This window comes from Somniosus microcephalus, chromosome 8 (assembly GCF_052327205.1).
Source record: "Somniosus microcephalus isolate GS21.2 chromosome 8, FLI_Smic_1.0, whole genome shotgun sequence".
NCBI lineage: Eukaryota > Metazoa > Chordata > Chondrichthyes > Squaliformes > Somniosidae > Somniosus > Somniosus microcephalus.
The window spans coordinates 67,341,262-67,413,350 of NC_140994.1; the positions used below are offsets into that span (position 1 = coordinate 67,341,262).

Genomic DNA, 72,089 nt, shown 5'->3' on the forward strand with positions numbered 1-72,089 from the left:
GAATGGGGGCTTGGGGGTAGAGGAAGACTGGGGAATGGGGGCTCGGGGGGAGAGGGAGACTGGGGAATGGGGGCTCGGGGGGAGAGGGAGACTGGAGAATGGGGGCTCGGGGGGAGAGGAAGACTGGAGAATGGGGGCTCGGGGGGAGAGGAAGACTGGAGAATGGGGGCTCGGGGGGAGAGGGAGGCTGAGGAATGGGGGCTCGGCGGGAGAGGAAGACTGGGGAATGGGGGCTCGGGGAGAGGGAGACTGGGGAATGGGGGCTCGGGGAGAGGGAGACTGGGGAATGGGGGCTCGGGGGGCTCAGGAGACTGGGGAATGGGGGCTCAGGGGGAGAGGGGGACTGGGGAATGGGGGCTCGGGGAGTGGGAGGCTGGGGAATGGGGGCTCGGGGGGAGAGGAAGACTGGGGAATGGGGGCTCGGGGGGAGAGGGAGGCTGGGGAATGGGGGCTCGGGGGGAGAGGAAGACTGGGGAATGGGGGCTCGGGGAGAGGGAGACTGGGGAATGGGGGCTCGGGGGGAGAGGAAGACTGGGGAATGGGGGCTCGGGGGGAGAGGGAGGCTGGGGAATGGGGGCTCGGGGGGAGAGGAAGACTGGGGAATGGGGGCTCGGGGAGAGGGAGGCTGGGGAATGGGGGCTCGGGGGGCTCGGGAGACTGGGGAATGGGGGCTCAGGGGGAGAGGGGGACTGGGGAATGGGGGCTCGGGGAGTGGGAGACTGGGGAATGGGGGCTTGGGGGGAGAGGAAGACTGGGGAATGGGGGCTCGGGGAGAGGGAGACTGGGGAATGGGGGCTCGGGGGAGAGGGAGACTGGGAAATGGGGGCTCGGGGGAGAGGGAGACTGGGGAATGGGGGCTCGGGGGGAGACGGAGACTGGGGAATGGGAGCTCGGGGGAGAGTGAGACCTGGGACAGGGGTGGGTGTGGAGCCCAACTTTTCCCACAGAGCCGGGAGAAGCAGCAGCAACGTGGTGAGGGGGAGTGGCACTGAGAGAGGAGCAGCCAGTAAAGGGATGATGAAACCTGGGGACCTTACAGTGGGTAAATAGTGAAAGATTATTTCCAGTGTTGGGCGAATGGGGAAGTAGGGAACAGAAACCATGGATTCTCACTGGAAGAAACAAGGGGGAAGGAAGCAGGAATGTTCTTGAACTGAGGGCTATTAGACCGTGGGATATTCACCACAAGTGGCTATTTTGGTAGAGTCTAAAACTCAAAGGGAATAGATAAATATTTGAAAAGGAACAATATAAAAAGATCTGGTGGGGAATGGGGTTACAGAAGAGAGCGCCAGCATCAGGGCCCGAATGGCCTCCCCCTGTGTATAATTCTATGAAACCCATCCTTTATTGAGTCCGAGCACACGGAGTGGTTTAGTAATGTTGGTGCTGAGCTGAATTTAGTTAGGACAATGTGCCCTGTGAGAAGTGCCCCAAACACCGAGCTCACTGCCCTTCGTGCAATCTCTCGGTTTGGTTCAGGTCGGTCTGTGCCGGCTGGGTTTGATGTGTGAAGTCCAAGTACAGATCAGCTCGGGCTGAGGTTCTGAGTTCAGAATTGTTGCCTTCACACGGAACCGAAGTCCAAACCAGAATCCAAGGAGATAGAGAGAGAGCGATCGGGCCTGTTAAGAGTGGCATCAACTGGGGAGCCTGACCTCACCTTGTGCAGTGCAGGGGGATTCTGGCTTTGGTTTCAGGGTGAATATCAGTGGGTTAAAGGATTCCTATAACCGAGAGCGAGAGGAGCAGCCAGAAATAAAGGTAGGCGCAAGAACGGACCTGCGAGAGAATGAGAGGAGCAGCCGGAGATAAACATCAACACAATGGAAGGAGCAGATTTGTGAGTAGCTGGTGATTGTTTTTTTTTAAAGTCTTGAGTTTATTTCTGTTAAGCTAGTTAATAGTCTATTGTTGGGATCGACAGAAATCAACAGGCTGAGACTTTCTTTAGGTAAAGGACAAAACGTGTCCTGCTTTAATCACATCTCCACATGGACTGACTAACCTCAGCCCCGTGCAGGGTTACAAGCAGGGGCTGATGAGTCATCACATAACCCGACACTCTTAAAGGCCCCGACACTCTTAAAGGGGCCCTGCACCAATAACCCAACCCAGCACGTACATACCACAGCATTGCTATACAAAGTGAATTGTGTTAGGTACATATAACAGCATTGGGTACACATTGTGTTATTGTCCCTTTGTGGCCTCCGCCACATACGTCCCCCCAGAATTCACAAGTACTGGGAATGTCAGTCGTCGGGGGGACCGGATCAATCGGTTGGAACGGCTCCTCGATTCCGGGGTGGAGACCGGGGGGTTCGTCGGGGGGACCTCGGGCGCTCGGTGGTGAACGGAGGGCGTGGAAAGCGGAGGTCGGCCCCGTCTCAGGGGCTGTGCCAACTCAACGGGTCGGTCCAGATCCAGGTGGGCCAGCTTGAGGCGGTCGACGGAAATGCAGTCCGGCTTGCCACCGACATCTACGACGAAGGTCTTGTCCCCGGTTTCCAAGACGTGGAATGGCCCATCGTAGGGTGGCTGCAGAGGTCCCCGGTGGGCGTCGTGGCGGACGAAAACGTACTCCGTCACACGAAGGTCGAGTGGAACGTGGGACTGCGGGGGGCCGTGCTGCGACATGGGCACCGGAGCGAAAACCTTGGCGTTGTCTAGAAGGTCGGACCACTGACGGGCTGCGGACCAAGGCTCCGTTGCGTTGGGGATGAAATCCCCAGGAACCCGCAGCAGCTGTCCGTAGACGAGCTCGGCGGACGAGGATTGGAGGTCCTCCTTGGGAGCGGTCCTGAGTCCCAGCATGACCCACAGAAGTCTGTCGATCCAACCATCGTCCCAGAGGCTGGCTCGGAGCGCGGCCTTCATGGAGCAATGGAACCGTTCGCACAGCCCGTTGGCCTGAGGGTGGTAAGCTGTGGTGTGGTGGAGTTTCAACCCGAGGCCTTGGGCGACGGCGTTCCAGAGCTCTGACGTGAACTGGGGCCCCCGGTCGGAGGAAATGGGGCGCTGAACCGGGCGACCCAAGTGCTGATGAATGCCCGAGCTACATCGGCGGCCGTCGTCGAAGACAGCGGGACGGCTTCTGGCCATCGGGAGGTTCTGTCGACCATTGTGAGGAGGTAGGTGAACCCGCGGGAGGGCGGCAGGGGCCCTACCAAGTCCACGTTAACGTAGTCGAACCACCTCTCGGGTACTGCGAAAGGCGCCAACGGGGCCTTGGTATGGCGATGTACCTTGGAGCGTTGGCATACCACGCAGGTGCTGGCCCAGTCGCGCACGTCTTTCCTGAGCCCGTGCCAGACGAACTTGGCCACCACCAGTTTCTGCGACGGCTTCCTGCCTGGGTGGGAAAGATTAAGGATGGTGTCGAATACTTGCCGTCTCCACCCTTCGGGCACGACGGGAGGTGGCTGCCCAATGGAGACGTCGCACAGGAGTGTGGTGCCGGCAGCGTCGAATGCTATGTCTGCGAGTTGAAGGCCCGTGACTGCCGTTCTGTAGGCCTGTACGTCTGGGTCGGAGGCCTGGTCGGCCGCCATGCGGGTGTAGTTGACACCGAGGTGTACGGCACTGGCGACGGCTCGGGAGAGGCAGTCGGCGACGGGGTTGTCTTTCCCAGCCACATGCTGGATGTCCGTCGTAAATTCCAAAATGAAGGCCAAGTGGCGTTGTTGACGGGCCGACCACGGCTCGGAGGCTTTGGCCATGGCAAAGGTCAACGGTTTGTGGTCCACGAACGTTGTGAACGGGCGGGCCTCCAACAGGAAACGGAAGTGTCGGACAGCGAGGTAGAGGCCAAGGAGCTTGCGATCAAATGTGCTGTACTTCCACTCGTTGGGGCGGAGCTGCCGGCTGAAGAAGGCGAGCGGCTGCCAGGCACCATTGACCCACTGTTCTTGGACGGCGCCGACCGCGTAATCTGAGGCGTCGGTGGTGAGAGCGATCAGCGCATCGGGCAACGGGTGCGCCAGCATGGTCGCGTTGGCCAGGGCCTTCTTCGTGTCTGTGAAAGCAGCGGTCATCTCCTCAGACCAGTTGACGGTGAGTTTGTCGGGCTTGCCTTTGAGAGGCCGCATAAGCTGGGCTGCTCGGGGGACGAAACGATGGTAAAAGTTCACCATGCCCAAAAACTCCTGTAGGGCCTTAACGGTGAGGGGCCGTGGGAAGTCCATCACGGCCTCCACTTTCGATGGGAGTGGCACCGCCCCATCCTTCGTGATGTGGTGCCCGAGAAAGTCAATCGAGGGCAGCCCAAACTGGCACTTGGCTGGGTTGACAATTAGGCCGTGTTGGCTGAGTCGTTCGAAAAGAGTCCGGAGGTGGGACACATGTTCCTTCCAGGAGGCGCTGGCGATGAGGATGTCATCCAGCTATACGAAGAGGAACGTCAGGTCCCGTAACACGGTATCCATAAGGCGTTGAAAAGCATGTGCAGCGTTTTTGAGGCCAAATGGCATGCGGAGAAATTCGAATAGCTCGAACAGGGTGATCACTGCGGTTTTCGGAACGTCCTGCGGCCGGACGGGGACCTGGTGATAACCTCAGATGAGGTCCACTTTCGAGAAAACCACTTTCCTGGCCAGGCGGGCGGAGAAATCGTGGATGTGTGGGATAGGATAGCGGTCGGGGGTCGTCGCATCGTTGAGGTGCCGGTAGTCTCCACACGGGCGCCACCCGCCGCCTGGTTTTGGGGCGATGTGGAGGGGTGAAGCCCATGGACTGTTCGACCGGCAGATGATGCCGAGGCGCTCCATGGTGTCGAACTCGGCTTTGGCGATGGCGAGCTTCCCCGGGTCGAGGCGCCGAGCGCGGGCGTAGACGGGCGGACCGGTGGTCGAAATGTGGTGTTCTACCCCGTGTTTGGTGGTGGCGGACGAGAACGTGGGTCTCGTAAGGTCCGGGAACTGGGTGAGGAGACGGGAAAACTCATCGGAGGCCGCGAGTGCGCTGGACAACAGCATCATGCTGGGCCTACTGAGGGAACACGGGAGCAAGCTGTAGGTTTCAGCGTTGATGAGACGTCGGTTCTTGACATCCACCAAAAGGCCATTGGTGTTGTGTCCGTGTATATAATAAGAAACAGACTGCAGGAGAACGGTACAACAGGTGTTTACTCAATGTGGCTCACACTGGAACTGATCTGCACAGATTACTACTCAGTGCTATATACAGGTGTGGTCACTGCCGGTACTGCAGTATACATGAGCTGTAACAGATAGTTCCCCCCTTAAAGGTATATACATTACAATTCCTCCCCTTTTAGATTAACAGTACCATAACACTCATTTAACAATTAAATATCAAACTAATTACAATTAACACTTTTAACATGCAACATTAGCTGAAAATAGTCTATTTATATATTCAGTCTTTGGGGAGGCTTCCTGATCCTTTCTGGATAGTGCCTTTCCCGAGTGTCTTGCTCTCGGTGCGGAGGCGATTCTGGCCCCCTGTCGTTAGTTGGTTCATCAGCTTCCGATGCTACTTTTTCTGGGGTAGATGCGACCTGTACGTCGGGTTCATCACCAGGTACGTATGGGCGAGGCATGGGGTTGACTTGTTCCTGTGACTCTAGGATCTGGTCAGCATGGCGTCTCACGATGTTCTCCCCAACGTCCACTGTGTACATAGTGGGCCCTGCCGTGTGCATATCGTTCCTGGCTGCCATTTTTCTGTTCGGTAGTCGCGGGTCAAGACTGGTTGCCCTACATTGAAGCTCCTTGTTGGCTTCTCATGGATATGCTGGAATTGCTTACTCTCAACATCTCTTCGTACGTTTGGTCTGAGCAAATCCAGGCGAGATCTTAACCTTCGGTTAAAGAACATCATGGCTGGGGCCTGGTTGGTGACTGCATGTGTCGCATTCCGGTAGGCGAACAGGAAATTGTCCACCTTGTGCTGCAGCGGAATGTTGTCATTGTACATAGCCTTTATTGCCTTCTTAAAGGTTTGTACGAACCTCTCAGCCAATCCATTTGTGGCTGGATGATACGGGGCGGATGTGTAATGCCTTACCCCATTCTTTTTCAAGAATCTCCGAAACTCTTCGGACACAAACTGTGGTCCGTTGTCGGAGCAAATCTGTTCTGGCAAGCCATTCCTGGCAAAAATGGTCCGTAGGACTGCAATAGTTTTCTCCGTGGTGGTGGAGGACATTTTGATGACCTCAGGCCATTTCGAGTGCGCATCCACGGCTATTAAAAACATTGAGTCCATGAATGGACCAGCAAAATCAATATGCACCCGTTGCCACGGAGATGAGGGTCACTCCCATGGGTGTAGAGGGGCCTGTGGTGGTGCATTTTGGACTTTCTGGCATCCTGAGCAGCTCTTGGTCAGGTCCTCGATTTGTTTATCGATTCCCAGCCACCACACATAAGCCCTGGCTAGGCTTTTCATTTTTACCCCTCCCAGATGACCCTCATGAAGCTCATTGAGCACTCTATCCCTTAACTTGGGTGGAATTACCACTCGGGATCCACACATCAAGGTCCCCCGGCACACTGACAGCTATTCTCTCCTTGTCGAGAATGCTGGCAACAGTGAGTCGCCATGTGCTGGCCATCCCTTCACCGTCAAATCATATACCCGAGACAGTGTCGGGTCATTTCGGGTTTCCTTTTTGATACAAGCGTTCATTACTGGTAGGTATTCAACTATAGTTGAATGGAATATTTCGACAGGATCCACTGCTGGTGCTTCCTCCGCAGTAGGCAGTGGCAGGCGTGATAGCCCATCAGCATTTCCATGCTGTTTCGTGCCCTTATATTCAATCTCATAGTGGTGCGCCCCTAGAAAAAGTGACCATCTTTGTAGTCGTTGCGCCGTCATCACCGGAACGCCCTTCTTCGGATTAAAAATGGAGACAAGAGGCCGGTGGTCAGTCAGCAAGGTGAATTTCTGCCCGTGCAGATTGTGATTGAACTTTTTCACTCCCCACACTAGGCTGAGGGCCTCCCTGTCAATCTGGGCGTAGTTACGCTCGGCTGAGGTTAGTGATCATGACGCAAAGGCTATTGGCCTCTCTGAGCCATCCGAGAATTTGTGCAACAGCACCGCTCCAATGCCGTAGGGTGACACATCACATGCCAACCGAATTGGTAATGCTGGGTTGTAATGGACCAATACCTCTTTCGATGTGATCAGTGTTTTGCTCTTCTGGAAAGCTCGTCTACATTCGTCACTCCACTTCCATGGCACCCCAGTTTGCTGTAGGGTGTTCAGTGGGTGTAGTATTGTAGACAAATTTGGCAAGAACTTATGGTAGTAGTTTACCAGCCCGAGGAACGACCTCAGTTGTGACACATTTTCCGGTGCTGGAGCCTTGACTACTGCCTCAATCTTCTCTGGGGACTTATGTAACCCCTCTTTATCAATAACGTGGCCACAATACGAGATCTGTTTTCTAAAAAACTCGAATTTGGGGCGGTTAGCTCGGAGCCCATATTCCTGCAATCTAGTGAGCACCTGCTCTAGGTTGGCAAGGTGATCACTGTCATTTTCGCCCGTGACCAGGATGTCGTCCAAATAACACTGGGTCCCTGGGATCCCTTGCAGGACTTGTTCCATTGCCCTCTGCCAAATAGCCGGAGCTGATGCCTGAACGTTCCAGACTCTCCAGCTCTGCTTCGACGGCTGGGCGGATCGCATAAGGTACTGGTCTGGCCTTAAAAAATTTTGGGTTTGCGTTTTCTTCAATTGTAATCGTTGCTGTCATGCCTTTTAGTGTTCCGAGTCCTTGCTGGAACACTTCTTTCGCGTCAGTTAGGATCTTTGACAGTCGCCCAGGTGTGACGTCGTCATCCTTTTTGTCAGCCACAGTCAGTGCCTGTATGGAATGCCAATCCAGTTGTATTTTCCGGATCCATTCACGTCCCAGTAATGGTGGTCCTCCATCTTGCAATACATACAGGTCTAGTTTTGGTGTTTCCTTACCGTTATATATAATGGTCACCCTTATTTTTCCTTTGGGGTAGGCTTTTTGCCCCATGTACGTCTTCAAAATAATTTTTGTGTCTCTCAAGGGTATGTGTGAGAATAGCCGCTCGTAGTCCCGTCGGTTTATGACTGTTAGGGCTGATCCTGTGTCCAATTCCATCTTTACCTGGACTCCTGCTATCTTGAGAGTGACCCAAATGGTTCGGTGATCCTCCGTTGTGATCACATTATGTAGTTTCAGACAACTCAGTTCCCTGCTTTCGGAGTCGTTATCACTCTTTTGTTCGTCTGAACTATTCTCCGTCATCTTATGTACCTTCTTGTACTTTTCTTTGGTAGGTTTCTTATTGCTGGTTTTCTTTCCCGACCTGCAGACTTGTGCTATGTGTCCTACTTTTCCACACTGTCTGCACACTTTGTCTTTGAACCAGCAATCATTCTGGTCGTGTGTTGTTCTGCCGCAGTGATAGCACTTCTCTGTTCCATATGACATTTCGTTTGTGCCATATTCTTGCGGTCTCTGTTGTATCTCTGCAGCGCCCCGTGCTGCTGCTTCATATGATACCGCAATGCTGAAAGCCTTTTCCAGCGTAAGGTCCTTTTCAGATAAAAGCCGTTTCTGGGTTCCTTCACTTTGAAGCCCACACACAAACTTGTCCCTTAAGGTATCTGCCAGTCCCGCTCCAAACTTGACAGTGTTTCGATAGTTTGCGCAGTTCTGTTAAATAATCAGCATTGCTTTCATCCTTATGCTGGTTCCGTTTGTGAAACTTGAATCTTTCTGCTATCAGCAGCGGTGTGGGGTTTAAATGTTCCTGTAGTATCATTACTATGTCTTCAAAACTCTTTTCCATTGGCTTCGTTGGGGTTACTAGATTTCGTAATAAACCATACATCTTTGCACCCATTAAATTTAACAATACTGATGCTTTCTTGTCATCTGACACCTCATTTGCCTTGCAGTATACCAATCTTCGACTTCATTGTCAAATGCGGTGATACTGCCACTCTTCGGCATTTTGGGTGTGGTTTAAAATGGCTTCTCCCAATGGCTTAAAATGGCGTCTCCCGCGCTTTCCTTCCTCCTCCGCTGCTGCCAACGCTGCTCCCGGCGGTTCTCGTGGCAATGGCGGCGCCCTGTAGGTTTCGCGCGCTTCTCCTGCGCTGCTGCCAATGCCGCTCTCGGCGGTCCTCGTGGCAATGGCGGCACCTCGCAGGTTTCTGTGCGTCTCTCTCTCCCTCTCTTTGACGCTGCTCGGCCCCTGAACACCGGTTGCACCCTGTGCGCTCTGCCCTCTCTCTCTCTCCCCCTCGACGCTGCTCGGCCCTTTGCTGTGCCGCTCGGTCGGGCTCTAGCCCGCCGCTGTCTGGGAAGGGACTGCTCACTACCTGTTGCCAGCCCGTTTTGCTGGACCACCTCGACTGGAAAGCCAAGCCTGGCTCTCGACAGCCTCCCCCGCAATTCTCGAGTCTCTGCTGGATGACTGGGCGGTTGTCCGTGGTCGACGCCCGAGTCTCTGGCCTTGACCTCCAATCCACTGATCTCCAGGAATGAACCTGCGGGAGGTGATGCAGAGTTGCAGGTAGGTTCGAACTTGCCTTGTCGCCAATGTTGTGTCCGTGTATAATAAGACACAGACTGCAGGAGAACGGTACAACAGGTGTTTACTCAACGTGGCTCACACTGGAACTGATCTGTACAGATTACTACTCAGTGCTATATACAGGTGTGGTCATTGCCGGTACTGCAGTATACATGAGCTGTAAAAGATAGTTCCCCCCTTAAAGGTATACACATTACAATTGACGCAGAGGAAGTCAGCGCTGAGGAGGGGGGTGGACACTTTTGCTGTGACAAAGTCCCAGGTGAACCGTTGCCCGCCCAAACAAAGCACCACATTCCGTGTCCCGAAGGTACGGATGGAACTGCCGTTAGCGGCTTCGAGGACGGGGCCGTGGTTCCCCCCTTGGATGCCTATGGATGACGCGGGCAGGATGCTCACCTGGGCGCCCGTGTCGCAAAGGAAACGACGCCCGGAGTCGAAATCTGTAACAAACAACAAGCTGCCTGAACGGCCGACAGCCATAGCAACCGACGAGTGGTCTTTAGTTTGTTTCGACGCGGCGAAACTACATGGGGCCCGGCACCTCCGGGCTTTGGGGCCGAACTGTGCATGGTAGAAGCAGAGGCCTTAGGGTTGCCGCCGTTGGGCTGTATCAGTGGGGGTAGGGCTCCGTGTGGCCGCGCAGTACTGTTGCCCGGCGGAAAAAAATTGGTCGGCCTCCTTGGCCAGGTCGCGGAAATCGGTAATGGAAGAGTTGGCTAGCGCCGACCGTACCTGACCTGGTAGCTGCTGGAGGAACAGTTCCTTGAAGAGGAAACACGGCGTGTGTGTGCCCTGGAGGGCCAGCATGTGGTCCATCAGCTCCAAGGGCTTGGAGTCGCCAAGCCCGGGCAGGCAGAGGAGCCGGCGGGCGCGTTCGGCTTCGGTGAGGCCGAAAGTCCGTAGAAGGTGTGCCTTAAGCGTGTCGTATTTGCTGTGCTCCGGGGGGTTTTCGAGCAGGTTCATGACTCTGGCCGCGGTGGAGCTGCCGAGAGCAGAGACGACATCGTAGTACCTCGTGTCGCCCGTGGTGATGTTCCGGATTGCAAATTGAGCTTCGGCCTGGGCGAACCAAGCGGCAGCCTGTTGTTCCCAAAACTCAGGTAGTTTGATGGAAACGGCGTTCGTCGCCATTTCAGAAGAGGCCTTTGGAATCGTCCAAAGGAGCAGCGGGGTCACCAATGTTGGGATCGACAGAAATCAACAGGCTGAGACTTTCTTTAGGTAAAGGACAAAACGTGTCCTGCTTTAATCACATCTCCACATGGACTGACTAACCTCAGCCCCGTGCAGGGTTACAAGCAGGGGCTGATGAGTCATCACGTAACCCGACACTCTTAAAGGCCCTGACACTCTTAAAGGGGCCCTGCACCAATAACCCAACCCAGCATGTACATACCACAGCATTGCTATACAAAGTGAATTGTGTTAGGTACATATAACAGCATTGGGTACACATTGTGTTATTGTCCCTTTGTGGCCTCCGCCACACTATTAAGTAGAGGCATGGCAGGGCACCTAGTCCCATGGAATGCACATCCTGTGCCATGTGGCAACTCCAGGATGCTTCCCATGTCCTGGACAACCACATATGCAGGAAGTGTCGTCAGCTGGAGGAGATTGTGATACCTCTAGACTTGACTATTCCAAAGCTATCCTGGCCAGCCTCCCACCTTGCACCAACCATAAACTTCAGTTCATCCATACCAAAACTCTGCTGCCCGTATTGTAACTCACACCCAGACCCGTTCACCCATCACCCCTGTGCTCGCTGACCTAAATTGGCTCCCAGTTGAGCAACGCCTCGATTTTAAAATCCTCGTCCTTGTTTTCAAATCCCTCCATGGCCTTACCCCTATCTCTGTAAGCTCCTCTAGCCGTACAACCCTCCGCGATCGCTGCACTCCTCCAATTCTGGCCTCATGAGCATCACTGATATTCATCGCTCCGCCATTGGTGGCTGTGCCTTCAGCTGCAATTCCCGCCCTAAACCTCTCTGCCTCTGCCTCTGTTTCACCATTTAAGATGCTCCTTATAACCGACCTCTTTGACCAAGCCCTGTCCTAATATCTCCTTATGTGGCTCAGTGTCAAATCCTGTTTGGTAACGCTCCTGTGAAGCACCTTGGGACATTTTACTACATTAAAGATGCTATCTAAATGCAAGTAGTTGCAGTTGTTGTTGGTTAATTTTTTGGAAATTAATTTAAAAAGCACATCAAACAGATTTGGAAGACCTGTGAATTCCCCATTTTGCAACATTTTTTATCTTATTCTGTTGCTTTTTTTCAGTGCTGACTCATTCCTCGGCCTCTACCTTTAATTGCAATCAAATCTGGGCTTGTCAGCCTTGGCTCAGTGACAGCACTGAGTCAGTAGGTTGTGGATTCAAGCTCCATACTAGAAACCTGAGCATATAATCTAGGCTGATGCTTCAGTGTGGTACTGAGGGAGTGCTGCCTTGTCAGAGGTTTTTCTTTATTCATTCCTGGGATGTGGGCATCGCTGGCAAGGCCAGCATTTATTGCCCATCCCTAATTGCCCTTGAGAAGGTGGTGATGAGCCACCTTCTTGAACCGCTGCAGTCTGTGTGGTGATGATCCTCCCACAGTGCTGTTAGGGAGGGAGTTCCAGGATTTTGACCCAGTGACGATGAAGGAACGGCGATATATTTCCAAGTCAGGGTGGCGTGTGACTTGGAGGGGTACTTGGAGGTGATGGTGCTCCCATGCACCTGCTGCCATTGTCCTTCTAGGTGGCAGAGGTCACGGGTTTGGGAGGTGGCGAGTTGCTGCAGTGCATCTTGTAGAGCTGCAACTCCTCCAAACAAGTGGAGAGTATTCCATCACACTCTTGACTTGTGACTTGTAGATGGTAGAAAGGCTTTGGGGAGTCAGGAGCTGAGCCACTCACTGCAGAATATCCAGCCTCTGATCTGTTCTTATAGCCACCGTATTTATGTGGCTGGTCCAGTTAAGCTTCTGGTTAATTGTGACCCCCCAGGATGTTCATGGTGGGGGTTTCGGCGATGGTAATGCTGTTGAATGTCAAGGGGCGGTGGTGTGACTCTCATTTGTTGGAGATAGACAATGCCTGGCACTTGTGTGGCGTGAATATTACTTGACACTTATCAGCCCAAGCCTGCATACTGTCCAGGTCTTGTTACATGCGGCAATGGACTGCTTCATTATCTGAGGAGTTGCGAATGGAAATGAACACAGTGTAATCATCAATGAACATCCACACTTCTAACCTTATGATGGAGGGGAGGTCATTGATGAAGCAGTTGAAGATGGTGGGCCTAGGACACTGACCTGAGTGATGTCCTGAGTGATGTCCTGGGGCTGAGATCATTGACCTCCAACAACCACAACCATCTTCCTTTGTGTTAGGTATGACTCCATCCAGTGGAGCATTTTAAGAACATTAGAACATTAAGAATTAGGAGCGGCAGTAGGCCTCATTCTTCTAAACTCCAGAGAGTATAGGCCCAATCTGCTCAATCTCTCCTCATAGGACAACCCCATCATCCCAGGGACCAATCTAGTGAACCTTCGTTGCACTGCTTCTAAGGTATGTCTGTCCTTTCTGAGATAAGGAGACCAAAACTGTGCACAGTACTCTGGGTGCAATCTCACCAAAGCCCTGTACAATTGTAGTAAGACTTCCTTACTCTTGTACTCCAACCCCCTTGCAATAAAGGCCTTCCTAATTGCTTGCTTTACCTGCATGCTAACTTTCTGTGTTTCCTTTACGAGGACACCTAAATCTCTCTGAACACCAACATTTAATAGTTGCTCATCATTTAAAAATTATTCTGTTTTTCTATACTTCCTACCAAAATGAATAACCTCACATTTACTCACATTATACTCCATCTGTTACAACTTACTTTCCCACATAGCTTTGTATCATCAGCAACTTGGGTACATTGCACTCAGTCCCTTCATCTAAGTCATTAATATAGATTGTAAATATCTGAGGTCCAAGCACTGATCCTTGCGGCACCCCATTAGTTACAGCTTGCCAACCAGATAATGACCTGTTTATCCCTACTCTCTGTTTTCTGTCCATTAACCAATCCTCTAGCCATGCTAATACATTACTCCCAACCCCATGAGCCCTTATCTTGCGTAGCAACCTTTTATGTGGCATCTTATAGAATGTCATTTGGAAATCCAAATATACTACATCCACTAGTTCCCCTTTATCTACCCTGCTAGTTACATGCCCAGAAAACTCTAATAAATTTGTTAAACACAATTTCCCTTTCATAAAACCATGTTGACTCTGCCTAATCATATTATGATTTTCTAAGTGCGCTGTTACCACTTCCTTAATAATGGATTCTAGCATTTTCCCGACAACTGATGTCAGGCTAACCATCCTGTAGTCCCCTGTTTTCTCTCTCCCTCATTTCTTTAATAGCGGGGTTACATTTGTTACCTTCCAATCTACTGGGACCTTTCTAGAATCTAGGGAATTTTGGAAGATCACAAACAATGCATCCACTATCTCTGCAACCACCTCTTTATAGAACCCTTGGATGTAAGCCATCAGGTCCAGGGGATTTGTCAGCTTTTAGCCTCATTAGTTTCTCAAGTACTTTTTCTCTACTGATATTAATTACTTTAAGTTCCATACTCTTATTAGCCCCTTGGTTCCCCACTATTTTTGGTATGTTTTTTGTGTCTTCTACTGTGAAGACAGATACAAAATATTTGTTTAAAGTCTCTGCCATTTCCTTATTTCCCATTATGATTTCACTTGTCTCAGCCTCTAAGGGACCAACACTTACTTTTGCTACTCTTCCTTTTTATATACTTGTAAAAGCTCTTACAATCTGTTTTTATATTTCTTGCTAGTTTACTCTCATTCTATTTTCTCCTTTTTTATCAATGTTTTGCTCATCCTTTGCTGGTTTCTAAAGCTCTCTCAATCCTCAAGCTCATTTCTATTCTTCGCAACATTATAAACCTCTGCTTTTAATCTAATACTATCCTTAACTTCTTTAGTTAGTCACGGATGGATCACTTTTCCCATGGAATTTTTATTTCTCAATGCAATGTATATTCATTGAGAATTTTGAAATATTTCTTGAAATGTTTCCCACTGCTTATCTACCATCATACCGTTTAACATAATTTCCCCAATCTACCTTAGCTAATTCACCCCTCATACCTATGTAATTGGCTTTATTTAAGTTTAAGACTCTCATTTCCAACTGAAGTATTTCATTCTCAAACCCAATGTAAAATTTTATCATATTATGATCACTCTTCCCCAGAGGATCCTTTACTATGAGATTGCTAATTAACCCTGCCTCATTACACAATAAAAGATCTAAAATAGCATGTTACCTGGTTGGTTCCATGATGTATTTTTCTAGGAAACTCTCTCAAATGCATTTCATCAACTTGTCCTCCAGACTACCTTTGTCAATTTAATTGCCCAGTCTATATGAAGATTAAAGTCCCCCATGATTATTGTATTACCTTTGTTACAAGCTTCTGTTATTTGTTGATTAATACTCTGTGTTATAAATCTCATCATCAAGAAACTACTTATGAAATAACGCTGGACGGCCAGCTGGTGGCGCCATCCAAGGAGAATAAATACTTGGGCGTGGGCCCCAGCTTTCCAGGGACATTTTGTAAGACAAGGAGCTAGTGAAATACAACCAGACTTCCATGTTCTGAAACAAGTTGATTAAAGCCTTGGTTTATGCTCAAACCAAGTGCGTAGTGAGTTTTATTACATCACTCTGTCCAATGGTATAGCTACTGTTTGGGGGTCCATAAACTACTCCCATCAGTGTTTTTGGCCTCTTGTTATTTCTTATCTCCACCCATACTGATTCTACTTCCTGACATTCTGAGCCAAGGTCCTTTCTCAATACTGTCCTTACGTCATCCTTTATTATCAGGGCTACCCCCCCTCCTTTTCCATTCTGGTTTTCCCCTGATTCCCATTTACTTCAATTTTACTAGGACCCCTTGAGGCCAAACTCAGTCAAATGCTGCCTTGATATCAAAGGCAGTCGCTCTCACCTTGCCTCTGGAATTCAGCTCTTTTGTCCATGTTTGGACCAAGGCTGTAATGAGATCTGGAGCCGAGTGGCCCTGGCAGAACCCAAACTGAACATTGGTCAACGACACCTTCCATCACTTTGCTGATGACTGGGAGTAGTCTGCTGGGGTGGTTGTTCATTGTTTAATTGTCCACCACCACTCATTACTGGATGTGGCAGGACTGCAGAGCTTTTTCTGATCTGTTGGTTGTGGGATCGCTTAGCTCTGTCTATAGAATGCTGCTTCCGCTGTTTAGCATGTACGTAGTCCTGTGTTGCAGCTTCCCCAGGTTGCCACCACATTTTTAGATACACCTGGTGATGTTCCTGGCTTGCTCTTCTGCACTCCTCAGTGAACCAGGGTTGGTCCCCTGGCTTGCTGGTAATGGTAGAGTGAGGGATATGCTGGGCCATTAGGTTACAGATTGTAGTGGAATACTATTCTGATGCTGCTGATGACCCACAGCACCTCATGGATGCCCAGTTTTGAGCTGCTAGGTCCATTCTGAATCTATCCCATTTAGCACGGTGGTAGTGCCACACAACACGATGGAGGGTGTCCTCAGTGTGAAGACAGGACTTCGTCGCCACAAGGATTGTGCGGTGGTCATTATTGCTGCCAATAATGGGCGTGCCACGATCATGTCTGAAGCCGGTGCCTAGTTCAATGACAGGTGATTTATTATTATTGTCTTTCATTACAGTTAGTTATAACTGAGTGGCTTGCTAGGCCATTTCAGAGGGCTGTTAAGAATCAACCACATTGCTGCGGATCTGAAGTCACATATAGGCCAGATCAGGTAAGGACGGCAGATTTCCTTCCCTAAAGGACAGCAGTGAACCAGATGGGGTTTTAAGACAATCTGATCGTTTCATGGTCACTAGCTTTTTTAAAATACCAGATTTATTTAATTAACTGAATTTAAATTCCCGTGGTGGGATTTGAACTCGTGTCTGAATCATTAGTCCAGCTCTCTGGATTGCTAGCCCAGTAACATTACCACAATGATACCATTTGGTTGAGCTGTTAAACTGAGGCCCCATTTGCCTGCTGAAGGTGAATGCAAAAATATCCCATGGCACCTGTAGTGTATGTGCTTTAAGTCAGAACTACTTTTTACAGCTCCTGTATACTGTAGTACCGCCAGTAACCACACTGGTATATAAGCTGTGCACATGCCTCTGTACCCCAGTCTAGAGATGACCCTCCTCCAGTAAAGACCTGTTGTTTGTTTATGTACAGCATCCGTGTAATTATTTATCCACTGAACCATGGATCTAACAGTGGCGACGAGTGTTGATGCGAATCTACCTGCAACATAAAAAAGAAAAAAAAATAGTCGAGTCCAGGAACACGGGCTTCGACCGCGAGCAACTGCCCAGCAGTCAGGCAGAGATCCAACTTTGCTGGGGAGGCTGTGGAGAGCCGGGCTTGGTTCCCCAGCCACAACGAGCAGTAAGAGACCGACGACAGGTCAAGAGCAGACCCTTCCCGAGCAGCGGCGGCTGGAGCCGACCGACGGCAGAGAGAGAGAGCCGGGCAGCGTCGACGGGGTAAGAAAGAGGGTGAAGAGAGCAGGGCGCAGCCGGGGATTGATCACCGAGCGGCGTCGAGGAAAAATACTGCAAACCGGAGAGAGAGAGGGTAAGAAACAGCCGGGTTCTAGACTGAGCGGCGTCGACAAATATCAAGAGAAGAACGCGCAGAGCACAGCCAGGGATCACGGGCTGATCAGGGTCCGCGGGGCAAAGCAAGGGGAGATGCCATTGAGCCGCAGAGAAGCAGGGAGAGCGCGGGAGGCGCCATTGAGCCGCGGAGAAGCAGGGGGAGCGCGGGAGGCGCCATAGAGCCGCGGAGAAGAAGGAAGAGCGCGGGAGATGCCATTTTGTGAAGCCGCAGCGGAGAAGACGGGTGAGCGCGGGAAGGAAGGAAAGCGCGGGAGACGCCATTTTGTGCCAGCGGAGAAGAAGGGGAAGCGCGGGAGGCGCCATTGGGGATAGTTAACGCACAACCAAGGATGCCGAAGAGTGGCAGTATCTCTACGTTCAACAATGAAGTCGAAGATTGGGCGACATATGTGGAACGTATTGAGGTGTACTGCAGGGCAAATGAAGTGCCAGATGCTAATAAAGCACTGGTTCTGTTAAATTCCATGGGTGCAAACACTTATGGGTTACTGCGAAATCTAATAACCCAGAGAAGCCGGTAAACAAGGATTTTGGAAGCATAGTAGAAATCCTATAGGACCACTTAAGCCCCACACCGCTGCTGATAGCAGAACGATTTAAGTTCCATAAAAGGAACCAACACAAAGACGAAAGCAATGCTGAGTACCTAACGGAACTGCGCAAGCTATCGAAATACTGCCAGTTTGGAGCGGGACTAGCAGACACGTTAAGGGGCAAGTTTGTATGTGGGCTACAAAGTGAAGGAACCCAGAAACGGCTTCTATCAGAAAAGGACCTTACGCTGGACAAAGCTTTCAATATGGCAGTATCACACGAAGCAGCCGCAAGGGGCGCTGCAGAGGTACAACGGAGACCGCAAGAATATGGCACCAACAAAATGACCTATGGAACAGGGAAGTGCTATCGCTGCGGCAGAACAACACATGACCAGAAAGATTGTTGGTTCAAGGACCAAGTGTGCAGACAGTGTGGGAAAGCAGGACACATAGCAAGAGTCTGCAGGTCTGGGAAGAAAACCAACAGTAAGAAATCTCCACAGGAGAAGTACAAAAAGGTACACCAGGTGATGGACAGTGGTTCAGATGAACAGAAAAGTGACACAGACTCCGGAAGCAAGGAGCTGGGTTGTCTGAAACTACATAATGTAACCGAAATAGAGGATCACCAGACTATCTGGGTTACACTCAAGATAGACGGAGTCCAAGTGGAAATGGGCTTGGACACAGGGTCAGCTCTAACAGTCATAAATCAAAGAGACTACAAGCAGCTATTTTCACACATACCCTTGAAAGCTACAGAGATTGTGTTGAAGACGTATACGGGGCAAAAAGACTACCCCAAAGGAAAAATAAGGGTGAAAGTGTCATATAAAGGTCAGGAAATACCTAAAATGGATATATATGTATTGCCAAATGGAGGACCACCACTGCTAGGACATGAGTGGATCCGGAAGATACATTTAGATTGGCATTCCATACAGGCACTGAAGGTGGAGGCCAAAAAGGATGACGACGTCACACCTGGACGACTGTCAAAAATGCTAACTGACGCAAAAGAAGTGTTCCAGGAGGGACTAGGAACACTAAAAGGAATAACAGCAACAATTAAAATAGAGGATAATGCAAGCCCAAAGTTTCTGAAGGCCAGACCAGTGCCTTATGCGATCAGACCAGCGGTTGAAGCAGAGCTGGAAGGGTTGGAACGTTCAGGAGTACTGTCCAAAGTGGACTGGAGCGAGTGGGCTACACCCATCGTCCCTGTAATGAAGAGGTCGTTGAGTAATACGCCTGGGGAACCAAAGAAGGTCCGCATCTGTGGGGATTTTAAGGTGACAGTGAACCTAGTCCTTCACACGGTGCAATATCCGCTTCCACAAATTGAGGATATTTTCGCCTCGCTATCTGGTGGTAAACGCTTCACCAAAATTGATCTAGCCCAGGCGTACTTGCAAATGGAGGTAGAAGAAGCTTCGAATCATTACCTTACGATCAACACCCATAAAGGTCTCTATCAATACAACCAGCTGGTGTTTGGAGTAGACTCGGCTCCGGCTATCTGGCAAAGGACGATGGATCAGGTTCTGCAATGGATTCTGTTGAGTCTGTATGTCCCAGTTATGTTTAGGATCAATCACTGGACACAGACAACAAGAATAACTTTTAACAGGTCTTTACTATTCGGAGGTCAGGGCTGAACTGCCCAGCAAATCCTTACACAACACTTATATACCGGTGTGGTCACCACCGGTATTACAGTATACAGCAGCCAAGAGAAAGTAGTACATCTCTTAAAGTAGTTCTCTTAAGGTGGAACAGGTTACATACACCACAATCCTCCCTTTTTAGCTTAACAGTTATATCCCCATTTAACACACATATTAACATATATACAACTTCATGCAAAACAGTTCAAAGATTCAGTCTCTGAGGAGGCCTCCTGATTCGAGTTGGATAACGCCTTTCAGGGGTCTCTGATTCTCGTTGTTGGGGTGACTCATCTAGTTGGTCTCTTATGGATTGGACATCATCATCAGGTACATTCACTTCTGAGGTAGATGCTTCAGGTTCACTAACTTCTTCCACGGTTGTCTCTGCCGTAACCATGGGTTCGACCCTTGTTTTCGATTCTACCAGTTGGTCAGCATGACGCCGTATTACATTTTCACCAACATCTACCGTGTACATCAGGGGTCCTTGTCTGACCCGAATTGTTCCAGATTGCCATTTCTCGTTTTTATAATCCCGGGCTAACACTGGTTGTCCTATTTCGAAACTCCGAGTGGTCTTGTTATTTATATGCTGGAACTGTTTGTTTTCAACTTCCCTCCGCACATTTGGTTTTAACAAGTCCAACCTGGACCGCAACCTCCTGTTATAGAACATCATGGCAGGACTTTGGTTTGTCACTGCATGGGTGGCGTTTCGATATGCCAGTAGGAATTTGTCCACCTTGTGTTGTAGTGGAATCTGATCTTCGCTCATGGCCTTTATCGCTTTTTTGAACGTTTGTACAAATCTCTCAGCCAACCCGTTTGTAGCCGGATGATATGGGGCAGAGGTATAATGTTTCACCCCATTCTTCTTCATGAATCTCTGGAATTCTTCTGACACGAACTGTGGTCCGTTGTCTGAACATATTTGTTCTGGCAATCCATTTCTTGCAAATATCGTTCTTAACACCGCGATCGTCTTTTCCGAGGTAGTGGTAGTCATCTTAATCACTTCTGGCCATTTAGAATGTGCGTCCACCGCAATTAAAAACATGGAGTCCATGAAAGGACCAGCAAAGTCAATATGTACACGTTGCCATGGGGTTGAAGGCCATTCCCATGGATGCAGCGGTGCAATCGGAGGTGCATTTTGCACTTTTTGGCACCCTGAGCAGCTTTTCGTCAGCTCCTCTATCTGTTGGTCGATACCCGGCCACCACACATAAGCCCTAGCAAGGCTTTTCATCTTGACTCCCCCCAGATGACCTTCATGCAGTTCCTTTAGAACTCTCTCTCTTAACTTAGGAGGAATAATCACCCTTGTTCCATACATCAATGTTCCTTGACAGACGGACAGCTGTTCTCGTCTTGCTGAGAATGCCGGTAACAGTGGATCACCATGTGCTGGCCATCCCTTCACTGTCACTTTGTAGACCCTGGACAGTGTCGGGTCGTTCCTGGTTTCTCTTTCAATACTTGCATTGGTGACTGGTAAACATTCGATGATGGTCGAGTGAAATAACTCAGCAGGGTCAACCGTCGGTGCCTCCTCCTCTGTAGGTAGTGGCAGGCGCGACAGCCCATCAGCATTACCATGCTGCTTTGTACCTTTGAATTCTATCTGATATTGATGAGCCCCTAGGAAAGGGACCATCTCTGGAGTCTCTGTGCTGTCATCACCGAAACACCCTTCTTAGGGTTAAAAATGGATACCAACGGCTGGTGGTCTGTCAGAAGCGTAAACTTTTGGCCCTGCAGGTAATGATTAAACTTCTTTACTCCCCACACAAGGCTGAGAGCCTCCCTATCTATCTGAGCATAGTTGCGCTCAGCGGAGGTCAATGATCTGGATGCGAATGCAACTGGCCTCTCCTGGCCATTTGGCAACTTGTGTGAGAGTACTGCCCCAATACCATATGGAGAAGCATCACAAGCCAAACGAATAGGCAGCGTTGGGTTGAAGTGAGCCAACACTTCCTCTGAGGTGATCAATGCCTTGCTTTCGCGAAAGGCCCTCTTACAGTCCTCGCTCCACTTCCATGGTACTCCCTTCTGCAAAAGAGCGTTCAGCGGCTGCAGCACCGTGGATAAATTTGGCAGAAAGTTATGGTAATAGTTAATCAGCCCTAGAAACGACCTCAATTGGGATACATTATCCGGAGCGGGAGCCTTCACAACAGCTTCGATCTTATCAGGAGACTTATGAAGCCCCTCCTGGTCAATGACATGACCACAGTACGAGATCCGCTTCTGAAAGAATTCACATTTCTGGCGATTAACTTGAAGACCATATTCTTTCAATCTGGTGAGCACCAGTTCCAAGTTTGCAAGGTGTTCCTCGTCATCATCTCCTGTAATCAGAATATCGTCCAGGTAACATTGTGTACCTGGAATTCCCTGTAATACCTGCTCCATGGCCCTCTGCCAAATTGCTGGAGCCGATGCCACTCCAAAAACCAGTCTATTATACCGGTAGAAGCCTCTATGCGTGTTGATCGTGAGATACTGGCGTGACTCTTCCTCAACTTCCATCTGTAAGTACGCCTGCGCCAGGTCTACCTTGGTGAAGTGTTTCCCGCCAGACAACGAAGCGAAGATATCCTCAATCCGCGGAAGCGGATACTGCACCGTGTGAAGCACCGGATTAACAGTGATCTTGAAATCTCCACAGATGCGAACCTTCCCCGGTTCCCCCGGCTTGTTGCTCGATGAACGCTTCATGACGGGGACAGTGGGCATGGCCCGCTCACTCCAGTCTACCTTAGACAGTACTCCTGAACGTTCCAGCCCTTCCAGCTCAGCTTCCACAGCAGGTCGTATTGCATAAGGTACCGGTCTGGCTTTGAAAAATTTCGGGTTTGCATGTTCTTCAACCTTGATGTTTGCCATAATTCCTCTCAGTGTTCCCAGTCCCTGTTGGAACACCTCTTTAGCATTGTCCAATATTCTGGACAATCGTTTAGGTTTGACATCTTTTGTACCGGAATCTACCGTTAGTGCTTTTAAGGAATGCCAGTCCATATTTATTTTCCTAATCCACTCCCATCCCAGTAGTGGTGGACCTCCCTCAGGTAGCACATATAAGTCCATTCCTCGGCTTTCTTTGCCCTTGTGGACCACCTTTACCTCTATCTTCCCGATGGGGTATACTCTTTGCCCCGTGTATGTTTTCAATACAATCTCCGTATCCCGTAGGGGAATATGTGGGAATAACCTTTTGCAATCTTTCTTATTCATGACCGTCAATGCCGATCCAGTGTCCAATTCCATCTTCACTTGGACTCCTGCTATCTGAAGTGTGACCCAAATTGTTTGGAGATCTGCTTCCTTACCAACATTGTGTACTCTTAGACTACCCAGTTCATTACTGCTGGAGTCTGAATCTGACTTCTGTTCATTCAAACTGTTCTCTGTCACCTTGTGTACCTTTCTGTACTTTTCCTGCGGTGACTTTTTGTTGCTGGTCTTCTTTCCTGACCGGCATACTTTAGCTATGTGACCAAGCCTGCCACATTTTCTGCATTCCTGATTTTTGAACCAGCACTGGTTCTGATCGTGCGTTGTCTTTCCACAACGATAACATTTTACTGTACTCAAGACCATTTGATTGGTGCAGAGTTCCGGTGACCGTAGCTGCATTTCCGCAGTGCCTCTCGCTGCGGCTTCTTGCGATGCTGCAATAGTGACAGCTTTATCAAGCGTAAGATCATTCTCCTCAAGCAGTCGCTTTTGTGTTCCTTCTTTTAACAATCCACACACAAATTTATCTCTCAGCGCATCTGCTAGTCCTGTTCCAAGCTGACAGTACTTCGATAGCTTACGTAGTTCAATTAAAAATTCAGCGTTGCTTTCGTCTTTCAACTGCGTTCTTCTGTAAAATTTAAATCGTTCCGCTATCATCAGCGGCGTGGGGTTTAAATGATTTTTCAGGGCAGTAACAATATTCGCGAAAGTCTGATCCGCCGGTTTATTTGGTGATAGAAGGTGCTTCAATAGCCCGTATGTCTTCGCACCTATTGAGCTTAATAAGGCTAGTGCTTTCTCATCATCTGGTACCTTATTTGCTTTACAATAAACTTCCATGCGTTCTACATACGTGGTCCAATCTTCGATATCACTATCAAAGGTATTAATGCTCCCATGTTTAGGCATCCTTGCAAGTTTTTAAATTTTACTTTTTTTTTTCAAAATGGCGGCTTCCCGCGCTTGTCTTCTTCCCCCGCCTACTAAAATGGCAGCTTCCCGCGCTTGGCGGTCTTTCCCGCGCTCACCTTCTTCCCCCGCCGACTACAATGGCGGATTCCCGCGTTTGACTTCTTCCCCCGCTGGCTGCAATGGCGATTGCCTTGCTACTGCCGTTCTCGCCTCCCCAGCGGTTCTCACTCCCCGACGCTGTTTTGCCTCGCAGCCCCGCTTGCAGCCCGGTCCTTTACACCAGCTGCGTTTGAATTCTCCGCGGCTCTCGTGCCTTAAGCTTCTCAACTCCCCGACGCTGCTTTGCCTCGCAGCCCCGCTTGCAGCCCGGTCCTGTACACCAGCTGCGTTTGAGTTCTCCGCGGCTCTCGAGCCTTAAGCTGCCCCAGTCGCTGCGCCTCTCGGCCTCGATTGCAGCCCGGCCCTTTCTACCGGCCGTGGTCGAGCTCTCCGCCCTTATTCCTCCGTTTTCCCTCCCCTACCCCACAGCCAACGCGACCGACTTTCTGCTCGTGTCGCTGATCGGCTTACCCACCACCGTGGTAGAAGGGATGATCACTGCCTGTCGTTGATGGAGGGCTTCGTGGTCAGAATTCTTTTTCTTTTTAACCCGGGTTCTCGATGCCTCCCGTGCGATGGTGCTCAGCAGGATGATGAGGGCGGATGCCTCTTCTCGACGCCCGTTTTGAGGACGAAGCTGCCTTGGATGTAAAATTGCCGCAGGGTAAGATCGGACTCGTCGCCACTGTTGAGTCTGTATGTCCCAGTTATGTTTAGGATCAATCACTGGACACAGACAACAAGAATAACTTTTAACAGGTCTTTACTATTCGGAGGTCAGGGCTGAACTGCCCAGCAAATCCTTACACAACACTTATATACCGGTGTGGTCACCACCGGTATTACAGTATACAGCAGCCAAGAGAAAGTAGTACATCTCTTAAAGTAGTTCTCTTAAGGTGGAGCAGATTACATACACCACAGATTCCAGGGACCCAGTGTTATTTGGACGACATCTTGGTCACGGGCGAAAATGACGGCGATCACCTCGCTAACTTGGAGAAGGTGCTCGCCAGATTAAAGGAATATGGGCTGCGAGCTAATCGCCACAAGTGCGAGTTTTTCCAGAAACAGATCTTGTATTGCGGCCACGTCATCGATGAAGAGGGGTTACATAAGTCCCCTGACAAGATTGAGGCAGTAGTCAAGGCTCCATCACCGGAAAATGTCTCACAACTGAAGTCGTTCCTCGGGCTGGTAATCTATTACCACAAGTTCTTACCACATTTGTCTACGGTACTACACCCGCTGAACACCCTACTGCAAACAGGGGTACCATGGAAGTGGGATGACGAACGTAGACGAGCTTTCCAGAAGTGTAAAGAATTGATCACATCAAAAGAGGTGTTGGCCCATTTCAACCCAGCACGACCAATTCGTTTGGCATGTGATGCATCACCCTATGGTATTGGAGCGGTGCTGTCGCACAAATTCCCAGACGGGTTGGAGAGGCCAGTGGCCTTTGCGTCTCGGTCACTAACCTCAGCCGAGCGCAACTATGCCCAGATTGACAGGGAGGCCCTCAGCCTAGTATGGGGAGTAAAAAAATTTCAACCATTATCTGCATGGGCAGAAGTTCACCTTGCTGACTGACCACCAACCACTTGTCTCCATCTTTAATCCTAAGAAGGGCGTGCCAGTAATGACTGCACAGCGGTTACAAAGATGGTCCCTGTTTCTAGGGGCGAATCAATATGAAATAGAATATAAAGGCACGAAACAGCATGGGAATGCTGATGGGCTATCGCGCCTGCCACTGCCTACGGTGGAGGAAGCACCAGCAGTGGACCCTATCGAGATATTTTATTCGTCGATAATTGAACGATTGCCAGTAACAAACGCGGATATAGAGAAGGAGACCCACAATGATCCGACACTGTCACGGGTATATGAATTGACGGTGAGGGGATGGCCAACACATGGCGACTCACTGTTGCCAGCATTCTCATCCAGAAGAGAACAGCTGTCAGTATGCCAGGGGACAGTGATGTGTGGATCCAGAGTGGTGATTCCACCCAAGTTAAGGGAGAGAGTGCTAAATGAGCTACATGAAGGTCATCTGGGGGGAGTGAAAATGAAAAGCCTTGCTAGGGCTTATGTGTGGTGGCCGGGAATCGATCAACAAATCGAAGACCTAACTAAGAGCTGCTTAGGATGCCAGAAGGTCCAAAATGCACCACCACATGCCCCTCTACACCCATGGGAGTGGCCCTCCTCTCCATGGCAACGGGTGCACATTGATTTCGCTGGTCCATTCATGGACTCAATGTTCTTAATAGCAGTGGATGCTCATTCAAAGTGGCCTGAGGTGATAAAGATGTCTTCAACCACTACAGAGAAAACGATTGCAGTCCTACGGACCATATTTGCCAGAAACGGGTTTGCCAGAGCAGATCTGCTCTGATAATGGACCATAGTTTGTGTCCGACGAGTTCCAAAAATTCATGAAAAGGAATGGGGTAAGGCATTACACATCCACCCCGTATCATCCAGCCACCAATGGATTGGCTGAGAGGTTCATACAAACCTTTAAGAAGGCGATAAAGGCCATGTGCGACGAGGAAATTCCACTACAGCATAAGATGGACAATTTCTTATTAGCCTACCGAAACGCGACACATGCAGTTACCAACCAGACCCCGGCCATGATGTTCTTTAACCGAAGGTTGAGATCTCGTCTGGACTTGCTCAGACCAAATGTGCGAAGAAATGTTGAGGACAAACAATTCCAGCACATCAACGAGAAGCCGACAAGGAGCTTCAATGTAGGGCAACCAGTCTTGGCCCGTGACTATCGAACAGAGAAGTGGCAACCCGGAACGATATGTACAAGGCAGGGGCCATTAATGTACACAGTGGATGTCGGGGAGAACATTGTGAGACGCCACGTCGATCAGATCTTAGTGTCACAGGAAGGCGTCAACCCCATGTCTCGAGTACCTGGGGATGAACCCGACATACCGGTAGCATCTACTTCAGACCCAGTAGCAGTGGAACCCGATGAACTACCCGATGAAAAGGAGTCAGAATCGCCTCTGCACCAAGAACAAGAACCTCCGGAAAGGCGCTATCCCGAAAGGGTCAGGAAGCCGCCCCAAAGACTGAATCTATAAATGGAGTTTTGTTATTAAATGTACATGTAAAAATGTAATTGTTATTTGAATATTAAGGGGGTATTATTAATCTAAAAAGGGAGGAATTGTAGTGTATGTGCTTTAAGTCAGAACTACTTTTTACAGCTCCTGTATACTGCAGTACCGGCAGTGACCACACCGGTATATAAGCTGTGCGCATGCCTCTGTACCCCAGTCTAGAGATGACCCTCCTCCAGTAAAGACCTGTTGTTTGTTTATGTACAGCATCCGTGTAATTATTTATCCAGTGAACCACGGATCTAACAGCACCATTTAGAAGAAGAGCAGGGGAGTAGTTCTGGTGTTCTGGCCAATATTTATCCCTGTATCTATGTAAAAGGTGCTGGATAAAATGCAAGTTCTTTCTCTTTCTTCTTTACTTTTGTCACATCACCTTTCCTACAGAGGGCGCTATCGCATTATCATGTGTTTTGGAGAAGAAGAGGAGGAACAGAGGGAGGCCAGGTTTTGACCCGAAACATTGACTCTAATTTCTCTCCACGGATGTTGCCTGGCCTGCTGAGTTTTTCCAGCATTTCCTGTTGTTATGTCAGAAACCTCACCCACCAGTACCCCCACTCCAGAATATACAGACGATGGTGCTCCTACCGCCACTTGACCCAGGAACAGTGCTTGTTGATGCGGCGCCTCACTAAGGAAGTCCTGCACACTGCTACCTGATCTGTGATCCAACTCCTCTGCTTCTTCTTGCTGTGTGACATTCAGAGGAGGAGGAGCAGAAGCGAGTTTAGAATGGGTTGCGGAGGAGCACAGTTCCCTTGTGACTGGCAGTAGAAGGAGTAATGCGAGGTTTCACGATAACAGGCAGGGAGATGGGTGGCCAACCAAAGCAGCCACTTGTAACAGTTAAAGGGAGATGCTGGATGATTGATCATGTCATTTCGTGGGTGTCGTATTCCTGTGGTTTTTGTTGAATTTCTGCAGCTCCCCTGGCTGCTGCTTCATACGATACTGCCACGCTGAAAGCCTTATCTAGCGTCAGCTCTTTTTCTGAGAGTAACTTCTTCTGTGTTCCTTCACTCAGGAGTCCACAGACAAATTTGTCCCGTAGGGTATCTGCCAGTCCTGCTCCGAACTGGCAGTGCCTTGATAGCTTGCGTAGCTCCGTAAGATACTCAGCATTGCTCTCATCTTTGTGCTGAGTTCTCCTGTGGAATTTAAATCTTTCTGCTATCAACAGCTGTGCAGGATTTATGTGTTCCTGTAGGACAGCAACAATTTCGTTAAAACTCTTCACCTTCGGTTTGGCTGGAGTAATCAGGTCCCGCAATAGGCCGTACGTTCTAGCGCCCATTAAGTTTAGCAATATCGATGCCTTTTTCCCCTCTGCTATTTCGTTTGCCTCGAAATATACTTCGAATCTTTCCACATACGTGGTCCAGTCCTCGAATGTATTATCAAAAGCAGTGATACAGCCAGTCTTCGGCATCTTGCAAATCTAAAATGGCGCCTCCCGCGCTTTGCCTTCTTCCCCGATTTAACAAAATGGTGCCTCCAGCGCTTTGTCTTCTTCCCCGCTGTTGTTAGCGCTGCTTTCCACGGTTTCTTGCGCGTTAAATATTGATTCTTTTTCTTTTATTATTTTCCCGTCGTGGAGCGGACCCTCTGGGACACTTCCCTCCCTCTTCTTAGGTCCGAACGCTGCCCGGCTTCGAAGCACTGGCCGTGCCTTGTGTGCTCCACCCTCTCTCTCTCTCTTTGTTTCCTGACTCGCTGCCCGGCCCCGTTGAAAAGCCACCCGATCGAGCTTCAGCCCGCCGCAGCCCAGGAAGGATCAGAGCACTACCTGCCACCAGCCCGATTAGCTGGGAAACCACAGACTGAGGAACCCAGCCTGGCTCTGGACAGTCTCTCCTGCAAGTTTTTAAACCAATGATTGACGGTCGACGCCCGTTTCCCGAGTTTCTTTGGATTCTATTTTTTTCTTTCTTTCTTCTGGCTCCGACCTTCAACAACGTCGTCTGAGGTACTGCCGAGTTGCAGGTAAGTTCGTTTCGTATTCGTCGCCAGTGAATGATTGAGACACGGACCAGCAGGAGTGAAAACAAACAAGTGTTTACTGGTGTAAGTCAGTAGTGAAACTAAACAACAGAGGCTCTCTAGCGCCTTTTATACAGGGGTGGTCACTGCCGGTACTGCAGTCTGAGACCAGTTATTCTCTTAAAGGTACATACACAACAGTTTCCCTGAGGTTTCTCTCTCTAGAGGCCTCTCTCTCTTGCACAGTAAACCTTGAGTGGTTCGACCCACTCGCCCCTTAGATTCTATACTCTGGACTTAGGTGCAGGAACTACAATGTAGAGAAAACTCTTGTAGACCAAGTTTGATGAAACAAAATGAAATTTTATTGCATAAGGAAAATTATCAAATCAAATGCAAGCAGATAAGGGAATACATGGGGGGGGGGAACAACACAAAACAAATCATAACGACACAGTACTAACTAAAGCAAATACAGGTATCTTATACTCTACAAGATCATTATGAAATAAGGAAACACACGGAACATCGAGGGACAACAACTCATGTTAATTGTACCCTTAAAAATCCACCCCCTTATTAAACCTATCGAGACCTGATTGTGAAGGGCCAGAAATATGCTCACCAATCCCACTAGGAAGTGCAAGGTTTTGAAATCGAGTCTGTGTTTGGTCCTTTCAGGCTTTTTGTCTCCACGTGGATTGTGGAGCCCCGGCGAGCTGCGCCACACCTCTCTCCTGAGGTGGGGGTTGGGGGCGGCTGGACACCGGCGGGCCTGGATGTCGGCGGGGTCGAGGATCGTCGGCTCGACCCTGGTTAGAGGAGCCTTGGGCTGGCTCCCATCGCTTCTTCAGTTTCCTTTCTCTTCTCCCGAGCCGTGGTGGCTGGAAGGTTTCTTCGCTTGGGACCTTTATTTTTTTGTTTCTTCTCCCAAGCTGGGTCGATGGCCTCTCGTTCCTGCAACGGCCCGGGGATGGTCGATGATCTCCCGATGTGCTTCCCCGGGGTGGAACGCCTGCGATTGACTGCTCCTTTTTCTGGGTGTCCGGAATCAAGCTGCGTGTCTGAGCTCAAGCTGCAGGCTTGCAACTGTCTGCGTTCCAACTCGCTTTTGCCCCTCTCCCACTTGCCGAAAAGTCTCTCCAGATATACCTTTCTTCCAGAGGCTTCATTTCCCGCCCAAAATCAGGTTAGTCTTTGTTTTAATTTTGGCGGGCTGCGAGCACAGTGGGGTAGCCATTATATTTTAAAAGGCTTAAATGGCTGGTAACAGGCCCATCTCTGGCCTGGAATTGTCTCCATTGTTTTCAATGGCCTACTGATCTCATTATCTAGTCCTGGGTGCTGTTCTCATGAATATGAAATTGTCCCCTTTTGTCTGGGGCAACATTTTGATGGCCTCTGTCTCCAGGCCGATCTTGACTAGATCTGCATCTAATCCATATGTATACCTGTGGGTCTGGTTTCGTTCTCTCAGAAACGGCTTCCAGAACTTACTGTGGGTTGAATCCACAAATCTGTCTGAGGTTGCGCAGGAACCATTTTAAAGTGTCCCAATAAGCTGGTCACATGGTATGGTGGCCATTTTGTATGCCCCTTTTTCTGGGCTTCTTTTAAAACAGTCTTTAAAATCATGGCCTCTTCTGCCATTTGAACCTTATTAATATAAAGTCCAATTTTGCGAATCCTACACTCCCCCCTGATGATACTGTAACTTGCTTGAAGTATCATAACTCTGGGTGAGCAAAATTTTCTGACTTTCCACAATCTAACCATCCCCAGTATTTACCTATCTATGACCCCACGATACATGCATTTCCCATTTCAGAAAAATCTAGTGTACATCAAGCATCTATAAATGGCAATACCTTGGAGTTAAACATCTAACAACTTACTTCCAGGCGTGGAGGGGGTCCTTATACCCTTACATCACCTAGTGCATACACATTACTTTCTAATAATAACATCACATCTAATAAAACTTCAATAAGAAAATAAAGTACATACACGAAAAATTCAAGAATACAAATGAAAACATATCAAAAATAATACAGAGGAGGGAGGGAAAACTTTAACTTTATACAAAACAGCAAAACTAAACGGGTGTCTCTTCTTCTACCCGCACATAATGCTCCCTCCATTCCCCTCTATTCTCATACTTTTGCGAGTGTTTGACCTTCTTACAGTGTACAAACAACAAATAAACTACAATGACAACCTGGCATACTACAAGAATGTGGGAGGCTATCCTAATCCAGGAAGGGACTTCTATATTAGTGAACAGGTCCCACCACGGTGGGGTCACTATGTCCAATATGTCTGCCCCTATCTCTAGAGTCTTCTGCTCCAGTGTGTAGAAGTGTTTCTGTGAAACCACAATGGCTTTTAATATCTTGGTGAGGTGTTCAGGGAGAGGGGGAATGATATATCCAAAATGTGCAACGAAACGCTGCAGATCAGTGAAATTCTCTTTCACAGTGATGTGAACAGTGGAAGGTTCAGGACTGGGGACAATTCGCTCTTGGGCCACTTGAACATCTGCCCTGGGCTTGAAACAGAAGCTGCTGTCACTAACTGGACACCAACCGTGCTGTCCATGCTGGTAGTGGGGCGCTGCCGTGGTGACACAGCATGTCCCACCTCCTATATATGCCACCTGCGGGGGCACATGGCCTTGTGCCATTGCCTCCATGGTGCAATTTATAGGCTTCGCGCCAGCAGTTCTGAACCCGCACTGTGGTTTTGAATGGGCATTCAAGTGCTGGGGACACAGGATGATGTGTGCTCCCCGGCTCCGGCGCCCCGAGAGGTCGGTACCCGTCATTGCATGCTCCCATCGAATGACGTAAGGTGGGGCCCCCGTGTAGCGAATGTGCGCACCCCCCTGAATGACTCCAATGCTCTCCACCCTGTATACCGGGGCGGGTTTGGCTGTCTTTCCCATCACCGGCATTCTTACCACTATCCCCATAATGGTGTGATTAGACCGTCCACAGTCCACTGGGACTGGGTAGGCCTCTGAAGCTAATCTGAGCTGGCACAGACTCAATGTATTCTCAAAAGGGTGTAGGGCTGCGAGGTGCTTGTTGCTAATCCAGGAGGGGACTAAGCCTTGCTTTAAATCCTCCAGATTACTGTGGCCCTCGCCCAGTAACCACGCCCCGTATAGCACACAAGCTTCGTTCTGCGCAGCCTGATCGGACGCATTCCGATCCTCCCTAATGAGGGCATTTACCGCTCTGGCGTGTTTCTCCAGCTCCGCTATTATCTCTTTTAAGTGTAGTGTCATGGCCTGGTCCTCGTGTAACTCAGATCCCACTACCTTATTCTCATCAGTCAGTATTTTTCTCAACTGTGTTTTTAAACCATTAATCTGGGTTTGCAGCTCCACGTCATCCAGTGTGTTGATGACAGAATTTCCTGTGTTAAAAGCTGTGAAAATATCATTTACTGCACCCCTTCTTTGTCTCCCTATTCTGTCCAAGACCTCATGTGGTGTGGTGTACAATGCGGCTCTGTCGATATCGGTAAAGTCGAATTCGTAAAACTGTTTAAACATGTTTGTTAACAGGACCTGGTATAATTGCTCCGTTTCCTTGGGGCACCACGCTGGCAATCTTACCTCGGTGAGATTTAAAATCACCGAAGCCACCGCGCAGTGGACCCCTTGGTACAGTACCTGATCTGTGGGTACCAATCCATTCTCGGGTCCCTTTATCGTGGTGGGGCACCCTTCCTTGAGGGCTTTAGCTACTGGAACTGTGGGCAGGGGCTTGCGGGGTCGGGTGATGAGCTCCGTGGCGTTTACTGGGATCTGTGAGTATGGGACTCCGCATGCCCGTGAGCTGATGTCCCACCTCATTCCTTGCCCAGCATCCTGCCACTGTCTTTGGAAAAAGATGGAGACGCCTGTGGGGCAAGCGCGTTCTGAACCCCACATACAGATGTAGATCCCCTCATCTGGTTCCCACCATTTGTCCCAACAGACACTCAAACCCCGTGAGTTCCCATTATTGTCCGATGGGTATTATTACCCAATCTCTCCCACTCCACAGTGGAGTTCTTCATGGTGCTGCTCAACTTACGCAGCCACCACCAGCGGTCCAAAGGTACATGTCCCAAACAGTTCAAGCAAATCTTCTTGCCCACGGTGATGCTGATTCTGGATGCAATGATCCGCACCCTGGGGCACATCAGAGACGTTTCTCTGTATGCAAACCCCGTCTGGCTGGAGTATTCAGAAGAGTTCGACCCCAGCCAGCCTGGCCATCTCCCTTCATGGAAGTAGGCAGCAGTCTCTTCAGCGCCCCATGAGCTGGTTCCGTCAGTCGCGATGGGGCCTCTATTTCCAGAGCACCCGTAGACGGTGGAGTCCTTGGTGCGGCCCCGATAGGCCCAGCTCCATCCGACCATCACGAGCGCGACGAGGATCCCTCTCATCGTTCTCCTGGTTCCTGCAATAAATCAAACAATACAGCCAGGCTCCCGAGAGATTCTGGCTTAGGTGACGGCATGATCGGGTCTTTCGACCTCGATCCAAAACAACACACATACTGGGCAGATTTAAAACTACTTAAACTCTAATCATTTAATATTTACAAACTTAAACTTATGTACAGCGCCGCCCGTCCCCGGGTGGCTTGCTTAATCCCTGATTGGATTGCAGCTTGCCGCTCCCTGTGGCGGGGCTGCAGTGACCTGTGGCTCTGGACTGCAGCTCGCCGCTCCCTGTGGCGGGGCTGCAGTGACCTGTGGCTCTGGTTCCCCGCAGCCTTTTGCTGCTAAACGGGGACTGTGTTTTTTCATGGACTTCTGAAGTCGGCGTTTACTGGGAGTGGGGGACTCGGGCCAAGGTTTTACAGGCTGAGGCGTTCGAGTCGACCTGCGAAAAGGTACTTTGGGCGTGGCTCCCTTAGCGAGTGGACCTTCGGGTGGGACCTTAGCTCTCACAGCCCGTGGCTCTTCCATGACTGTAGGCTTCGGCTCCCTTTCCTCAGGCTCCGCCCGTTTGGGATTTGGGCAGGCTCCCCTGGCGAGTGGACCTTCAGGTGGGACTTCAGCTCTCACAGCCTGTGGCTCTTCCACGACTGTAGGCTTCGGCTCCCTCCCCTCAGGCTCCGCCCCTTCGGGAATTGGGCCTGTGGCAGACGGCTCCTCCTCACCTGTCCCTACAGGTGGAGAATCTCTGCCCCCAATTTCTACCTTCACCATGCTCGAGTCGAGGGCGGGACCTCCGTCCTCCGACTCCACCTCCTCCAGAATCGTGTCGAGGGCGGGACCTTGTTGTTCGGGCCCCTCCTCGTCCGAGTCCCAGGCCATCGGAGAAAGCTCCCCCCAGGTGGGCAGGACTTCTTCTCCTTCCAAGCAGGCTACAACGCCAGCTTGTGTGGTCTGTGACTCATCGCGCGCCTCAGTCTGAGGATCTTTATCCTCAGACCTGGCTTCGGTTGCCGATGCTCTTGCACCCGGTTTAAACAGTTTGCACTGGTTGATGTGAAACCAGTTACAAGCCCTTAGCTGACCCTCTAAACTGCCAGCCCTCGCTGTTAACCTAGTGTTCTCCTCCCTTAAATCCTGCTCAACTAACTTAGCCTCCGCAACCTGGCACCGCAGGTATTCCTCCATTTCACAGAAGGTCTCTTCCTGTGCGTGTCTTTCTGGGGGACACAGGTCGACAGGCTGCGCTGGCTCTAGTCATTTGGGTACAATGGTCGGGGTTTCGGGAGCGACAAGGCCGGTGGTGACGGCTACTTTCCCCTGCGAAATCATCAGAGACCGCATTGTCTCTAAAATCGACTCAATCGCAGCGGGATTCATAACTGCACCAGCTCCTTGCGCTGGGGCAGGGGCTACGGCTTGGGTTTTGGCTGGTGCTGGGGCGGCGGTCTGGGCTTAGGCTTGGGCTGCGGGAAATCTCCCTTTACTATCCTTCCACCGATTTCTACAGTCCTTGCGCCAATGTCCATCCTTCCCACACCCGTAGCAATTGAGCTTGGCTTGGACAGGGCGATTCCCCTCCTGACGCCATTCCTGCTTGCTTGGGGCTGCGGGTTTTGCCTCATGCACCTTTCCTTTCTGGGGTGGTGTTTCCTGACATCTGCAATTCTTGTACGCTACATTAAGCTGACGGAGTACCGTCTCTTCCGTGACACCGGGACCTTGGGGGTGAAACCGTGACCTGGCTAGGGCCCTTATCTCTGGCAAGCTGTTGGTGACCAAGCAACGGAGCCAATGAACCCGCTGTTCGTCGCTCATTTGAGCCCGTTCAGGCATACCCGGGCAGCTGCGTCGATATACTGGCCACAGCCTTTCTGCGAAAACCCGTGGGGGTTCTCCAGATAGCTGCACGGTCCCTTCTACACGGTCAAACGGACCACCGTCGTCCACTCCCATTATCTCTAAAACTTCCTCCCTGAGATCCGCATACCCTTTCCGTCCCCTCTTACCATCCTCTGAGAGGCACTGAAGGATTGTGGGATCCAGGGAGAGAAGCAACAGTTTGACCTGTTCCTGTTCATCGCAGTCATTAATGGCTGCTGTTTCCTCTAGCTCCCTGAAGTGAATCGAGGGATCTCCCTTTACTGTGAGCCGTGTGAGGTGGCTCACCATGGACCTTAATTGCGGGCCAGCGTAGGGCACCACGAGCTGGTTCTGGTGGGGTCCGATACTGCCATCGACAGCGTTGGGACCGAACCTCTGATGCCGAGTGGGACACATCGGTGCCGGTCCCGGCTTTTCAACCAGTGGTTCTTCCACACACTCCACCTCAGCTACCTCCTCTTTCGCTACCCCCTCCTTTTCCGACCAAGTCTCACTATAGCTTGGCGGTGCTGAGGGCTCGGTGGCTGGTACCACAATTACCTCAGCTGGAATCGGCTGTTTTGATTCCTTCAAAAAGTCCATGTGACTGGCTTTCGGGCTGACGAGACACACCATGCCTCTTGCCTTAACTAGGGCCGTTCTTAGGTCCTCTATGGTCTTTTGGCAGGGCCTGTGGTCTGTGCTCTCATCCCATGCTCGAGGGCTAGCTTGTAAGCTGCCTTAACCTCCACTACTCTCTCCTCCTGCGCTCTCAGCTGCTGTGCGAGGCGGGCGCTTTTCTCCTGTATCCTCGTTTCATTAATCTTTGCTTCAGTAACCTGGCACTCCAGGTACTCTATCCTAGCCTGATGTTGACTAGCTACCACTTGGCGTTCCTGATTCAGTGCGTGAAGCGCTGTGATGAGTTTTTCCCCACCCATGGCCTTTTCCTCTATCTCTGCTGCCTGGGTTGTGATCTTGGCTGCCTGTGCTGCAATGACCCGGTCCAAAATCTGGACCTGCTTCTTGTAACACATCAGCCACACTGCCTTTTCCACTGACTTCTTATGCTCTTTGCTCTCTGTCCACCTGATGGCTGCGTCCACCAGATGCCCATCCAGCAAGAGATCGGAAATCCACTGTTTAGTGAGATTTACCTTTCCAAAGACATAATCCACTATCCTCTCATCCATTGCATTTCGATCATTCAAACTTGGATCTACTACATTGCAATCCTGCTGCCAGAGTCCTGCCGCGGTCGCCATTTTCTGTAAGGGGTTTTCCTCGAGAGGTTTCCCTGAGGTTTCTCTCTCTAGAGGCCTCTCTCTCTTACACAGTAAAACCTTGAGTGGTTCGACCCACTCGCCCCTTAGATTCTGTACTCTGGACTTAGGCGCAGGAACTACAATGTAGAGAAAACTCTTGTAGACCAAGTTTGATGAAACAAAATGAAATTTTATTGCATAAGGAAAATTATCAAATCAAATGCAAGCAGATAAGGGAATACATGGGAGGGAAAAACAACACAAAACAAATCACAACGACACAGTACTAACTAAAGCAAATACAGGTATCTTATACTCTACAAGCTCAGTATGAAATAAGGAAACACACGGAACATCGAGGGACAACAACTCATGTTAATTGTACCCTTAAAAATCCATCCCCTTATTAAACCTATCTAGATCTGATTGTGAAGGGCCAGAAACATGCTCACCAATCCCACTAGGAAGTGCAAGGTTTTGAAATCGAGTCTGTGTTTGGTCCTTTCAGGCGTTTCGTCTCCACGTGGATCGTGGAGCCCCTGCGAGCTGCGCCACACCTCTCTCCTGAGGTGGGGGTCGGGGGCGGCTGGACACTGGCGGGCCTGGATGTTGGCGGGGTCGAGGATCGTCGGCTCGACCCTGGTTAGAAGAGTCTTGGGCTGGCTCCCATCGCTTCTTCAGATTCCTTTCCTCTCTTCTACCGAGCCGTGGTGGCTGGAAGGTTTCTTCGCTTGGGACCTTTATTTTTTTGTTTCTTCTCCCAAGCTGGGTTGATGGCCTCTCATTCCGGCAACGGCCCGGGGATGGTCGATGATCTCCCGATGTGCTTCCCCGGGGCGGAACGCCTGCGATTGACTGCTCCTTCTTCTGGGTGTCCAGATTCAAGCTGTGTGTCTGAGCTCAAGCTGCAGGCTTGCAACTGTATGCGTTCCAACTCGCTTTTGCCCCTCTCCCACTTGCCGAAAAGTCTCTCCAGATATGCCTTTCTTCCAGAGGCTTCACTTCCCGCCCAAAATCAGGTTAGTCTTTGTTTTAATTTTGGCAGGCTGCGAGCACAGTGGGGTAGCCATTATATTTTAAAATGTCTTAAATGGCTGGTAACAGGCCCATCTCTGGCCTGGAATTACCTCCATTGTTTTCATTGGCCTGCTGATCTCATTATCTACTCCTGGGTGCTGTTCTCATGAATATGAAATTGTCCCCTTTTGTCTGGGGCAACATTTTGATGGCCTCTGTCTCCAGTCTGATCTTGACTAGATCTGCATCTAATCCATATGCATACCTGTGGGTCTGGTTTCGTTCTCTCAGAAACGGCTTCCAGAACTTACTGTGGGTTGAATCCACAAATCTGTCTGAGGTTGCGCAGGAACCATTTTAAAGTGTCCCAATAAGCTGGTCACATGGTATGGTGGCCATTTTGTATGCCCCTTTTTCTGGGCTTCTTTTAAAACAGTCTTTGAAATCATGGCCTCTTCTGCCATTTGACTCTTATTAATATAAAGTCCAATTTTGCGAATCCTACAGCAGGATAAGGGGAAGGGGTTGGATTGGGATTCCCACCTACACACTTGCATAGTCCCAAACTCCCCAACCCCAGTCAAAGCCATGGAACTCGTGGCACGTGCCTGAAAGCCCTGCCCACGACTCAGCCAGAAAAGACACACCTAGAGGGGTGCCCTGCCACCACCAAGGGACCAGGGAATGGGCTGGTACTAGTGCCGATGGAATAGGTGCTAAACCATGGGGTACACTACGCGGTAGCTTACATGATTTTAAACCTTACCGAGGTACACTTACCTGAGTGGTGCCCCTCAGAGACAGGACAGCTATACCAGGCCCTGTTAAGAGAAATGTTTAGGAAATTCTACGAGTTCGATTTTGCCAACGCAGACAAGAAGGAACTGTGCACACACTGAGTACTTTAGCAACATTGGGAGACAAAGAAGGGGAACCTGGAATTATGTTTTCACTGCATATAACACGGGATCCTCTGTTATAAACAGCCTGGATGACATAGAATTGCAGACACAGATAAACGGTTTAAAAACACAATTACGAAAAATCTTAATGGATGAAAATACAGTAGTAGGCTCAGAGCTACACGAGGACCAAGCTATGACGGTCCATTTAAAAGAGATCATTGCTGAGCTGGAGAGGCACGCAAAAACTGTAAATGCCCTCATACGAGAGGACAGGAATGCTTCAGCCCAGGCTGCACAGAACGAGGTGTGCGTACTGTATGGGGCATGGTTGCTAGGCGAGGGCCGGAGTAACCTGAAGGATTTAAAACAAGGTTTAGTCCCCTCCTGGATCAGCAACAAGCACCTCGCAGCCCTCCACCCATTTGAGAATTCATTGAGCCTGTGTCAACTCCGGCTAGCTTCTGAGGCCTACCCTGTCCCAATAGATTGTGGGCGCTCCAATCACACTATCATGGGGATAGTAGTGAGGATGCCGGTCATGGGTGGGACAGCCCGACCCGCACCAATATACAGGGTAGAGAACATTGGAGTCATTCAAGGGGGTGCACACATCCATTTTACAGTGGTCCCACCTTATGTCATAAAGTGGGAGCACGCTATGACAGGTACTGACCTCTCGGGGTGCCGGAGCCGGGGAGCACACAGAATACTGTGTCCCCAGCACTTGAATGCCTATTCTAAACCACAGTGTGGGTTTAAAGCTGCTGGTGCACGACCTATAAACTGTACCATGGAGGTAATGGCACAAGACCATGTTCCCCCACAGGTAGCATATATAGGAGGTGGGACATATTGTATCACCACCAGTGCGCCCCACTACCAGCTTGGACAGCATAACTGGTGTCCGGTAAGTGACAGCAGTTTCTGCTTTAAACACTAGGCAGAAGTTCAAGTGGCCCAAGAACAGATTGTCCCCATTCCTGAACCCTCCACTGTTCACCTCACTGTAACAGAAAATTTTACCAACCTTCAAAAATATGTAGCACATTTCGGCTATGAAATCCCCCCTCTACCAAAACATCTTACCAAGTTACTAAAAGCTGTAGAGATATCACAAAAGCATTTCTACACTTTAGAACAGAAAACAAACGAGATAGAGGGAGAGATTCAAGGTATCATAGTCCCACCCTGGTGGGACATTTTCAAAAACATAGAGGTCCCTTCATGGGTTAGAATGGCTTCCCACATCCTTGTGGTTTGCCAGCTGGGAATAGTATTGTATCTGTTCTGCACTCAGTGCAAGGGAAAAGGCAAAACACTAGAATTCAAAAACCAAAGGACTTGGAAGAAGCATTATGTTAAGGTGGAGAGATACACCTGTTTGAATTTCTTTATTTTTTTTGTTGTGTTTCTGAAATAAAGATTGTTGTTTTTGTGTGTTTTGTTATTTTTAATAAAGACCTTGACGTGTTATTTTTAATAAAGATGTAAGTGTACCAAGTGGTGCAGGGGTGTTGGACCCCCTCCATGCTTGGATGTATGTAAATTACTGTATTTTTGCCTATGTATACTTATGTACACTACATTCTTAAAGAATGGGGAATGTGTGTGTCATGGGATTTTAGATAGGTAATTACAGGGGAAGGTTGGCTATGGAGGGTCAGGAATTTTGCTCACCTTTGTAAGTATGATACTTGAAGCGAGTTTCAGTATCACAGGGAGGAATGTAGGATTCTCAAAATTCCAACATTTCCCAAGTTATTAATAAGGGACACTGAAGGACAAGCTATTAATAAGGGAACCCTGAAGGAAATGTCTTTTGGACTTTATGGCAAAAACTGCAAACTGCAGGGCCCTGAGACAGCATGTCAAGTTCAAAACTCAAAACGTGACATGCCCAGGCCTGTGGGAAACAGCTTTGATTTGTTATTTCAAAACCAGACAACTGGAGGAGACAGAACACGCATTTTTCCCTTTAAACAAATCAACTCAGGAAAAGACTTAATCTTGCACAAACCTAAAGCCCATCAAGACTATGCATATATAATCGCTTACAGTTTGAACTAGCTACCAAGCCAGGATTTACATTATTCATAACAAACACCCAAGGCATTAAAACCATTTAGCAACGAGACAGCCGCCCAAAAACCAGTTAAGGTGAATGGCTATAATCACCTTAACGAGCCCGCCAAAAATCGGACAAAGAACTAACCCTGATTTGGCGCGCAGATAACAAACTCAAAAACAGGATAACTGTAGGCCCACCAGTAACCAAGGGACACAGGCGCATTCAACGGCAGCAGACACCACCCTGCATCTTCATTCGGAAGCCAACAGGAAGGCTCACGGAACATCACGGCGAGGGGACACGGTGGGGCAGGCTCAACTGAAGACAACAAGGCCGCAACCGCAGCCCGACACGAGGACCGACCACGAGCACCGCGGTAACAAAAGGGCTGGGTAAACCATACCTTCAGGCCATTACCACTACACAGGTAATGATCTAGGCCACTGCGACTGAGCCACCACCAAAGACCGCCAACCGAACCCCAACCGCAACAAAACTCGATGACCAGACCACCACTGGAAGAACAAAACCTGAAGTTATCCACTCTACAAGCTAAAGTATCCAACAAAGACTTTATTCCCTATTTCTAAAGGAAGGAAAGTGGGTACTTACCAGACAAATCCACAACCGCACCCAAACCGCATCAGCGGACTCCACCCAACTGAAGAACCTTCGCAGATTCTAAGGCCCCGATTTTCGGGCAGCTGTCGGGCGGCTTTTCATGCGGCCGTGGTCCAAAAATCGCGGAAAAAGCGGGTCGGGACCCCCCCCGCCTGATTCCCTGCCCTGTCCGACTTTCGGACCGCCGTTTCCACGCGCCCCGCTTCAGTCCCGCCCGCCGCTGGCGGGACTGCTTGTCGGCACACTAATCACCAATGATCACCTTGTTAAGGATGATTTTCCCGTGCCGTTGCGACTTTCCCCACCTGAAACCCACCTGCGGGGAACCCCACCGATGAGAGCTGGCGTGAAAACAGCTGGCTTGCTTGCTTGCAGCAGCAGGTCACTGAGGGCTGAAGATATTTAAAGAGGCAGCATTTGCAGGCTGCAGGACCTTGTTGATCAAGGCTTGGGGGAACTATTTGAAGCCTTAGGAGCAGCTGCAGAAAGTTGGAGCCTCACACACTTCTTCAGTGTGAGCTCCTGGGAAGCCCCTCTCACCACCCTAACTCAGGACCTCCTCAACTGAGGCATCTGCTAGAAGCATGGGAGGCCTTTGGCACCTTCCCTTCCTGGCATTAGAGGATCTCCAACAGCAGAGGTGGCAGCAGCAGAACCAGGAACAGCAGGATGATTACCAGGACCACCAGACTGCTGCTCACTCACCTGAAGCTGCATAAGCCAGAAGGGGCCAGCACTTGGAAGTGGCTTGAGAGCACCTTGCTGCGCTTTAGGGGGCCAGTGGGACCCGTTTCTGCACTGGCAGTCCTACTCAGAAGGACTTCCATGAAGATCTGGTTTCTCTGTTCAACAGATGGCCAACGCTCCTCAAGAGATGTCATTCTCTTGTGAGCACTCACCATGTTTTCCGTATTCTGGTGAGTTATCTCCTCCATGGAGGTTGCCAACCTTTCCATGGTGCTGCCTTCATCTTAAGATTATTTTTGAACTATTTACTACAAAACAACACATTGAAAATGGGACTCAGTTTCTCAGGTAAGTTGGGGACACATTTTAATATTGCCCTATGTAGCCTGACGCAGCTCACGTAGAGCACTTCGAAATTCTTCATTATCGCGATCACACTCCAGGGCTTTCTCAAAGAATTCAATGGCTTCTGATTTCTTGCCATCAACCTGCTGTATTAGCCCCAATATACCAAAGGCTATACTGTCTCTTGAATATTTATTCATTCGATCTTCAGCAATTTGTTCCAATTTTGCGCGGCATTCCTTGTTCGTGTTGGTGTTAACTTTGAGTTTAAAGCATTCCTTGAAATGATGAATGGCATTCAGCTGGGATCCCTTCTCATACAGCTGGTACGATCCATAGTTCCAATGTATTAATTGTTTATTCCAAAGGTTGTAATCTTTATTTCTAAGCAGGTTGGCGTAGATATCATCGACTTTGGAATATTCTCCACATTTTGCAAGGATTTCCGCCAAATCAAGTATTGCAAAAATAAGTGAGGGTTTCTGATCAAACGCTGTTTGGAAATGGTACTTGCAAAGTTCAATCAATTTTCTGCTGTCTTCACGAGCAAAGAATTGACAAGGATTTCTCTGCAGTGCTTTCAGCTTAGTTTTGTAACATAAGCCGATCTGGTGGTGAAGGAGTGCAGAAGATGATTTAACCTTCAGTGCCTTTTTCAATAGCTGTAAGGATTTTTCAACAGATCCCTGTTTTCTTAAAGCTTTGGCTGCATACTGAATTATATATGGATCATCAGGAGAGTTCAGCAGCACTTCTTCAAGTAATCCGTAACATTCATCTGTTTGATTGAATTCCTGTAGTCTTAGAACCAACATGATCTTGACAAAAGAGTCATTTGGGTTCAGTGCCAACGAGCGGTGTAACTGCTTCACTACCTTGCAGTGTTCAGGACGCTGTGGGTCTCCAAAGGTTTGTTTAAGTCGAAACAGAGAAGTTGCATAAGCTGCATTCCATTCAATGTCATCAGGATCCCCCTCCAGAGCCTTCTCAATACATTCATTTGCCTCTTCATAATAATTCCTGCCAAATTTCAACAGTGACCAACCCTTCTCCCCGTATACTTCAGGTATCAGTGCTGTATACCGAGAGCCATCAGTAAATTGTTGACAGATCCTCTCCAGCTTGTCGAGGTAGGATTGGGCCTCTGCCAGTTCTCCCATGTGATAATATACCCAGGCATAGTTTCCATAGGTGATGATGATCCATTTTTCAATTTCAAATTCATGATTCTTCCTCAGGATCTCTTCAGCTTCCCATAAATTATTGAACGACTCCTCACAGTTGCCTCGCATACAGTTTACAAAAGCAAGTAGATTGTAAGGCATGGCTTGATATTTCACAATATCAGACTTTATTGTATAATTTAGTCGTTCCTGCAAATCATCCCACTCAACATTTTCTATCTGCAGAAACCACGTGAAGTGACATTGTAGCTGAAGTAATTTCACTTTCAGTGAGTTCCTCTCAATATCACTGTAAGAAATATGTTTAAATATTTATTAGTTTTGTTACACATTCAGATAGGAATAGCGATGGGAAACCTAGCAACTCAGGAATAAGCAGCTCCAAAAAAGCTGACGACTCAAATAACAACCAGAAGCTGAAACACAGGAACAAATGAAAACAACAGACAGGGAAAGAGCAGCTGGACCATGGAGCCTGTCCCATACCGTCATGGTGCACTTTAACACCACAATCCCCATTGCCCCTCCCCACCAGCCAGCCTCGTAGCCTCCCTGAAAATAGGCACAAGAGGGTCACAGCAAAGATCTTCAAAGGCTCAGGCCGCTGATACTAGGGAACTTGCAGCCAGCAGGAATCCAGAGTCGGATCCTGGGATCTTTCTGATTACATGGCTGAGCTACTCACTGCTTTAATCAGATGAGCCATTGGGAAACCAAAATCATTCAATTGAACAAGGACCTGTGTCAGCCGTGGCTCAGTGGTAGCTCTGTCACTTCTGAGTCAGACGGTTGTGGACTTAAGTCCCACTCCAGAGACTTCAGTGTAATATCAAGGCTGACAATTCAGTGCTGTACTGAGGGAGTCCTGCATTGTCAGAGGTGCATTCTTTTGGATGAGACATTAAACTGAGGCCCCATCCACCCTCTCACATGGATATAAAAGATGCCATAGCAATATTTCAATGAATCATAGAAAGATACAGCACAGAAGTCGGACATTCAGCCCATCGTGCCTGTGCCGGCTCCTTGAAAGTGCTGGCCAGCTAGTCCCACTCCCCATTTCTTTCCCCAGAGCCCTGGAAAGTTTTTCCCTTTTAGTATTTTTCCAATTCCCTTTTGAAAGTTATTATTGAATCTGCTTTCACCACCCTTTCAGGCAGTGCACTCCAGATCTTAACAGCTCAACGTTTAAAGTTTAAAGTTGCCTTTGGTTCTTTTGCCAATTACCTTAAAACTGTGTCCCCTAGTTACCGACCCTTCTGCCACTGGAAATAGTTTCTCCTTATTTACTCTATCAAAACTCTTCATCATTTCGAACATCTCTATCAAATCTCCCCTTAATCTGCTGTACTCTAAAGGAGAACAATCCCAGTGTGATAAATCCATGTAGTGAGACAAGGAACTCGAAGAGGCGAGGTATGAGGATTAAGACGAGTACTTTATTGAACGACTGCAAGACAACCAGGCAGGCCTGCTTCCAGGCATTGCACCTTTGCTGACCTTAGCAGGAAGCTAACCCCTGACCTTAACAGGAAGCAACCCCTGACCTTAGCTGCAGCATTGGCTACAGCACCACCTGGTGGATAACCTTAATTATAACATCCCAGATTACTATATCCCTCCCCCCTTAAGATTTCAGTATGAATTTCTTAACAAACAACCATTCCTAAGAGTCACATAAGCAGTCTCCATTCACCATGTTCCATACTTGACGAATTTAACAGGTCAGTATCAATCTCTCTGGTGGCTTGCGAGTCCTTTGTGAACGTCTGACAGTAAAGTCCCTGCTTGTTTGTGGTGAAGGTACCAGCTGCTCCTGAGCAGTGCTCGGAGTATCTGACTCTGCAATGATGTTTTCCTCTTGATGAATGGGTTCCTGTGGAATTGTCTCTGTCCCTGGTGGTGGCACCACAGATGCACTTGGATAACTGGGGGCAACCCTGTCCTCAGCGATTGCATCTGGAACCTTCATTTCAATTTCCCCTTGTCTGGTAAGTATCTGATCTACATGTCTGCGTACTACCCTACCATCACCCAACATGACCTTTTATGATACGGGACCGGTCATTGAGTCTATGAAGCCAGGAATCCACTTGGGTCCATAACTGAAATTCCTGGTAAGGACCGCCTCTCTTTCTCCAAAACTTCGGCTCTTTGTTCTTTTGTCATGGTTCTCTTTTTGTTTGTTTTGTCTGTTTTCCATTTTCCTTTTTAGGTCTGGCTGGACAAGGTCAAGAGTGGAGCGTAGTCTACGACCTAATAACATCTCAGCAGGAAAGAGTCCTGTGGTGGATTGAGGTGTTATTCTGTAGCTGAACAGAACCTGTGACACCTTGGCTGCTAAACTCCCTTCTGCACTTTTTTTCATCATCTCTTTAAATGTTTGTACGGCTCTCTCCGCAAGTCCATTTGAGGACGGATGATATGGGGCCAAGGTCACCTGCACTATGCCATTTTTTCTCAAGAACTCTTTTGTCTCTGTACTCACAAAACAAGTGGCATTGTCACTCACCACGATCTCCGGTAGCCCTTGATTACTGAAGCTCCGCGCAGGCAGTCTATAGTAGTAGTGGCAGAAGCAGAATTTACAGGATAAACATCCATCCATTTGGAATGTGCATCAATGATTATGAGGAACATCTTCCCCATGAATGGACCCGCATAATCTAAGTGCAATCTTCTCCATGGTTTATCCGGCCACTCCCAGGGGTGGAGAGGAGTCGCTGCTGGTGCCTTCCGATGTTCCTGATAAGTGCTGCATGTCTTGACTAGATTTTCTATCTCCTCATCTAGCTTTGGCCACCACAAGTAACTCCTAGCCAAGGCTTTCATACGCGAGACCCCAGGATGACACTGATGTAATTGCTCTAGGATAGATTGCCGTGCTGGCTGTGGAATAATCACTTGTGCTCCCCACAACACGCAACCATCCTGCATACTCAGCTCTGTTTTCCTGGCACTGTAGGGTGTGAAGTCAGCCCCTTCCGGATGCTGTGACCATCCCCTCACCACATATTCTCGAACTCTAGACAGTACTGGATCTTTACCTGTCCATGTTCTTACTTGCTCTGCAGTCACAAGTGTTGTGTCAGTGTCCTCCAACATCAACACTCTGTCCTCTGGTGCTGCACGGATAGTTGTGCCTGACAGTGGAAGATGGCTCAAGGCATTTGCGTTCCCATGGTACTTGCCCACCTTGTAGATGATGACATACTCATATGCCCTCAACGTCACAGCCCACCTCTGGATCCGGGGTGCCACCATCTGTGGAACTGCTTTCATTTCATTGAAAAGAGAGATAAGAGGTTTATGATCGGTGCATATGGTAAACTTTCTGCCATATATGTACTTGTGGAACCTCTGTAACCCAAACATTACTGCTAACCCCTCTTTGTCTAACTGGGAATAGGTTTTTCCCACTGGTGTTAGAGTTCAGGACATAAACCCTATTGGTCTTTCAGTTCCATCTTCCATGCAGTGTGAAAGAACTGCTCCCACCCCGTAAGGTGAAGCATCACAAGAGAGAATGATGTCTTTCTCTGCATTGTAGCGAACCAGCACATCCGACGACAGCATCAGTTTCTTGGACTGTTCAAATGAAACCCCCTGCTCCTCTCCCCACTGCCACTGTGTCTCCTTGTGCAGTAGTTTGTGAAGAAGTGCTAACACAGTTGACAAGTTTGGTAAAAACCTGTTATAATAGTTCAGCAGTCCCAGGTAAGCTTTTAACTCAGCCACATTTGTAGGAGCAGGGGCGTCCTGCAGTGCTTGTACCTTCTCCTTGAGTGGATGGAGCCCCGTGGTGTCCACTCTGTGTCCCAGGAACACTACCTCATTCCCCAGGAAAGTGCACTTACTCCTCTTGAGCCGGAACCCTGCCCTTTCCAATCTCTGTAGTACCTCTCTCAGAGTGCTCAGATGCTCCTGGTCGGTTCTTCCCGTCACCAGAATGTCATCCAGATAGATGGAAACATGTGGAATCCCTTGCAGTACACCTTCAATTGGAAGATAGCTGGACTAGATGAGACACCAAACGGTAAGCGGTTATATGTAAACAAGCCCTTGTGTGTATTTATGGTGACATACTTCTTTGATTCGTCATCCAGTGTAATCTGCAAGTAGGCATGACTCATATCCAACTTTGTGAATTTCTTTCCTCCAGCCAGGTTTGCAAAGAGATCCTCTGTTTTGGGAATAGGATACTGCTCTAGTTTGGACACCCGATTGACTGTCAATTTATAGTCTCCACAGAGTCTTACCGAATTGTCCGGTTTTAACGCAGGTACTATGGGAGCTGCCCATTCCGAACGTTTCACTGGCTCCAGTATGTTCTATCTCAATAGACGGTCAAGCTCAGCCTCTACCTTTGGCTTCATGGCATAAGGCACAGGTCGTTGTTTAAAAAACCTTGGCGGTGCCTCCTGGTCTACATAAATCTTAGCTGGGGGGCCATTAAATGAGCCAAGTTCCTCCTTGAACACATTCTCATGTTCACTCAACACTTCTTGCAAAGTCAACTGTTTGCCCACATCTATTTGATGTACTGCTCCCCAGTCTAATTTAAGTTCTTTTATCCAGCCCCGACCTAACAGGTTTGGTCCGGTACCCGATACTATAACTACAGGTAGCTGTTCCACTGTGTCCCTGTGTTGCACAGTTACCTTAGCTGTACCTAATGTCGCTACTCATTCACCTGTATATGTTTTAAGATGCAGGGAGCAAGGCTTTAACTCTGGAACTTTTGCACGGTTCCACTATTTTGATTACTCTGCCTTGTTCATTATGGTCACGCCGCACTCTGTATCCACTTCAAAGTTCACCTTAGAGTCATTTACTGTCAGTTGCAATGTGATAGGAGCCACTTTTGGAATGTTCTCTAACATGCCATACATTATGAACATGTCCTCTTCTTCCTCAGCTTCCCCGCTGATGTGGTGTGCTCCATGTTTTTTCACTTCTCTCCCTTGGTTTTGCTGTCCTCCCCCTTTTGGTTTGGATTCCTCCACAGCTGATTTCACCCTGCAAGCTCGTTTTATGTGTCCTTGTTTCCCACACTTGTAGCACTTTTCCTTCAGAAACTGGCATTCACTCACCAGGTGATCGTCCTTGCATCTATAACATGCCTTCACATGCTCACGTTGTGGTTTCTGACGCATGTTCAACTTGTGCACAACAACCTGACCTGCAACTTGCGTAGCATTAGCCCTGTCTGAACCCTGTATTTCTTTTACATCTCGGTTCGCTGTCACTATGGCTTGAGCAAGTTCCAATGCTTTTTCATAAGTAAGCCCAGTCTCCGATAATAATCTGCGCTGCATTCGGTCGTCCATTATTCCGCAAGCTAGCCTATCTCTCAGCATTTCCTTCAGGTTGTTCCTATAATTGCAATCTTGTGCCAATTTACACAACACCGCTACATAGTCCATTACACTCTCTTCCTCTTTCCTGTTCCTTGAATTAAACTTGAACCGCTGTACAACCTCACTAGGCTTAGGGTTGAAATGTTCTTTTAGCACAGCCACTAATTCAACAAATGATTTGTCTCTAGGCTTTTCAGGACTGAGCAGGTTCTTCATCAAACTGTAGGTTTGGCTTCCCACTGAACTAAGCAGAATGGCTTTCCTTTTTCCGGCATCATTTATTTCATTTGCTTTGAAAAAATAACCCAAAAGTTCACAGTATTCCTCCCAAATTTATGCTTGAATATCAAAAGCGGAGACCGTTCCTACCGTGGCAGCCATGCTCTCTTCCAACTGGTAGCTAACTGCAGCTCATGATTTTGTTGTTTAAATGTCCTGGCAGACTTCTCTTATTCAGGGTCCTGTTTTACCTCTTCGCCAAATGTGATAAATCCATGTAGTGAGACAAGGAACTCGAAGAGGCGAGGTATGAGGATTAAGACGAGTACTTTATTGAACGACTGCGAGACAACCAGGCAGGCCTGCTTCCAGGCATTGCACCCTTGCTGACCTTAGCAGGAAGCTAACCCCTGACCTTAACAGGAAGCAACCCCTGACCTTAGCAGCAGCATTGGCTACAGCACCACCTGGTGGATAACCTTAATCATAACATCCCAGATTACTATACCCAGTTTCTCCATTCACTCTACGTAACTGAAGTCCTTCATCCCTGGTTCTATTCTAGTAAATTTTCTCTGCAGGCTGTCTAAGGCTTTAACATCCTTCCTAAAGTGTGGTGCCAAAAAATGGCCAGAATACTGCAGCTCGGTCCTAACCAGTGTTTTATAAAGCTTCAGCATTAGCTTTTGTATAAAATTCAAGTTTAACTTTGTACTTTCTACTACGCCCGAGTGGAAACTAATTATTACCTGATATAATATTATAAACAGGTTAACCTTTGCTTCATGTCTTCTGACTATCACCAGTCTTGGTGCAGCAGTATATTCTTATCTGAATGTCTCACTGTGAACAAATAATCTCAGTTCTATGCAATTCAACTGTTTTGGAATGTATGCTACTTTATTTCTGAAAACAAGCTCATTGTTCAATAGTCTACATGTAAATTTAAATACAGGAGGAATTCCAATGATCTTTACCTCATAATGCTGATCGGATGGAAAATGCTTTGAATTCCTTTTTCAGCTTCAACTGTACTTCCAATGGTGAGTTGATCAAGAAGAGTGTTGGGTGTGTTGTTTACCAGCTCATTTATACTATTCAGTCATTGATTGCTATCAATCATTTCTTGAATGTGAATAAAAACAAAACCTAGGAAATGAAACTTAAGAACCAACATTTTTGTACAGGAAATAGTGCTGACAGCACAGTAACATTGTGTGCTGTCAGCGAACTCCACAGAGCCTATTATAAACAGAGGCCTATTTAGCAACTGAAAAAGACCACTTGGCCCAAAGGGTCCAGTGCGTTAGGTTGATCTTATCTCTGCCCGCTCACCATATCCCTCAGTCACCTCCAGTTGTCTTTTGAACCCTCTTATATTATTTGCTTCAATGCCATTTCCCTGATAACTTGCTCCATATTTCTCTTACCCTTTGAAAGGCTGCGTCCAGTTACTTTGCTGGATGAATGGCTGAAGCATTGGCAGCCTTGAGGATGTCAGTCAATCTTCCCTCTAATTTTTATTTTGGGTGCACGGCCCCTTTAACGGGCTGTGCGGCCAATTCAAGTTTTCACACAGGCGCGTATTTTTCAATTTAAAAGCCGGCGAGCGGCCTGCGCGCGACCCCCAGACCACTGCACGATCACGCAGTTTAACGCGAACATTGGTGTCAGTGCCTGGAAGGGCTCCTAGTTTCTTGGATGCATCCTTGGTGAAGTTAAGGCCAGAACAGGAAGATTGTTGGAAACTGAGGGCTGGAAGTCCCATCGAGGGTGGTGTAGGCTGTCTGGGGCCAGATGGCAGTGACAGTGGGGGATTACCATGCACCCATTCAATGTGATGCAGGCAGCATGCCAACTGCATGCTGCCTGCTGATTAACATGATTGGAGCATGCAGCCAGCACTAACCGCATATTGATTGGCTGTACGCATTAGCAGCGGGCCCAAAATCGCACCTTGCTAGCACCAGTTAAAGGTAGCCTGCACTGCTTAAAGCTAGCTTGCACCTCTTAAAGTGGAGGTGCATTATGGCTGGGCCAGGTGCTGGAAGACATTCTACAACTGATTCTGACCTGAGAAACACTCAGTAATGGCACTACTTGGGTGAGCGCGGGCTCCAAGATTTTCTGATGCTGCAATGGAGGCCTTGGTGGAGGAGGAGAGATGCCTGGATCCACAGGGGGTGAGGAGCCCTCCAGAGACACACTCAGAGCAGATAGCCATGGTGGTCAATGCCAGGACTCAAGCCTCGGGGACCACACTCACTGGCGCACTTCTCTTTCTCTTGCAGGACAAGGTGGCTCACAATCGGAGGCAGCAGGGGCTACCCAAAGGGGCACAGGCACACCTTCATAATTATACACCCATGGAGGAGACAGTGCTGGCCATTCTTGGGAGGGCAATCTCTGAGGCAGTGGCCAACGGCAGAGCTGAAGTGATCCAAGATGACCGTATCCTCAAACAAAATCCTCCCTCTCACATCCCACTTCCACCTCTGAAGCCAGTAGAAATACAGGATTATTGAGAGAACTCTGTGGTATGTAAAAAATAGAGCAAGTGAGTATCATAAGCAAATTTAATGTCAAGATCGCAGGAGAAGATTCCTCCTTGTTTTGATTCCCAGAGGAAGAATAAAGTCTACATTTACTATAAACCTATTGTTTATTTTCAGTACTGTTCTCATACTTGTTTGAATTTGTCCTGTGCTTTATAGTCTGAGCTGTGATCTGATAATATTATTCTTCCACTTACCGATGAGATCTCATGGCAGCACATGGTATATCCAGTAAGCCAGAATCCTGTGTTTCACGTTTATTGTTACAGCCCTTCTAGTTTTTGTAATGATCAGTAACCTGTCATTCTGGAATGGTACACTAGGTGGTGCTTACCCACGATGCACTAGGCTACCCACAAGGCAGCAGTCAAGATGGAGGCCTCTACAGATACTGTACCTAGTCCACATGTGCTCAATAAAGCGTCTAGCAAAAGCTAGCTGTTTTTAATAAAAATGACTAGTTATTAATGAACATAACATGTTACCAGGATTGGTAAGATCTGCTGAATATTGTGCAACGTGACATGGAGAATTTGAAGCCACCAGAGCGTTTGAAACTCACAGGAAATGTCGACCACAATTGGCAGACTTTTAAACAACAATTCGAACTCTACATTGCTGCCATCGGGTACGGTACGAAGCCAGACGCAAGGAAAATAGCGTTGCTGCTCACGGTTGCAGGCCCACAGGCGATAGAGGTATTTAATACATTTGTATTTAATCCAGAGGAGAACAGAGAAAAATTAGACGATGTGCTAAAGAAGTTTGATACACATTGTTCTCCCAAAAAGAATGAAACCTATGAGAGGTACATCTTCCATTCTCGGACACAGCAGCAAAATGAGACTTTTGATAGCTTTTTGACTGATCTGAAACTGAAAGCACAGACATGTAATTTCTCTGAGCTGAAAGCATCCATGACTTGTGACCAGATTGTGTTTGGTATTCATGATAAAAAAGTTAGGGAACGTCTGTTGAGAGAAACCGAACTAACATTGGAAATTGCTGTGAAAATATGCCAAGCTATCGAGCTAGCTCAAAAGCATGCCAAGACTTTCAGTGAAATCAATGATGATGCGATTGCAGTAAGTGCTGCTGTCAGTGCTGTGTCCTACAAGGGGAAGAAACAGGGGCAGAACAGAAGTGAAAAGCAATCGGAGGATGGAATTTTTAATTTTAAATGTAGTGTATGTACCCGTCTACCTTTAAGAGAACTATTGTATGTAGCCGTTCACCTTTAAGAGAACTATTTTAGGTGTGGCACTACTTTGTTTGGCTTCTGTATACGGTAATACCGACGGTGACCACACCAGTATATAAGTGTTGTGCCAGGAGTTATTGGGCAGATTCGCCCTGACCTTCGAATAGTAAAGTCCTGTTTTAAGTTACTCTTGGAGTCTGTGTATTAATTAACTAAACAACCCACAGACTTTACAGTGGCGACGAGTCCGATCGTACCCTACGGCAACAATAATTCCGAAGCAGTTAACGAGCGTCGAGAAGAGGCAACCGCCCTCGTCATTCTGCTGGGAGAAAACTCGAGTCTGCAGAGCTGGAAAGGAGGAAGAATTCAGAGACAAAGACTTCCATCAGCAACAGGCACTGACTGTCCCTTCTGCCACGGTGAGGAGTGAGCCGATCAGCATGAGAAGCAAGGCGGCCACGGTGACTGTGAGTAAGGGAAAAGTAAAAAGAATAACCGGAGGATAAGGGCGGTGCACTCGACTACGGTCGAGGGGGAAAGGAGCCGGACAGAAGTCGGGCCCAGAGGCGCTGAGACTGGGGCAGCGTGGAGCAAGGAAGCCGCGGTACAGACAGGCTGGGGACGCAACGGCGTCGTGAGACAGCTAGACCGCGACCGGCGAAAAAGGCCGGGCAGCGACCGAAGCCACGAAGCGCTGCGACCGGGAGCGTAGGCGCGGGAAGATATAAAAACTCAGCCGCAGCCGGGGAGGGAAGCACCAGACTGCGAGAGGGCTGGGAGGCGCGATTGGGAGCCGAGCGAGCGGGAGAGGCAGAGGCGACCAAGGGAGGCTGAGCGATAGCCAGTCCAGCGGCTGAAACTATTCGCCGTCAATGGGGTGTACCCAGCGCCGGTAGAGCCGAGCGAGTGGGAGAGGCAGAGCCGACCAAGGGAGACTGCGCGAGAGCCAGTCCAGCGGCTGAAACTGTTCTCCGTCAACGGGGTGTACCCAGCGCCGGTAGAGCCGAGAGAGCGGGAGAGAGACCGAGCCCGAGCAAGGGGAACTGAGCGAGAGCCAGCCCAGCGGCTGAACCTGTTCGCCGTCAACGGGGTGTACCCAGCGCCGGTTGCCTTGCCGAGAAAAGGGAAAGCACTGAAGCCGACGCGCAGGCTGTGAATCTGAAAGCCAGCGGCCGTCGCCTGTGGGGGAAAGTGTACCCCTCCCGCTAGGGAAGAAACGCAGGAAGCCGCCATTAGGCGGGGAAGAAGACAGAAGCGGGAAACTGCCATTGAAGTGGGCGGGGAGAGAAGATAAGCGCGGGAAACCGCCATTTCCGCGGGAAAACCGCCATCTTAGAAAAAAAAATAAGTTAAAGAAATAATTCGGGGTGTTATCAGAAAGAGAGGAAGATGCCTAAGCGTGGTAACATCAACGATTTTAATGCCGAGGTAGAAGACTGGGCCACGTACGTGGAACGCATCGAGATCTATTGTGAGGCCAATAAAAAAGAAGAAGATGACAAAGCTATAACCTTACTAAACTCGATGGGCGCGAAGACATACGGGCTCTTGAAGCATCTACTATCACCAGCTAAACCGGCGGATCAGACTTTCGATGATATTGTGGCTGTTCTGAAGGATCACTTGAACCCCACACCGTTGATGTTGGCGGAATGATTCAAATTCTATGCGAGAACGCAACGGAAAGACGAAAGCAACGCAGAATACTTGGTCGAACTGCGTAGACTAGCGAAATACTGCCAGTTTGGAGGGAATCTGACAGAGGCATTGCGAGACAAGTTCGTGTGCGGGTTGGCAAAGGAAGGAACGCAAAAGCGACTACTCGAAGAGAACGACCTTACACTTGACAGGGCTGTCCTTATTGCAGCATCGCACGAAGCCGCAGCGAAGGGAACTGTGGAAATGCAGCTAAAGACAGCAGCACTAAGTGTGGGTCAAATTACCTCGACAACAACAAAATGCTATCGTTGTGGGAAGACAACACACGACCAGAACCAATGCTGGTTTAAGAACCAGGAATGTAGGAAATGTGGCAAACTGGGTGACATAGCTAAGGTATGCCGGTCAGGGAAGAAGACCAACAACCAAAGACCAACAACCAAAGGAAGCCATCACAGGAAAAGTACAACAAGGTACACAAGGTGGCTGAGAAGAGTTCAGACGAACAGAATTCAGACTCAGACCCAAACGGCCAGGAGCTGGGTAGTCTGAGAATTCACAATGTGAGTAAGGAAGCTGACCTACAAACTATCTGGGTCATGCTAAAAATAGCTGGAATCCAAGTGAAAATGGAGTTGGACACTGGATCAGCTCCATCAGTCAGAAATCGAAGGGATTACCACCGGCTATTCTCACATATACCCTTAAGAGATACCAAGTTCGTATTGCAGACATACACGGGGCATAAAGTATACCCCATGGGAAAGATAAGAGTCAAAGTGAGAGATAGGGGTAAAGAACACCCAAGAATGAACTTATACGTACTACATGAGGGAGGACCACCACTTCTAGGACGGGAGTGGATCAAGAAAATAGACATGGAATGGCACTATCTAAAAGCCATAACGAGTGAGGACTCGGTGCAGACAATCAGCTCAGATTCTGAAACGGATGACGATAAGACCAACCCAAATATGAAAGACAAGGCTGAAATGGACTTGCCGACGAAGGTTGGAAAAACGAAGGCATGCATAAAGGCTTATGCTCCAGAGAAGAACAAAGTTTCAGAACAGAACTCCACCGAACAACGACAACCTAGTTTGACAGAGAATTGTGAGCCTGTTCAAGTTACGGACATATCCATGACGGAAGAACACCGAGCTCGGACTCAAACTTATTTCAAATTACGACAACAATTAGAACAATTGAGTTACCGCCTCGTACAAGAGATGAAAACAATGAAAAAGTTCTATGACACCGAATGGGAGAATCTGGGAAGACAACAGAAGCAGCTAGCTCAAGCAGAGAGCGACCATAGAGCCATCATGACCAATTACCGATCACATCTCCCTTATGCTGTTCAGGAGTTAGAATATTTGCAGGAAGAAGCAAATGAAGAGGAATCTTCAGGAAGCCAGGATTTTATTCCAGTTCTTCTCTACGACTCCTTACAAGCAGAGTGTGAGAAGTTGAAAGAACAGTATGAACAGGCCCAGGCTACAATTCTGGAAGGGGTTAACTCGGCAACCTCCGAAAAGCTAGTTTCAGTGGAAGCATATGAGCAACTGAAGGTTGAACATGAGCAAGAAGTCCAAAGGCTGCAGGAAATTCTTGATGAGCTCAAGGCCAAGACAGACTCATCGGTAGAAGTTCCATCCATAGATGAGAAATTAGAGGTGAAAGACATGGCAGAACATGAAAGACAAGATGTACAAGAACTCATAAAAATATTAAAGGAAACCCAAGACAAATATGGGGTGGCAATGACCGAGATTCAACAACTTGAAGAACAGATTCAACTGGGAATCCGTTCAGTGGAAGAAAAGGGAACTGTAAGAAACACAGAGACTGTAAGAATGGCCTCTGAACATGAGCTAGAGAGCATCAAGGCGCAACTTCTCCGAGCGCTGGAAGCCAAAGTACAAGAGGAAAAGAAGGTGAAAGCATTGGAGGAAAAGGTGGATGAAATGGAGAAGACTCTGACCCACAGTGTTCCCGTGGAAGAGTTATCGGTCAGCCAACTCCTTCATATGCTGAAGGACAAGACTCTACAATGGGAACAATCTGAACATGAGCTTCAATCTTCAAAGGGAAGGAGTTCGGAGCTCTCAAAAGTTATGGAAATAGCTGAGGTTGCAACACAGATTTTACAGGGATGCCAAAAGTACGCTGAATCACATCAATGTGAACAGCAGAATAATGAAACAGCTGCTCCAGTAGAAGGATTGAATAGCCTGATCAATCAATCCCCGAGGGAAGGGGAAGTATTGAAATCACAAACGGGGTCATTAGTGAAGGATTTGCAGGAAACCCAGGAAGAGCGGGATGAATATGAACGCATGAAGAAGTCTCTTCAGGAAAGATGTCTAGGGAGGGAACAACAGTCGGCTAACGTCCAGTTGGGTACGGAAGAAGTAGCAGACCTTCTCGCTAGGCTAGCTCAGGACGACACCGAATATTACCATGACCTGTTGAGTGACACGGAATATTACGATGACTTGGTCTGCCCAGCTTGTGATGAAAACTCCCAAAGTGCAGAAATCAGGATGAAGCACTTAAAGTCTAAGGAACATAGGGAGATGGTGGCGCTACAGCTGGCAGCGGACAAGGGAGCCCCAAGAGTCTCCAAGAAGCAGAAAAGAAAAAGATGAAGCAGAAGACGATAACCATCTAAATCATTATCACTTCTATCAGATCATGCACGTGGGCCCCACGAAGGGGGCCAAATCAGTTGGAAAGTAGGAAAAATTACCAAGGCAGTCCAGCTGTTTGTAAAAGTCAGCACTGCTGGTTCAGCAGGACGGAAGTTCAAGCTGTTAAGCCAAGGGAAAGACTATTGGACGAGTCACGCTAGAAATGTGAACCGGCTACACCACAGAGATGTTGTTCGGACCGAGTCAAGACCAGAGACTGAATCTGTGAACTGTTCCCGCAGAGACTGAATCTGTGAACTGTTTCCCGCAGAGACTATATCTGTGAATTGTTTTACATGAAGTTGATTATATGTTATGTTTAATGGGGAATAAGTATGTTGTAAGCTAAAAAGGGAGGATTGTAGTGTATGTACCCGTCTACCTTTAAGAGAACTATTGTATGTAACCGTTCACCTTTAAGAGAACTATTTTAGGTGTGGCACTACTTTGTTTGGCTTCTGTATACGGTAATACCGACGGTGACCACACCAGTATATAAGTGTTGTGCCAGGAGTTATTGGGCAGATTCGCCCTGACCTTCGAATAGTAAAGTCCTGTTTTAAGTTACTCTTGGAGTCTGTGTATTAATTAACTAAACAACCCACAGACTTTACAGTAAACGCTTTGGTTACAAACACCAGTTAAAACAATGTCCAGCGTTTGGAAAAATGTGCACAAAATGTCATGGAAAGAATCACTTTGCCAAACAATGCTTTTCAAAAGTAAAAACTAAGAAAGGGCAACGAGTTAATGTAATTGAGGACACTGATTTAAGTGAGACATTTTTTGTAGGAATGGTGTCATGTGACAATATCAAAAAGGATACAGAAAATGTGCAGTCCTCAGGAATTAACAATGCTGAACATAAAGTTAATGCAGTAAAAGAGGACAAATGGATGATCCCACTGCAGGTAAATGGAGCATTAGTTACATTGAAACTAGACACTGGGGCAAAAGCAAACTTAATCAGTATGAGTGACATTAACAATATGAAAGAAAAGCCCAAAATACAGAAAAAGTCAGTACTACTGAAGGACTATAATGGACAGAAAATAGATAGCTTAGGTGCATGCAGACTTAAAGTGACAGTCAAAGACAAAGTGCATCATCTCATGTTTTCTGTTGTGGCTGAAGGACTTGATTCACTACTGGGTGACAAAGCTTGTGAGGACTTAGAACTGGTCAAGAGAGTCTACCGTATAAACTGTGCCATAAGCAGACCAGATGACTCGATGGATTCTGTAGTGAATAATTTCCAGGATGTGTTCAAAAGATTTGGAGTTCTACCATTCACTTACAAGATCCAGCTAAAGGAGGATGCTCAGCCAGTGGTACATGCTCCACGAAGAGTTCCAGCACCCCTGCGTGACTGGCTCAAGAATGAACTGGACAGAATGACTACACTAGGAGTCATCAGGAAAGTCGAAGAGCCAACAGACTGGGTTAACTCCATGGTATGTGTAAAGAAAAAGAACAATGATCTAAGAATATGCATGGATCCAAAGGACTTAAATGCAAAAATAAAACGTGAACACTACCAGATTCCCAAGCGAGAAGAAATCACCAGTGAAATGTCAGGTGCCAGACACTTTACAAAGCTCGATGCCTCACAAGGATTTTGGCAACTAAAACTGGATGAAGAGAGCACCAAATACTGTACCTTCAACACACCATTTGGCAGGTATTGTTTCCTCAGAATGCCTTTCGGGATAATATCTGTATCTGAAATCTTTCATAGAGCGATGGAACACATAATTGAAGGTCTGGAAGGAGTTCGGGTCTATGTTGATGACATCATCATCTGGGGTTCCACACTGAAAGAACACAATGAGAGACTGGCTAAAGTGCTACAGAGCATATGCCGGAATGGACTGAAGCTCAACAAAGCCAAGTGTCAGTTTGGCGTCCAGGAAGTTACTTTCCTAGGAGATAATCTATCTGGTAAAGGAATAGAGCCAGATATGGAAAAAGTAAACGCCATGCTCAAAATGCCCCGACCCACTGACAAAAAAGGAGTGCTACGCATCATGGGGATGATAAACTTCATTGGAAGGTTGATTCCTAACTTGTCAGCCAAGACAGCCTGTCTGCGAGACCTGCTATGTAAAACAAATGAGTTCGCATGGACAGAAAGACATGAACAAGAGTGGATAAACCTCAAAACAGTGCTGACAACCACACCTGTACTCACCTTCTTTGACCCAACAAAGAGAATCAAAGTGTCAACGGATGCATCAAAAGATGGCCTAGGTGCGGTCTTGCTACAAGCAGAGGGTGAAGATTGGAAGCCTGTTGCCTATGCCTCCAGGTCTATGACTGATACTGAGTGTCAATATGCCCAGATTGAAAAGGAATGTCTAGGCTTGGTAGTTGGACTAGAAAAGTTTCATGGCTACATATATGGACTTCCCACCTTCACAGTTGCGACAGACCACAGCCCACTGGTTGCCATCATAAAAAAGAACCTGAATGAGATGTCTCCAAGGATTCAACGACTCATGATGAAGCTGCTAAGATATGACTTTGAACTGATCTACACACCAGGCAAATACATAGTGTTAGCAGATGCACTATCCCGAGGACCCACAATGAGTCATGTGAGCTCTACTGAAGAAGACGTGGATGTTCATGTGAGTATGGTCACTGCTGCGCTGCCCGTGTCAGACACAAAATCAAAGCAAATAGCAGAAGAAACAGTAAAAGATACAGTATTACAAACAGTAATAGAGGACATTCATCATGGTTGGCCAAAAGGCTCCTGTCCAAAATATTTTCACATAAGGTCAGAATTGAGTGTCGCAAGTGGACTATGACTAAAACAGAACAGAATAGTCATTCCACAGGGTCTATGTCAAGACACGCTCAAAAGGATTCATGAGGGACACCTCAGAATTGAAAAATGCAAAAGGAGAGCAAGAGACACTGTTTATTGGCCTAGCATAAATAAGGACATTGAGAACATGATAGGCAAATGTGAGACATGTCAGAAACACCAAAACAAAGAAGCAAAGGAACCAATGATAGTAGCTGACATACCAACAGCACCATGGCAAAAGGTTGGTATGGACCTTTTTCATTTAAATGGTAAAGACTATCTAATAGTGATTGACTACTATTCTAACTATCCTGAGATGGCGCTGCTCGCAAGCACCACAGCAAGCAGTGTCATAATGCATGTGAAATCCATCTTCGCCAGACATGGAATTCCCAGGATTGCCATTAGCGACAATGGTCCGTGCTTCAACTGTAAGGAGTGGCAACACTTTGCAGCACATTATGACTTTCAACACATCACATCCAGTCCTTTTGTATGCTCAGTCGAATGGTAAGGCAGAGAAAGGTGTTCAAGTTCTCAAGCAGCTACTGAAGAAAGCAACAGAAAGCAAGTCTGATCCTTATCTCGCCCTGCTGAGCTACCGAGCCTCACCTTTAGACTCTGGTTCTTCACCTGCTGAACTCCTAATGGGTCGCAAGTTGCGTACCACGCTACCTTGCTGTGCAAAAGAAAAGCAGAGTAAGGAACTGAGACAGAGACTTCAACTGTTAAAGCTGAAACAGAAATCATACTATGACAAGTCATCCAAAACTCTGAAACCATTGACAAGAGATGATGTTGTCAGGATTGAGGATCCAGATGCATGGAACAGGAAAGCTACAGTTCTTGAGGAAGTAGGACCAAGGTCATACACTGTTAGAACTGAAGAAGGACAGATTCTCAGGAGGAACCGCCATTCCCTCCTAAAAACACAAGAAACTATCGAAGAGCAAATCGATGACAATGCCGCAACTGAATCTTGTCACTCACCACCAGAACAATCTAACACAAATACACATACAGGCTCTCATGAAAACACATCAGACTTACCTGTGCTTAGAAGATCCACACGTGAAGTAAAAAAGCCTGATAGACTTAATCTTTGAGTACAAAGAAAACTACATTGAAAATGTATTGACTGTTGAAGATGTTTATGTTGTTATTGATTGATATTGATTGATACTGATTTTGTTTAACCTCAAAGAAAGGGGGATGTAATGATCAGTAACCTGTCATTCTGGAATGGTACACTAGGTGGTGCTTACCCACGATGCACTAGGCTACCCACAAGGCAGCATTCAAGATGGAGGCCTCTACAGATACTGTACCTAGTCCACATGTGCTCAATAAAGTGTCTAGCAAAAGCTAGCTGTTCTTAATAAAAATGACTAGTTATTAATGAACAGTTTTTACATTTTAAAATGAACTTTTAGTATTTGTTGCCACGTTTGTTTGAAAATCCAGCCGATGTTTTTCTCCACTAGGGGTCTCTCTGCCAGTGTAAATCATTTGGAATTTTGTTTCCAGTTTTCTGATGGTGCATCTGTATTTCTAGCCTGCTCCCTAAATTTTTATTTAAACTGCAGATTAAAACAATTAATTTGTGACCTTTTACACCAAAATTTCCACTGAGCGAGTCGCACCGATACCATTTTGAGGTAGTTTTACATAATAATGGCTAACAGCTGGCATTTATTTAGTGTCTTTAATGTTTGTGTGTCAGCTGTGTCTCAGTTAATAGCACACACACCTCTGAATCAAGAAGGTTGTGGGTTCAAGACCCACTCCATGGGATTTGAGCACATAATGCTAGGTTGACACTGCAGTGCTGAGGGAGTGCTGCGCTGTCGAAGGTACCGTCTTTCAGATGAGGCGTTAAGTCGAGGCCCAGTCTGCTCTGTCAGGTGGTCCTAAAAGATCCCATGGCACTATTTTGAAGAAGAGTAGGGGAGTTATCCCCGGTGTTCTGGCCAATATTTATCCCTTAAACAACATAACAAAAACAGAGGTCATGGAAGGTGCTATGTAAATGCAGGTCTTTCTTTTTTCTTTTACAGTAAATGCCCCAAGATGATCCATCAATAGGGAATGGATACTCAGCGATAGCAAAAGAAAGATGAAATCTTAAAGAGGAAGAATTTTAGCAGGTATTGACGGGGGCGAGAAGGAGCAAAGAACAGGGGTTTAACATAGAAACATACATAGAAACATGGAAGATAGGAGCAGGAGTAGGCCATTCGGCCCCTCGAGCCTGCTCCACCATTCAATGCAATCATGGCTGATCATCCAAATTCAGTACCCGGTCCCTGCTATCTCCCCATACCCCTTGATCCCTTTAGCCTTAAGAAATATATCCAACTCCTTCTTGAATATATTTAATGTAATGGCCTCTACTGCTTTCTGTGGTAGAGAATTCCACAGGTTCACCACTCTCTGGGTGAAGAAATTCCTCCTCATTACTGTCCTAAATGGCCTACCCCTTATCCTTAGACTGTGACCCCTAGTTCTGGACTCCCCGACCATCGGGAACATCCTTCCTGCATCTAGTCTGTCCAGTCCTGTCAGAATATTATAAGTTTCAATGAGATCCCCTCTCATTCTTCTAAACTCCAGCGAGTACAAACCCAATCGACCCAATCTCTCCTCATATGTCATTCCTGCCATCCCAGGTATCAGCCTGGTGAATCTTAGCTGAACTCCTTTCATGGCAAGAACATCCTTCCTCAGATAAGGCGACCAAAACTGCTCACGATACTCAAGATGTGGTCTCACCAAGGCCCTGTATAACTGCAGCAAGATATCCTTGTTCCTGCACTCAAACCATCTCGCTACGAAGGCCAACATACCATTTGCTTTCTTAACCGCCTGCTGCACCTGCATGCTTACCTTCAGCGACTGGTGCACAAGGACACCCAGGTCTCTTTGCACTTCCCCTTCTCCCAATCTATTGCTACTCAGATAATAATCTGCCTTCCTGTTTTTGCCACCAAAGTGGATAACCTCATATTTATCCACGTTATATCGCATCTGCCATGCTTTTGCCCAATCACCCAACCTGTCCAAATCATCCTGGAGTTTCTCGGCATCCTCCTCACAGAACACACGCCCACCCAGCTTTGTGTCGTCTGCAAATTTGGAGATATTACATCTAGTTCCCTTGTCTAGATCATTAATATATATTGTGAATAGCTGGGGTCCAAGGACCGATCCCTGCGGTACCCCACTAGTCACTGCCTGCCACTCGGAAAAAGACCCGTTTATTCCAACTCTTTGCTTTCTGTCAGCCAACCAGTCCTCTATCCAAGTCAATACCTTGCCCCCAATCCCATGTGCCTTAACTTTACATGCTAATCTCTTACACGGGACCTTATCGAAAGCCTTCTGAAAGTCCAAATGCATCACATCCACTGGCTCTCCCTTATCTATTTTACCAGTTACATCCTCAAAAAATTCCAGTAGATTAGTCAAGCATGATTTACCTTTTGTAAATCCATGTTGACTTTGTCCGATCCTGTCGCTGTTTTCCAAGTGCTCTGCTATTACTTCTTTTATAATGGACTCTAGCATTTTCCCCACTACCAATGTCAGGCTTACCAGTCTGTAATTCCCCGTTTTTTCTCTACCACCTTTTTTGAATAGTGGGGTAACATTAGCTATCCTCCAATCCATGGATACTGTTCCAGACTCCATTGAATGCTGGAAGATGATCAGCAATGCATCTACTATTTCTAGGGCCACTTCCTTAAGTGCCCTAGGATGTAGATTATCAGGCCCTGGGGATTTATCGGCCTTCAAACCCATCAATTTCCCTAACACCATTTCCCTACAAATACTGATTTTGTTCAGTTCCTCCCTTTCATCAGACCCTATGTTTCCCGACATCTCTGGGGGGTTATTTGTGTCCTCCTTTGTGAAGACAGAACCAAAATATGTATTTAATTGGTCTGCCATTTCTTTGTTCCCCATTATAAATTCAGCTGATTCTGACTGCAAGGGACCTACGCTCGACTTCACCAATCTTTTTCTCTTCACATACCTATAAAAGCTTTTACAGTCATTTTTTATGTTCCCTGAAAGCTTTCTCTCATATTCTATTTTCCCTTTCTTAATTAATCCCTTTGTCCTCCTTTGTTGAATCCTAAACTGCTCCCAATCCTCAGGTTTACTGCTTTTTCTGGCCAATTTATATGTCCTCTCCTTGGATCTTATGCTGTCCCTAATTTCCCTTGTTAGCCATGGTTGAATCACCTTTTTTGTTTTATTTTTATGCCAAACTGGGATGAACAAAATCTGTAGTTCATCCATGCGGCCTTTGAATGTTTGCCATTGCCTATCCACTGTCAAGCCTTTGAGTGACATTCCCCAATCAATCCTACCCAACTCGCGCCTCAGACCATCATTGTTTCCTTTATTTAAATTTAGGACCCTAGTCTCTGAGTCGACTACTTCATTCTCCATCTTAATGAAGAATTCGATCATATTATGATCGCTCCGACCCAAGGGGCCTCGTACAACAAGATTGCTAATTAATCCTTTCACATAGAGTCATAGAGTCATAGAGTTATACAGCACAGAAAGAGGCCCTTTGGCCCATCGCGTCCGCACCGGCTATCAAGCCCTGTCTAATCTAATCCCATTTTCCAGCATTTGTTCCGTAGCCTTGTATGCTATGGCATTTCAAGTGCTCATCCAAATGCTTCTTGAATGTTGTGAGGGTTGCTGCCTCTACCACCCTTTCAGGCAGTGAGTTCCAGATTCCAACCACCCTCTGGGTGAAAATGTTTTTCCTCAAATCCCCTCTAAACCTCCTGCCCCTTACCTTGAATCTATGCCCCCTTGTTATTGACCCCTCTACTAAGGGGAAAAGTTCCTTACTATCTATCCTATCTATGCCCCTCATAATTTTGTACACCTCAATCAGGTCCCCCCTCAGCCTTCTCTGCTCCAAGGAAAACAACCCCAGCCTGTCCAGTCTTTCTTCATAGCTGAAGCACTCCAGCCCAGGTAACATCCTGGTAAATCTCCTCTGCACCCTCTCCAAAGCAATCACATCCTTCCTATAGTGTGGCGACCAGAACTGCACACAGTACTCCAGCTGTGGCCTTATCAGCGTTTTGTACAGCTCCATCATAACCTCCCTGCTCTTATATTCTATGCCTCGGCTAATGAAGGCAAATATCCCATATGCCTTTTTAACCACCTTATCCACCTGTTCTGCTGCCTTCAGGGATCTATGTACATGCACACCAAGGTCCCTCTGATCCTCTGTCTTTCCTAGGGCCTTACCATTCATTGTGTATTCCCTTGCCTTGTTAGTCCATCCAAAATGCATCACCTCACACTTTTCAGGGTTAAATTCCATTTGCCACTGTTCCGCCCATCTGACCAACCCATCTATATCGTCCTGTAGCCTGAGGCTTCCCTCCTTGCTATTTACCACCCCACCAATTTTCGTGTCATCTGCGAACTTACTGATCATACCCTTTACATTCACATCCAAATCATTAATGTAGACCACAAACAGCAAGGGACCCAGCAACGATCGCTGCGGTACCCCACTGGACACAGGCTTCCAGTCACAAAAACAACCTTCCACCATCAACCTCTGCCTCCTGCCACTAAGCCAGTTTTGGATCCAATGTGCCAAGGCACCCTGGATCCCATGGGCTCTTACCTTCCTGACCAGTCTCCTATGCGGACTTTATCAAAAGCCTTACTGAAATCCATGTAAACCACATCCACTGCACTACCCTCATCCACACACCTAGTCACCCCCTCGAAAAATTCAATCAAATTGGTCAGACATGATCTTCCCTTGACAAAGCCATGCTGGCTATCCCTAATTAACCTTTGCCTCTCCAAGTGGAGACTATTTCTGTCCCTCAGAATTTTTTCCAATAATTTCCCTACCACTGATGTTAGGCTCACTGGCCTGTAATTCCCTAGTTTATCCCTACTACCCTTCTTGAATAATGGTACTACGTTAGCTGTTCTCCAGTCCTCTGGCACATCCCCTGTGGCCAGAGAGGTTCTGAAAATTTGTGCCAGAGCCCCTGCAATCTCCTCCTTTGCCTCACATAGTAGCCTGGGATACATCTCGTCCGGGCCTGGGGATTTATCCACTTTTAAGCCCGCTAAAACCGCTAGTACCTCCTCCCTCTCGATGCTAATATGTTCAAGTATATCACAGTCCCCCTGCCCGTTTTCTATGTCTACATCGTCCTTCTCCATAGTGAACACAGATGCAAAAAATTCATTTAAAACCCCACCTACATCATCTGGCTCTACACACAGCGTGCCACTTTGGTCCCTAATGGGCCCTACTCTTTCCCTAGTTATCCTCTTGCCCTTAATATACTTATAAAACACCTTAGGATTTTCCTTTATTTTGCTCACCAGTGTTATTTAATGGCCCCTCCTCGCTCTCCTACTTTCTTTTTTAAGTATCCCCCTGCACTTTTTATACTCCTCTAGGGCTTCCTCTGTCTTTAGTCCTTTGTATCTGCCAAAAGCCCCCCTTTTTTTCCTAATCCATTCTCATATATCCCTTGACATCCAATGTTCCCTGGGCTTGTTGGTCCCACCCTTGACCTTTACGGGAACATGTTGCCATTGTACTCTCTCAATTTCTTTTCTGAAAGACTCCCATTGCTCCGATGTGGATTTTCCATCAAGTAGCTGATCCCCGTCCACATTGGCCAGATCATGCCTTATCATATTAAAATCGGCCTTCCCCCAATTTAGAACCTTTATTTCCGGTCCATCCTTGTCCTTTTCCATGACTACCTTAAATCTCACCGAATTATGGTCACTGTCACCAAAGTGCTCACCTACTAACACTTCTACCACTTGCCCGGCCACATTCCCTAGAATTAGGTCCAGTACCGCCCCCTCTCTTGTAGGACTTTCTACACGCTGGCTCAAAAAGCTCTCCTGGATGCACTTTAAGAATTCTGCACCCTCTAAGCCTTTCACACTCTGACTACCCCAGTTAATATTGGGGGAGTTGAACTCATTACATAATATCCAGTCTAAGATGACCTGATCTCTGGTTGGTTCCTCGACATATTGGTCCAGGAAACCATCCCTTAAACACTCCAGGAATTCCTCCTCCACAATATTGTTACTAATTTGGTTAGCCCAATCTATATGTAGATTAAAGTTACCCATGATGACTGCAGTGCCCTTATTGCACGCTTCTCTAATTTCCCTTTTAATGCCATCCCCAACCTCGGCATTACTGTTTGAAGGTCTATATACCACTCCCACTAATGTTTTCTGCCCCTTGGTATTTCTCAGTTCTACCCATACAGATTCCACATCATCAGAGCTAATATCCTTCCTTACAATTGTGTTAATCCCTTCTTTAACCAGCAATGCTACCCCACCTCCCTTTCCTTTTTGCCTATCTTTCCTGAATATTGAATACCCCTGGATGTTGAGTTCCCAGCCTTGGCCACCCTGGAGCCATGTTTCCGTAATCCCAAGCAAATCATATTCGTTTACCTCTATTTATTACGAATGCTCATCGCATTAAGACACAAAGCCTTCAGGCTTGTTTTTTTAACACTCTTAGACCTATTAGAATTATTATTTACTGTGGCCATGTTTGATTTAAACCGTTGATTTCTCTGACTGCCACTTTTGTTTTTCTCCTTCCTATCTTTTGCTTTTATCCAAGTTTCCCTTTCCTCTGTCCCCCTGCTCAGGTTCCCAACCCCCTGCCATTTTAGTTTAAACCCTCCCCCAGAGCACTAGCAAACACTCTCCCTAGGACATCGGTCCCGGCCCTGCCCAGGTGCAAACCGTCCGGTTTGAACTGGTCCCACCTCCCCCAGAACCGGTTCCAATGTCCCAGGAACTTGAATCCCTCCCCCTTGCACCATTCCTCTAGCCACGTATTCATCTGAAATATCCTTCTATTTCTACTCTGACTAGCACGTGGCACTGGTAGCAATCCTGAGATTACTACCTTTGAGGTCCTATTTTTTAATTTACCTCCTAACTCCCTATATTCAGCTTTTATTAACCACATCCCGCGTTTTACCTATATCGTTGGTACCTATATGCACCACGACAACTGGCTGTTCACCCTCCCCTTCCAAGATGTTCTGCAGCCGCTCTGAGACGTCCTTGACCCTTGCACCAGGGAGGCAAAACACCATCCTGGAGTCTCATTTGCGGCTGCAGAAATGCCTATCTATTCCCCTTACACTAGAATCCCCTATTACTATAGCTCTACCACTCTTTTACCTCCCATCCTGTGCAGCAGAGCCACCCCTTGTGCCAGGAAGTTGGCTGCTGCTGCCTTCCTGTGATAAGCCATCCCCCCCAACAGTACTCAAAGTGGTGTATCTGTTTGAGAGGGGGATGTCCACAGGGGACCCCTGCACTACCTGCCTGTGCCTAGCACTCTGTCTGTTGGTCACCCATTCCCTTTCTGCCTGTCCAACCTTTGCCTGCGGTGTGACCAACTGATCAAACGTGATATCCACGACGTCCTCAGCCTTGTGAATGGTCCAGTATGTATCCAATCACAGCTCCAGCACTGCAATGTTGTCTGCCAGTAGCTGCAGCTGGATACACTTCCTGCGCACATAGTTGTCAGGGACACCGGAAGTGTCCCTGAGTTCCCACATAGCACAGGAGGAGCATACCACGTGGCCGGGCTGTCCTGCCATGACTTACCCTTTAATTAATTGCAATTAAATTAAATCAAATCAATTCCACCAATTACACTACAGTTAAATGGTATATTTAAGGGCCCTGGTTTATAAACTGTCCCCGCTACACCACAGGGACTTTAGAAACTATAAACCACAGAGTTAAAGTTTATAAAGAGAGAAATACTCACCAAACAATCACTTACCTGCTTTCTGGTGACGTCACCCTTCGATTATTTTTACTTCTATCCCTCTCTGAGATTGGAGATTGGAGATTAGTATGCTCTGAGGCCTACCAGAGCCTCTGGGGCCTTTTTATACTCGCTCCACCGCAGAGATTTCTCCCGCCGCTGCTGCTGACGCTCTGAGGCTTACCTGAGCCTCTGGGGCCTTTATATACTTGCTCTGTCGCCGAAATTAAGGGGAAGTGTTCCAGACAGCAAGGCCAATAAGGCTATTTTCCAGCTCTCAGAATTTCCTGCTTAAGGCTGCTCGTAAAGAAAGTGTATGAGAGCCTCGGTGAGAGCCACAAATAACCTTAAAATATTTAAACAGGGCAAAGGTGCAATTTCCCAGCTTTTAACAGTTGGCTCTCCCCTGGATCATGTTATCTGGTTTGTGAGCCTATTTGGAGCGGTCCTCAGGAAAGGAGCTTTCCGAAAAACTCGCTGCTCCTTTAATGACTCCATTATGGAGCCTTAAAGGAGCAGCGACTTTTTAGGCATTAATTTGTTTCTATTTTTAAAGTGCATATTTAGTACTGGGTTGTTTTCCTTTTTTAGTGTATGTATTGTTCATTGTATTCAAGTGGTGGGAATTAAGTGGGGAATCTTATTCTCTCATACAGGCTGGAATTCTGTGGAGGAAGGCGGGTTGGGGTTGGTGGGGGGGCTCCGAGGTGGTCGGGAAACCCGGGAGGCCAAATTGCGAGGCTGGCTGTGGGCGGGTTGGCCTTAAACTGCACAGAGGGGGAAGAGAGGGTTCATGTGGGGGCCAGGCTGTTAAGTGGATCGGGGTGTGGGTGGGGGAGGGGATCGGGGGCGGGGGGAGTGGATCGGGGTGTGGGTGGGGGAGTGGATCAGGGACGGGGGGAGTGGATCGGGGTGTGGGTGGGGGAGTGGATCGGGGGCGGGGGGAGTGGATCGGGGTGTGGGTGGGGGAGTGGGTCGGGGCGGGGGGAGTGGATAGGGGTGTGGGTGGGGGAGTGGATCAGGGGCGGGGGGAGTGGATCGGGGTGTGGGTGGGGGAGTGGATCGGGGGTGGGGGGAGTGGATCGGGGTGTGGGTGGGGGAGTGGATCGGGGTGTGGGTGGGGGAGTGGATCGGGGTGTGGGTGGGGGAGTGGATCGGGGGTGGGGGGAGTGGATCGGGGTGTGGGTGGGGGAGTGGATCAGGGGTGGGGGGAGTGGATCGGGGTGTGGGTGGGGGAGTGGATCGGGGGCAGGGGGAGTGGATCGGGGTGTGGGTGGGGGAGTGGATCGGGGTGTGGGTGGGGGAGTGGATCGGGGGTGGGGGGAGTGGATCGGGGTGTGGGTGGGGGAGTGGATCAGGGGTGGGGGGAGTGGATCGGGGTGTGGGTGGGGGAGTGGATCGGGGGCAGGGGGAGTGGATCGGGGTGTGGGTGGGGGAGTGGATCGGGGGCAGGGGGAGTGGATCGGGGTGTGGGTGGGGGAGTGGATCGGGGGTGGGGGGAGTGGATCGGGGTGTGGGTGGGGGAGTGGATCGGGGGTGGGGGGAGTGGATCGGGGTGTGGGTGGGGGAGTGGATCAGGGGTGGGGGGAGTGGATCGGGGTGTGGGTGGGGGAGTGGATCGGGGTGTGGGTGGGGGAGTGGATCGGGGTGTGGGTGGGGGAGTGGATCGGGGTGTGGGTGGGGGAGTGGATCGGGGGCGGGGGGAGTGGATTGGGGTGTGGGTGGGGGAGTGGATCAGGGACGGGGGGAGTGGATCGGGGTGTGGGTGGGGGAGTGGATCAGGGGCGGGGGGAGTGGATCGGGGTGTGGGTGGGGGAGTGGATCAGGGGTGGGGGGAGTGGATCGGGGTGTGGGTGGGGGAGTGGATCGGGGTGTGGGTGGGGGAGTGGATCGGGGGCAGGGGGAGTGGATCGGGGGAGAGGATCGGGGGGGTCAGACAGATGATTGAGGGGGGAGAGAGGATCGAAGGTCCGGCAGATGATCTGGGGGGGTGGGGGCGGAAAGAGGATCGGGGGTCGGGGGAAGACAGAGGATCGGGGCCGGCTGATGGGGGTGGTGTGAAGGGTAGATTGTGGCTGGCCTCAGCATCACTGGTGGGCGGTGGGGAATGGGCCTGAAAGGGGTGATCGGAGGCCCCATGAGGGCTCTCCGATCACGGGGTGTGGGTTAGGTGGGAACCCTGGCATAAGAGCTGGATGTTACTATTCCTGAGCAATGGGGTGGTCTTCAACATCACCTTCGATATTCCCTCCACACTCTTGTATCCAGAGCTTGTAATGTCCTGAGCTGTAATCCAGTTCAGATCTGTGCCATCCTGTGCAACCAGAGAAGTAGCCTTACAGAGGTCTGTTGAAGGAGCACGCACATTGACAGACATGTGGCCAACCTTTCGCCCATCTTCAATGGAGAGGACAATTGGGCGGAGTGCCAATGTGCTGTGGTCTGTTTAGTGCTGCCGCCTAAGACATCCTGAGGTCGTGGAAGGTGCTTTATGAAAGGTTAATGAGCAGACTATTCAAGTATAGTCAGCACTACAGATGAGCGAATAATTTGTGACTGTTTTCATTAATTAGAGGATTAAACGGTGATTTGATTGAGGAATTTAAAATTCTGAAAGGATGGGACAGAGTAGATTGAAACTGACTGTATCTGGAGGTTGAGGGATGTAGAACAAGGGGACATAGACCTAATGTTAAATGTAAGAGATTTAGGACAGGAAGCAGGAGAAGCTTTTTTACACAGAGGGTTGTGAGGCTGCGGAATGCGCTACCAGAATAGGTTAGATCAGTGATTGAAGGAAAGGGGAATAAAGGGATGTGGTAATTGGGTGGAGAGATGGGATTAGGACAATTACTCATGTGGGGGATGAAAATGGCTTGTTTCTGTTTTGTAATTTCTGCATGATTCGATGTAAATCCTGTCTGCACCTAGGCCTAGAGTTCCTGCTGACTATTGACTAATTTTACATAGAATTATATAGAAAGTACAGCACAGAAACAGGCCATTTGGCCCAACTGGTCCATGCTGTTGTTTAAGGAGATCAGAAATTTTGGGCTGGTATTGGGCAGAGCAGGTGGTAAATGGGGCGGGATCTGTTACATTGGAACTTTTCAGATCCCAATTATTCACAACCATCTCCTGTCGATGTCTAAAGTGCCGACCCCTTGGTGATGTCATTTGTCAAGTCTCTGTCCTTATTACCTCTTCCACACTCAGAAGCAATTGGTCTCACATAAAGCAGCATCCAGGATTCCTCGGCACAGGTACATTTAGAGAGCTAAGCACACATTTCAAAGCCTTACAGAAGTTTGGGGGTGGGTGGACTTTGCACCATCCAACTACTTTACCATCTGCCTGACCACCATTTTGCCCTTGTCCAGTCAATTTTCCCTCCATGACCCCGGCCCCTTCAGACAGGACAGAAT

General features: G+C 48.3%; 1 protein-coding gene across 1 annotated transcript; it reads right to left on the minus strand.

Moving 5' to 3' along the window:
* Positions 1-39,385: 39,385 nt before the first annotated feature.
* Positions 39,386-49,924, minus strand: LOC147113593 (interferon-induced protein with tetratricopeptide repeats 5-like). Its single transcript, XM_085994839.1, has 2 exons — positions 49,862-49,924; positions 39,386-43,594 (listed from the first exon to the last, which is right to left on the minus strand). Exons 1-2 carry the CDS (start codon positions 49,864-49,866, stop codon positions 42,154-42,156), a joined length of 1,446 nt encoding a protein of 481 aa, XP_085850965.1. The 5' UTR covers positions 49,867-49,924; the 3' UTR covers positions 39,386-42,153.
* Positions 49,925-72,089: the final 22,165 nt, after the last annotated feature.